Source organism: Oncorhynchus mykiss, chromosome 22 (assembly GCF_057628025.1).
Source record: "Oncorhynchus mykiss isolate SJ-2025 chromosome 22, ASM5762802v1, whole genome shotgun sequence".
NCBI classification, from domain to species: domain Eukaryota; kingdom Metazoa; phylum Chordata; class Actinopteri; order Salmoniformes; family Salmonidae; genus Oncorhynchus; species Oncorhynchus mykiss.
The window spans coordinates 49,177,825-49,249,913 of NC_143043.1; the positions used below are offsets into that span (position 1 = coordinate 49,177,825).

The window sequence follows — 72,089 nt, forward strand, 5'->3', positions numbered from 1 at the left end:
ATGTGATTCCACGATGGATCTAGTTTTGTCCTGTGGAATAAATATTATGGATCAAAATGTTTTTCCTCATAATCCTGGACTGCTCAGACTCCAACCAAAGATTATCAAAAGATGCGTTATAAATTCTCAAAAAACACAGTCCTAGATGCACTTCCATACTCCCTCCACCTACTGTACAGAATGAGGCCATCTGTCACGTTCTTACCATAGTTATTGTGTGTTTTCCTTGTTTTAGTGTTGGTCAGGACGTGAGCTGGGTGGGCATTCTATGTTGTGTGTCTAGTTTGTCTGTTTCTGTGTTTGGCCTGATATGGTTCTCAGTCAGAGGCAGGTGTTAGTCATTGTCTCTGATTGGGAACCATATTTAGGAAGCTTGTTTTGTGTTGGGGTTTGTGGGTGATTGTTTCCTGTCTTTGTGTCTATGCACCAGATAGGACTGTTTTCACATTTGTTGTTTTGTAATTTGAAGTGTTCAGTTGGGATTTATTATTAAAGAAGATGAACACTCACCACGCTGCGCTTTGTTCCTCTCTTTCCCAGGAAGAAAGCCGTTACACCATCGTTCCATTCTCCATGTAATAATAGCATTCTTTATTTACACCTGCAACCATGGGTCTGCCGAAGGTCTAGCTACTGCATACTGTAACCTACTGCATACTGTATGCCTTCTTATCATTAAGCTTCTTATCATTAAGCCATCTGGAAGTCTGGTTCCCTCTGGGGACTGGAGAGAGATGAAACTCCAGACCCATCCCACTGTGCTGAGGGCAAGGTCCTGGTAGGGCTTGCCTGTCTGTCTGTCCCAGACTCTGTCTGTCTGTCCCTCCTTCTAGCCGACTTCAGAAATATATTGCATTTAGTCTTATTTGAATTACCCCAATTCTCTGGTTATAAATAAAATAACCATGATTGGCATAGTTTTAAATTCACATCTTTTTTATTTTACCTTCATTGAACTAGGCAAGTCAATTAAGAACAAATTCTTATTTTCAATGACAGCCTAGGGGTTAAATGCCTTGTTTAGGGGCAGAATGAGAGATTTTTTACCTTGTCAGCTCAGGGATTCGGATTTGAACTTGCAACCTTTCAGTTACTAGTCCAAAGCTCTAACCACTAGGCTACCTGCCATCCCTATCTCTGAAAATTAATAAAACATTAAGGAAATAGGATTAAAAAAATCTTACCAACACACGCACCACACAGTTCCAACATAAATGCTGGGGCACTTTGGCCTGACACCCACCCTATTGTCTACATATTGTTATATTGTTATATTAAATTATTTTATTATGTTGTGACTTTTGGTTAATTAATATTCAATATCATGTACTGATTAATTACTGGAATAATTCACTGATATGATTTATTTGATCATTTTTGTTATCCTATGAAAATGTATCTAAGAGGGGCACCATTGGATAAAGACAAACCCAGGATTAACCTTTGTCAGTCGGTAACTTTAACCGTTATACCATTAATTCCATATTCCCAGTGTAATCAACAGTCAATTTGACTATATTCTCCTTTTTAATAGTCGAGAAGCTTTGGAATTGCAAAAACCCATTTTTTTCGCAAATTAACTCAATGCCACAAAAAACTATTTCAAGTTTTTATTTACTAGACTAAATAAGTTGCAAAATGAGGTAGTTAAGAGATACGATATAAGACAGGGTATACATTGCATTCGGAAAGTATTCAGACCCTTTCCAAATGTTAAATTACAGCCCTTATTCTATAATTTATTAAATTGGTTTAATCTACACACAGTACCCAATAATGACAAAAAAAAACAGGTATTTAGAAATGTTTGCAATTGTATTATCAATAAAAAACTGAAGTATCACATTTACATATGTAGGTATTCAGACCCTTTACTCAGTACTTTGTTGAAGCACCTTTGGCAGTGATAACAGCTTTGAGACTTCTTCGGCATTGCGCTCCAATCTTGGCAGACCTATATTTGAGGAGTTTCTCCCATTATTATCTGTAGATCCTCTCAAGCTCTGTCAGGTTGGATGGGGAGCGTCGCTGCACAGCTATGTTCAGGTCTCTCCAGAGATGTTCGATGGGGTTCAAGTCCGGACTCTGGTTGGTCCACTCAAGGACATTCAGAGACTTGTCCCGAAGCTACTCATGCGTTGTCTTAGCTGTGTGCTTAGGGTCATTGTCCTGTTGGAAGGTGAACCTTTGCCCCAGTGTAAGGTCCTGAGCACTCTGGAGCAGGTTTTCATCAAGGACCTCTCTGTACTTTTATCTGTTCATCTTTCCCTCAATCCAGACAAGTCTCCCAGTACCGTCCGCTAAAAAACACCCCCACAGTATGACGCTGCCACCACCATGCTTCACCGTAGGGATGGTATTGGCCAGGTGGTGAGCGGTGCCTGACTCTTGACATTCAAGTTAAAGTGTTCAATCTTAGTTTCATCAGACCAGATAATCTTGTTTCTTATGGTCTGCGTGTTTTTTTGGGCAAATTCCAAGTGGGCTGTCATGTGTCTTTTACTGAGTGTTTTCTGTCTGGCCACTCTACCATAATGGTTTGATTGGTGGAGTGCTTTAGAGATGGTTGTAGGTTGTATGGTTGTAGGAAGAGTCTTGGTGGTTCCAAATGTGGTGGTCCCACAGTTATCAGTGCATGTCAGAGCAAAAACCAAACCATGAGGTTGAAGTAATTGTCATTTGAGCTCAGAGACAGGATTGTGTTGAGGTAAAGATCTGGGGAAGGTTACCAAAACATTTCTGCACCATTGACAGTCCCCAAGAACACAGTGCCTTCCATCCATCTTAATTGGAAGACATTTGAAACAACCAAGACTCCTATCCCAGGTCGCAAACAGGCCTTTGTGATAGAGTGGACAGATGAAATAGCCTCTTCAGTAAAAGGCACGTAACAGCCCGCTTGGAGATTGCTAAAAGGCACCTAAAGGACTAAACACTGGCCAGCTGACATGTGGCGTACTGTCATGTCTCCTGAGGTTGTGGATTATGGTCCAAACTGAGCACTGACATCACCCAAAACTGTTAGTCTTAAACAGTTATCCTATTTCCCAAGTAAAATAGCCTTTGAGTGACCAAAATATCACCCATGCTATGCTACCGTTACTTTCTTATCTAACTGTCAGTAAGGCTGAAGGACAGGCTAGGTGGGCACAGAAACATCCAATCCTGTCATACATTACATCATGCTTTCATGTTTGTTTATTGAACCGTTTGTTCATTTGTGAGCTCACATGCGCATGTGTGTGTGTGCAGAGAGACTTCGGGGAGGGGAGTGGCTGTCAGAAATTCAGGGATAAATATTGAGACAGAGCTCAGAGTTTGTCAGAAGGCGGACCTGACAGGGACACACACAGGACCAAGCAGGAGCAGGACCTCAGCATTTTTACTTTTTATTACAAATGGAGGAACATGAAGATGTTCAATACTGTTTTCAAGACAGAAACTCTTCATGCAGAAAGGCTTTGCTATCGACATCTATCTACATAACACTGTACATCTTCTTCTCATTGATTTCAGCAGTTACAGCTTTTTTGAACATACTGGTGATCATCTCCATCTCTCACTTCAAGCAGCTCCACACTCCAACCAACCTGCTCATCCTCTCTCTGGCTGTGTCAGATTTCCTGGTGGGACTGATTGTAATACCAGTAACGACTGTAGCAATAATGGAATCATGCTGGGGTTTTGGGGAATATTTCTGTGTGTTTCAATTCTACGTCTCTTGTTTGTGTACTTCTTTATCTCTGGGCAATTTGGTCTTGATATCTATTGACCGCTATGTTGCTGTGTGTGATCCCTTATTGTACCACTCTAAAATAACAATAGCAAGAATGATGTGTTGTATATCCATTACCTGGTGTTCTTGTATCATATACGATGCTACTATTATAAAAAACTTTGTAAGTGTACAGGTTCCGGGTAGGTGTTTGAAAGAATGTTTAATTGTTGAAGGGTTAAATTGGGTTACTATAATTGACCTTGTACTTAAAACCGTTGTCCCGTGTTCTATTATTATAACACTTTATATGAAAATCTTTGTGGTGGCCAGATCACAGGCCAGAAAGGTATTTTCAAAGGAGGCTGCCAGTGTGTCTGGTGTTAAAACTGTACAGGCAAATAAGTCTGAGAGGAAAGCAGCAAAAACTCTGTCTATTGTTGTTTTCAACTATCTAATTTGTTGGACTCCATCTCTATTTATTTTCTTTCTTTCTTTTTTAACTGAAAATGTATCATTCTTCATCATCAGTTTTCTGCCACTTGTTAATTCCTTAATTAATCCAATAATTTATGCTTTCTTTTATCCATGGTTCAAAGTGACAGCTAAAATTATTTTAACTCTGAATTTAATACATTCATAGTTCCTATGTTTTTTTTCCCCAGTTTGACAAACAGGTTTGATATGGTTTTGTTATACAATTGTTGTAATTGCTTCTTTCATGTAACAATACTCTTTCATTACAACTTTCTAATATTTATTTGCGCTTGCTTTTGAACAACAGAACAGCCTGAATTCGTCAGGGCATGGCCTCTACAAGTTGTCAAAAGTGTTCCACAGGGAGGCAGGCCCATCTTCACTCTAATGCTTTCCACAGTGGTGTCAAATTGGCTGGATGTTCTGTGGGTAATGGACCATTCTTGATACACACGGGAAATTGTTGAGTGTAAAAAACATAAAACCGTTGCCATTCTTGAAACACTCAAAACCAATTCCCCTGGCACCTAGTACCCTACCCCTTTCAAAGGCACATACATATTTTGCAGAGCAGCTCTCTCAGAATCTGTTTAGTGTGAATGAACATGGAGATAGTTAACGCTTTATAATAACACCTTGTAATGAAGAACGTATAATGGATTAGTCAATAGTTTATTCATCATTCATGTATCATTACTCCCACATTTGTTTTAGTTAGCTGGTTATTCACACATTTATTAACACCTTTTATACTGTGTAATAATGATTCATAAGATATTTCATAATATCTTTAATGAATGAACTTATAAACCATTTACTGATCATTAGTATATGCCATAATGAATAAGCACAACAGTGCAGGAGACCACAGTAGACACTTCATCCTCAACATACTGGTTATGAACACTATCACTACCACTACTCTCACTACCACTACTCTCACTCCATCACTGCTGCCAGGTCAGGGGTCACACCAGATCAGCTCTGTCAGATGCTGTTCAGTCTGAATGAATATAGAGATTGGTAACACTTTGTAATAATGAATGTATAATGTTTATTTTGACTCCACATCATTAATGTCTCATTACATGTATAATGGATTAGTAAATAGTTTATTCATCATTCATTCATCATTACTCAGTCTTTATGTTTTTTAACATTGCCCTCTAGTGGCTCAATTGGGACACAACTCTTTCAACAAGTGTACTGAAGTTGAAATGAATAACACTGCATGGTATTAGATAACGTCCAAGTCTAATTCATTGGTGTATTATGTAAGTAGTTGATGGTAAAATTTAAGAATATGGATATGCAATTATGGGTAATACTTTATAACTGTGTTCAGTAATAAACCATTTGTAAGGCATTTACAGTTTGCATTTACATTTACAGTCACTCTTTTAATCATTACTCCCATGTTAGTCAGCTAGGTATTCTCACTTTTATAAATAACTACTATGTGGATTAATGATAAACACAACAGCGCAGGAGACTGAAGCAGCCATTTCAACCTCAACATACTGGGTGTGAACACTACCACTACTCTCACTACCACTAGTCTCACTACATCACTGCTACCAGGTCAGGGGTCACACCAGAGCAGCTCTGTCAGATGCTGTTTTTTTTCTGAATGAATTTAGAGATTGGTAACACTTTATAGTAACACCTTTTAGTTAGTAAATAGTTTATCAATAAGTCATTCATCATTCAGTCATTCAGTCAGTATTCACATTTGCTTTAGTAAGCTAGTTATTCACACATATATAAACAACTTTTATAGTTTGTAGTAATGATTCATACATTCATAAGATGTTTAATAAATGTCATTATAAACCATTTACTGATCATTAGTAAAGTCATTTTGCAGACCATAAACACATGACTTCCTTCAGCACACAACAGTGTGACTGTTTCAGAATCAAATGTTTAATTTAACCTCCTCTGTGTTGTTTTGTGTTTATACTTTAACCATTGATATGTTCTAGATTATTCAGAGAATAGTCAATTCAAATAAATGTTGCGGCCGCCATGACATTTGTCTTTATATATATTTTATATATTTAAAAAATATATATTTCACTGTGACCTGTAGCTTTTGACTTTCACGCAGTGTGCAGGCTGTTTACTGAGTGAGTGAGTGAGTGAGTGGTGGGGGTGGGGGGTGTGTGTGTATGTGTGTGTGTGTGTGTGTTGAGAGCACACTGAAGCTGAGTCATGGTGACAGAGCATCATGCACACACGTGGTGTCATCTTTTTACCAGTTGTAGGTAGGCTATTTAGATTGTCATTATGGAGACACCCTTTTTCCATAAAACATTTTAACACGCTAGAACAGCGACAAAGCACTGGAAAATGAAAATGACTTAAGGCGCTCTAGAGGCTTTAGATAATTTCGCTCAGAGATGGTTTAAAGTAAACTCTTTTCTAATGTCGACTTTTCTAATGGAAAATTCTTGTCAATCTAAGCGTTTTACACATGCTCAGTTCTTGGGTCTTGAGCGCTGCACAAGTTGACATTTGAAATGGAAGTTATGAAACTCCCTTGTTTGCTTGTGTTATGTGAAAATGTCCACAATGATACTGACATGGAGAATGGTACATTTAAGTGATAATGCAAATTGTATTTTCTCTTCAGACATTTTGCTTCTTAGTGTACATCAATATTCCTTCCTAATGCTCTCAATGACTTAATGGGAAAGGGTTTATTGGTTAAATGTTGCAATGAATATAAAACAAATATGTTTTCAGGCCTTGTGAGCGAGTTTTGAGAGGTAATTTGTGTGACTCACAATTGGCCCAGTGTCCTCCCGGTTAAGGGAAGGTCTGGTAGGGGTAGGCTTTTACTGACTTGCCTAGTTAAATAAAGGTTAAAAATATATGTTAAATTAGGCTAGTTTTCAGGCCTTGTTGGCAGGTTTTGAGAGAAATGTTATGTACAATCAATCAAATTAATTTATAAAGCCCTTTTCACATCAGCCAATGTAACAAAGTGCCATGCAGAAACCCAGCCTAAAATCCCAAACAGCAAGCAATGCAGATGTAGAAGCACTGTGGCTAGAAAAAACTCCCTAGAAAGGCAGGAACCTAGGAAGAAACCTATAGAGGAACCAGGCTCTGAGGAGTGGCCAGTCCTCTTCTGGTTGTGCCGTGTGGAGATTATAACAGTACATGGCCAAGATGTTCAAACATTTATAGATGACCAGCAGGGTCAAATAATAATAATCACAGTGGTTGTAGAGGGTGCAACTACTCTGAGACAAGGCTGAGTATAACCTACGAAGAACTCCCCCACGGCACAAACTCGAGGGGGGCGCCAACCCGGACAAGTAGATCAAGTCAGTGACTCAACCCACTCAAGTGACGCACCCCTCTTAGGGATGGCATGGAAGAGCACCATAAAACCAGTGACTCAGCCCCCATAATAGGGTTAGAGGCAGAGCCAGCAAGGGCGGTTCGTCGCTACAGTGCCTTTAAGTTCACCTTCACACCACTGTGCCAGACTGCACTCAATCATAGGACCTAATGAAATGATGAGTCTTCAATAAAGACTTAAAGGTCAAGACCGAGTTTGCGTCTCTCACATGGATAGGCAGACCATTCTATAAAAATGTAGCACAATAGAAGAAATCCCTGCCTCCAGCTGTTTGCTTAGAAATGATTGGGACAATAAGGAGGCCTGCATCTTGTGACCGTATGAGCAAGCCCATGTAATGCTTTGTAGGTTAGCAGTAAAACCTTGAAATAAGACCTAGCCTTTGGGCTAGGTGTCCCTCTAGGGGAAAACTTCCGCTGAAACTGAAAGGCGCAATTCAAACAAATAATCTTAAAATGTATGGATATTAAACATTTAGGTACACACAAGTGTGTTATATCTGTTGAAAGATGAATTCTTGTAATTTTTTTTTTCTTGTGCATTTTGCTATTTTTCTGTTTTCCTCATGACTCCAGCCTGCTTGTTGACTATGGAATGTATTGTTTACCCATCAGTGGGACAGACTGTTTGTAGCCACATCTCACCTTCTTTGGATTCATGTTACCTGATGAAATTACTGTACAATATGATCTTGTTGCCATCTAATGCACATTCAAATGTCATAAATCAACACTGCAGAGCACTCCCTGTCCTCTGTCGTACCTTTATTGTATTACTGTTGACAATATCTGTAAATGTGCATGTACTCCCTGGCCCATCTATAGTTGCTAGCACCAATTCTGACTTGTGCTCTGATATCTGCTTTACTGATTTATGCTCTCGTAAAAGCCTGGGTTTTCTCCACATTAACACTAGAAGCTTGTTACCTAAAATGGAACAATTAAAAGTGTGGGTTCACAGCTCCAATCCAGATGTGCTGGTCATTACTGAGATGTGGTTAACGAAGAGTGTTTTGAATAATGATGTTAACCTTTCTGGTTATAACCTTTTTCGGCTCGACACATCTTCCAAAGGTGGGGGAGTATCAATCTTTACCAAGGATCACCTTCAGTGCTCAGTTGACTCCACCAAGTCTGTACCCCAAAACATTTATTTGCTGATTTTAAGCATTAAGCATTCAAAAAGCACTTTGTTGACTGTTGCTGGGTATTATCGACCTCCATAAGCATCGGCCTGTACCCTACCTGCCCTAAGCTCTCTCCTGGCCCCTTACACTAAGTCTTAATTTGTCCTGCTAGGTGACCTAAACTGGGACATATTTAAACAACCTGAATAGTCTGAAAGCAATTGGACACCCTAAATCTTTGTCAGATTATTACCTGAGAAGGTATGACTCCAAACTGTTACGGTTTTCTTCCGTCGAAGGAGAGGCGTACCAAAATGCAGCGTGGTTATTTCAATACATCTTTAATAAAAGATAAACATGAACAACACAAAACAAATAACCGTAAACACCTAAACAACCTTATCTGGTGCAAACAAACACTGAGACAGGAACAATCACCCACGAAACACTCAAAGAATATGGCTGCCTAAATATGGTTCCCAATCAGAGACAATGATAAACACCTGCCTCTGATTGAGAACCACTCCAGGCAGCCATAGACCTTTCTAGACAACCCCACTATACCACAATCCCAATACCTACAACAAAGCCCTAGACAAAACACACCACATAAATAACCCATGTCACACCCTGGCCTGATCAAAATAATAAAGAAAACACAAAATACTAAGACCAGGGCGTGACAGAACCACCCCCCCAAGGTGCGGATTCCCGGCCACACACCTAAACCCATAGGGGAGAGTCCGGGTGGGCATCTGTCCACGGTGGCGGCTCCGGCACGGGACGTGGACCCCACTCCAACAAAGTCTCAGTCCGCCTGCATCGCGTCCTTAGATTGGCGACCCTCGCCGCCGACCATGGCCTAGTAACCCTCACCAAGGACCCCACTGGACTGAGGGGCAGCTCTGAATTGAAAGAATAATGGATGGTGATAAATACGGGGAAATTATTTATGGAAACCTGTTTGTATTTTCAGAGATTTAAACTTCTTAGGGCTGAGATCCCTTTAACGGGATCGATATGACAGCCAGTGAAAGTGCAGGGCGCCAAATTCAAAACAACAGAAATCTCATAATTAAAAATCCTAAAACATACAAATGTTTTATACAATTTTAAAGGTAATCTTGTTGTTAATCCCACCCCAGTGTCCGATTTCAAATAGGTTTTACAGCAAAAGCACCAAAAATGATTGTTTGGTCAGAACCAAGTCACTGAAAAGCAGCCATTTTTCCAGCCAAAGAGTGGAGTCACAAAAATCAGAAATAGAGAGAGAATTAATCACTAACCTTTGATGATCTTCATTAGATGAGACTCATAGGACTTCATGTTACACAATAAATGTATGTTTTGTTCGATAAAGTTCATATTTATATAAAAAAAGGAATCACAGTTCCACATTAAATGTTTGATTTGTTCGATAATGTCCATAATTTGTGTCCAAATAGCTACTTTTGTTAGCACGTTTGGTAAACAAATCAAACTCACGAAGCGTGTTCACTAGTTGCAGACAAAATGTAAAATAGTTCCGTTACAATCCATAGAAACATGTCAAACGATGTATAGAATCAATATTTAGGATGTTTTTAACATAAATCTTGAATAATGTTCAAACCGGAGAATTCCTTTGTCTTCAGAAAAGCACTGGAACGAGAGATACCTTTCATGTGAATGCGCACGACCAGCTCGTGACTGCTGGCAGACCTCTGACTCATTCCCCTCTCATTCAGTCCCCCTTCACAGTAGAAGCCTCAAACTGTTTCTAAAGACAGTTGACATCTAGTGGAAGCCTTAGGAAGTGCAACATGACAAATATCCCACTGTATCTTCAATAGGGGCTGAGTTGAAAATCGACCAACCTCAGATTTCCCACTTCCTGGTTGGATATTTTCTCAGGTTTTTGCCTGTCATATGAGTTCTGTTATCCTCACAGACATCATTCAAACAGTTTTAGAAACTTCAGAGTGTTTTCTGTCCAAATATAATAATACTATGCATATATTAGCAACTGGGACTGAGGATCAGGCAGTTTACTCTGGGCACCTCTGGGCACCTTATTCATCCAAGCTACTCAATACGTCCCCAGCCATAAGAAGTTAAGCTGGGACCACCTTCCAGCAGGACAATGACCCTAACCATACTGCTAAAGCAACACTCGAGTGGTTTATGGGGAAACATTTAAATGTCTTGGAATGGCCTAGTCAAAGCCCAGACCTTAATCCAATTGAGAATCTGTGGTATGACTTAAAGATTACTGTATACCAGCAGAACCCATCCAACTTGAAGGAGCTGGAGCAGTTCTGCCTTGAAGAATGGTCAAAAAACCCAGTGACTAGATGTGCCAAGCTTATAGTGACATACCCCAAGAGACTTGCAGCTTCAATTGCTGCATAAGGTGGCTCTACAAAGTATTTACTTTGAGGGGGATGAATAGTTGTGCACACTAGAGAGAATAAAGTAGACGGCACACGTCAAACGTATGATTTATGACCCTATGTCAGGATGACGTGTGCATGCCCATATTTGGGCATCCGGTCAGGACATCCTGGCGGGAACTGATCACGTGCTTATGCCCATATATGGGCATCCTGTTCCCACGCGTTAGAGGGTGTGCTAATTTATGCATATATTGCATAGATTCCTTTGAAGTTGTCATGATGATTGATTGGTTGAACTTGGGGGGTCTGTGTTTGAAAGAGAATGGCCCCACACCCCCTATTTGATTGCCCTTAGGGTTGTTGTCTATGAAGCAGAAATCTCTTGGAGGGGGATATTGTGTGTGTGTGTGTGTGTGTGTGTGGGTGTGGGTGTCTCTGCATGGGGTGTTAGAAACAAGGTCCCTTCGCATTGTGTACCTTTCAAGCTTTCAACAACAATAAAACTACCATCTAAATAATGTTTCTCAGCCTAACACACTGTTGAGTTTCCTATTTAGTTCTCTTTATATGTAAATGCCACAAGCTTCCGGGTGGCTCCAGCCTATGGATGTCCGGTGCATGTACACCGGGGGGATTTTGAAAGAGGGAGATTAGAACCCCAAAGTAATAAGGGGTAAGAAAGATCCTAAAGGCAAAGAGCTGATTTTACCCAACTCTGTACAAACCCCGACACTGGGTATGATAACTCTGACGCGTACGTCTAATGATCATTGTAGATGTTAACAACCGAGGTAGTTTAGAGTAGGTCAAAGATCTGTATAAAGGCAAAAAGAGCAACAAACTGACCTACGTGACCTCAAAGTAGGACAACCTACTTTTATAATAGAGAATGCAGGGATGTGTACTGAACATGTACCCATTATAAAACAAAATTATCTATGGTCAAATGCATCTAAAGTTTTTAATGAAGGGGCCACTGCATTCATTTAGATTATTTCAACATAGTCTAGAACCAGTAAGAACATAGATTGAATGATCTGCTTTGTGCTATTGAGCAAAAAGCCTGACCCATTTCTATGTAAGAATACCCACTTTTTATATTCAGCTTCTTAATTAAGCACTATCGAGTCCAGATGTGACTTTAGTCTGTTAGAGAGGACATTGGGAAATATCTGGTAGTCCGCACAGAGTAATACTACAGGCCTCCAGTTCTTAAGTTCACACAAGTCCCTTTTTTTGGACAGGAGAGTCAGAGCCGCCCAAAAAAACTTCTCCCCCTTTTTCCTTTTCCGCTTGACACCCTCCTCCTCCTCTCTCACCCTTCCCCACTATACTCTCCTCATCCACTAGCATAACATGACTAGGCCCAGCCTCAGATACCCCGCCATCTCTTGCATGACTAGGCCCAGCCTCTGCTGTCCGCGTCTCATTGCCCCTGCATGTTGACCTCGATTCTCCCCCTGGCGCTTGTACCCTCACCTTGTCTATGGGCTTTATTTGGGAACGCAAAGCACTTAGGCCCCAAATCCCCACACTCAAAACCCCATAGACTATCTGTACTGGCAAACCCTGCTTAGAGCCCCTCCCCATGCCTCACTTTAAAATGCACATTTAGCTGTTACTTATTGTTATTCAGAAACATGAATACTTGCTTCCGGAACAAAACAACGTGCTTAACGGCATCTGCCTGAAAACCTGCCGACAGTACACGAAACTCGCTAGCAAACTTACCAAAATGACACAGCTCTTTCCTGATTTGATCATCCGTAATAAACTGAGGTGAATTTGCGACTACCACCCTGGTCGAAGGGGTAGAAAGAGGTGAAACTGGCACCAACACACCCCTTACAAATGTTCCACTAGCAATGAGCCTACCAACCAAATTGACTATTTTCATGAACACAACCACAGCTCTGTTCACTCTAAAAGCAGAATGTATAAATTCAGCTCCTACCTGTTCACCGACAGTGAGCAGAACCTCCTCCACCTTAACTACATTCTCAGGAACACACCTGAATCAACGCTGTAACAACAGCGTCTCCTCCGCGCAAGGCTGAGAAGCCATCGCACATCACACCTTCCAAACCCCAGGAAACTAACTCTGTCCTCTTCCACTTTGAAAAAACAGTGGATAACGCTAAAACAAATAGTGCATTAAGTTAATGCACTATTTGTTTTAGCGTTACTCACTTTTGGATAAATAGTGTTCCCAATTTCAACTTCCTGCTACTCATGCCAAGAATATAAGATATGCATATTATTATAGATATGGATAGAAAACACTCTGACGTTTCTAAAACTGTTTGAATCATGTCTGTGAGTATAACAGAACTTATGTAGCAGGCAAAACCCAGAGGACTTTCAGCATCTTTAGGTCTCTGTCTGTTCACTGAGTTCTCATTGGCAAATTATATTTCTTATGAACCTGTTTTCAGTTCCTACCGCTTCCACTGGATGTCACCAGTCTTTGGAATTTGGTTGAGGTTATTCATTTGTGCAATGATATCTAGGGACTGCGTAACACTGTTGAGAGTTGGCCAAGACATGAAAAGTAGCGTTACTTTCCTCTCGTCCTCTATTGAAAACAGATAGAGCTGTATTCAATTAGATCGATTATTAAAGTTTAAAAATACCTGAAGTTGTATTACAAAAGTAGTTTGAAATATTTTAGCAAAGTTTATAGGCAACTTTTAAAATATGTTGTAGTGACGTTGCACATTTTGGAAGCTGTCTAATAAATTGACATTTTGGATATACAGTGGGGAGAACAAGTATTTGAAACACTGCCGAATTGGCAGTTTTTCCTACTTATAAAGCATGTAGAGGTCTGTAGTTTTTATCATTATTCAACTGTGAGGGACGGAATATAAAACAATAATCCAGAAAATCACATTGTATGATTTTTAAGTAATTAATTTGCATTTTATTGCATGACATAAGTATTTGATCACCTACCAACCAGTAAGAATTCCGTCTCTCACAGTCCTGTTAGTTTTTCTTTAAGAACCCCTCCTGTTCTCCAATCATTACCTGTATTAACTGCACCTGTTTGAACTCTTTACCTGTATAAAAGACACCTGTCCACACACTCAATCAAACAGACGCCGACCTCTGCACAATGGCCAAGACCAGAGAGGGTGTAAGGACATCAGGGATAAAATTGTAGACCTGCCCAAGGCTGGGATGTGCTACAGGACAATAGGCAAGCAGCTTGGTGAGAAGGCAGCAACTTTTGGTCCAATTATTAGAAAATGGAAGAAGTTCAAGATGACGGTCAATCACCCTCGGTCTGGGGCTCCATGCAAGATCTCACCTCGTGGGGCATCAATGATCATGAGCAAGGTGAGAGATCAGCCCAGAACTACACGGCAGGACCTGGTCAATGACCTGAAGAGAGCTGGGACCACAGTCTCAAAGAAAACCATTAGTAACACACTACGCCGTCATGGATTAAAATCCTGCAGGGCAAACAAGTTCCCCTGCTCAAGCCAGCGCATGTCCAGGCCCGTCTGAAGTTTGCCAATGACCATCTGGATGATCCAGAGGAGGAATGGGAGAAGGTCATGTGGTCTGATGAGACAAAAATAAAACTTTTTGGTCTAAACTCCACTCGCCGTGTTTGGAGGAAGATGAAGGATGAGTACAACCCCAAGAACACCATCCCAACCGTGAAGCATGGAGGTGGAAACATCATTCTTTGGGGATGCTTTTCTGCACAGGGGACAAAACGACTGCATCGCAATGAGGGGAGGATGGATGGGGTCATGTATCGCGAGATCTTGGCCAACACCCTCCTGCCCTCAGTAAGAGCATTGAAAATGGGTTGTGGCTGGGTCTTCCAGCATTACAACGACCCGAAACACACATCCCGTGCAACTAAGGAGTGGCTCCGTAAGAAGCATCTCAAGGTCATGGAGTGGCCTAGCCAGTCTCCAGACCTGAACCCAATAGAAAATCTTTGGAGGGAGCTGAAAGTCCGTATTGCCCAGCGACAGCCCCGAAACCTGAAGGATCTGAAGAAGGTCTGTATGGAGGAGTGGGCCAAAATCCCTGCTGCAGTGTGTGCAAACCTGGTCAAGAACTACAGGAAACGTATGATCTCTGTAATAGCAAACAAAGGTTTCTGCACCAAATATTAAGTTCTGCTGTTCTGATGTATCAAATACTTATGTCATGCAATAAAATGCAAATGAATCACTTAAAAATCATACAATGTGATTTTCTGGATTTTTGTTTTAGATTCCGTCTCTCACAGTTGAAGTGTACCTATGATAAAAATGACATGCTTTGTAAGTAGGTAAACCTGCAAAATCGGCAGTGTGTCAAATATTTGTTCTCCCCACTGTATATGGACGGAATTAATCGAACAAAAGGACCAATTGTGATGTTTATGGTGCATTTTGGGGTGCCAACAAAAGAAGCTTGTCAAAGGTAAGGCATGTTTTGTATTTTATTTCTGTGTTTTGTGTAGCGCCTGTAGGGTTGAAATATTTTATCCTCTTTGTTTACTATTGTGCTATCATCAGATAATAGCTTCTTATGCTTTCGCCGAAAAGCCTTTTAAAAATCTGACATGTTGGCTGGATTCACAACGAGTGTAGCTTTAATTGAGTATCTTACATGTGTGATTTAATGAAAGTTTGATTTTTAATTTGCCGCATTTCCCTGGTTTTTGGCCAAGTGGGACGCGAGCGTCCCCTATCCGAAAAGTGGTTAACTAACTGTTTTTTTAAAGTCAGCTTAATGTATATACTAGTACAACATACATTTCAATTATTAGAATAATTTTCGTACACTCGAGAAAACAACATATACTTAGTTTTACACAAATTCTATAATAATTTAAGGTCAATAAAGATTTAATGCAAAATAATGAAAGCATAATGTAGTTCAGATAGAGCACGATCAGCAGGGCGGACGATAGAGTACACAACTGTATCAACGGCTTGAATTTCTGACAAAATAATATTATTAATGTATACAATGTATTTGTTTATTAGACATTCCAACATATAACTCAATATTGAGATGCTAAAAAATTTATATGCAATATTTTTTTTTTGTTTGGTCAGGGCGTGAGTTGGAGTGGGCATTCTATGTTTTTGTTCTATGTTTTGTATTTCTGTGTTTGGCCTGGTATGGTTCCCAATCAGAGGCAGCTGTCAATCGTTGTCTCTGATTGAGAACCATACTTAGGTAGCCTGTTATTTTCTGTTAAGTGTGAGTTGCACCAGACGGAGCTGTTTCGGTTGTGCCTTTTGTTACTTTGTATTTAGTGTTCAGTTATATTTAATAAAATGCCGGACACGTACAACGCTGCACCTCGGTTCTCACCTTCTTCCAACCAATGGCCGGTACACATGAGGAAGGAAGGATTCACTGATTATTGTTTTATCTGTCCTGGGCTGCTGACTGGTGTTTGGAGTTAGGGTAAGGCCTTGAGTACAAAAACGTATATGAACATCTGTTTCATCTGCTCTTCCGAAGTCGTTCAGAGTCCCTAATGATGCATGTACCCCTGTCTGTTGGCTGTCCACTGTAAACACAAAAACAGCATACTTTTTGTTTTTAATGTATAAATATTATTATGGATTACATTTTTGGGGACTTAAGCTGAAAATAGTGTGATGGTGAAGGGCTACGTAAAGGACCGGGCACAGTTTGCTTCTGAGAATCCTTGTCTAACGCTGTCGGTTCCCAATCAATTATGCCCGGTAGCCTTTGGGTATCATACATAGGTTAGAAAGTGTTAACATGTATTTATATGAAATAGATACATTTTAAATTATAAGAATACGTCCATTTGACATATTGCCTAAAAAATATGTTTAAATAAAAAAAAAAATCATTGTCCATCTGTTTCTGAATATCTGTAAAAAATCGTTGTCTTTCTGTTTTAGAATATCATGACTTAAAGTTGTTTCTGTCTCGGAGTTGTTCGTAACCTGTTGTCTGCCAATTTCAAACAACCGCAAATCAACGACCTCCGAAATGTCGTTTAAAGGGGTGAAATCGTCCGAATTCATTGTTTTACACCTCATGTCGAATTCATTGTTTTACACCTCATGCCGAATTCACTGTTTTTACACCTCATGTCGAATTCATTGTTTTACACCTCATGCCGAATTCATTGTTTTACACCTCATGCCGAATTCATTGTTTTACACCTCATGCCGAATTCATTGTTTTACACTTCATGCCGAATTCATTGTTTTACACCTCATGCCGAATTCATTGTTTTACACCTCATGTCGAATTCATTGTTTTACACCTCATGTTCCGGGATACCCCTTCCGTTTCGACCATGTCCTCCAGGGGTGTAGGGGATTCGGATGTCTGTTGTACATTTTATCATAAAAAATACATAGAGTAGATATATCGTAGCATTCTGTGTCCTCCTGTTGCTCCTAGGAATTCCATTCTATCGACGGCTGTTCCATAGCATTTATCCCCGGGTGCAGTTGTCCCAATGTTTGATATCCTGCGGACGTTAGATAATATTAACATGTTATACGATATATATACATTTTTTAAATGACAAGAATATGGGCATTTGACATTTAAAAAATGTATGTCATCGGCATAAAACACATATAACTCCTGTTTAATATTCAAATAATATTCAAACAATTCCCGACTCCAAATCTTAAAATATATTATTTTCACTAACTCACCTTCAGAAAGTGCCATTAGGAGGGATTCACGGATGAGCTTTTTATCTGTCCTGGCCTGTTGGCCTGTGGGTTTGTAGGCGCGGTCTTGGCTCAAAAGGAGAGATGGTACCAAACGAGTTTACAGGGTATGGGTTGACGTTTTTTCGGGCGATATCCTGTATGCAACACCCTGTATATTTGGTTTAGATTACAAAGGTAGTGATTTCAAACAACAGGAGGGGCGTCGAGACAGTAAGACGAGGCCCTTTTGATTTCCTACATCCTCAGGGTTAGCACCTTGGGGGTGTCCGATGTAAATTTATAGACCGGGGTGGGGGCACCCTGCGCTGATTAGAAATATCAATGTTTAACCCCGGGGGTCGGTCTAGATATAGTGTATTCTTTCTGGGGTCTGTTTGACTTTTTAGCCCCCACATCCTCTGGGGGTGAGAAATTAGGATTTGAAAAGGCATATGTGTCAATGAATCGAAAGTCCCCATTTTAAGAGACGCCGTCACACTTTTTGGTGGGGGGTAGGCAGTTATCTGTACATACCGTTTGCAAGATAGTGCAAACCTTGGTTTCAAACAACCCCTGCAGAGAGAGAGAGGGCCTTGACTGCAGATGCCTGGGCATTGTTGAACACACACCCCCTACCCTTTTTGTTTTTGAAACACGCACACGCCAGCACACGCCAGCACACGCCAGCACACGCCAGCAAACGCCAGCACACGCCAGCACGCACACGCACACTGCTTTTCCGAAAGCCTTTTTCTCCGGGGCATGCTTATTACACCCTAAACCTGAATCTGAAATGACCTTAAGGATCTTTCTTAACCCTTATTAATTTTTGGGTTCTAATCTCCCTCTTTCAAAATCCCCCCGGTGTACATGCACCGGACATCCATAGGCTGGAGCCACCTGGAAGCTTGGTGCATGTACATATAAAGATAACTAAATAGGAAACTCAACAGTGTGTTAGGCTGAGAAACATTATTTAAATGTTTGTTTTATTGTTGTTGAAAGCTTGAAATGTACACAATGTGAAGGGACCTTGTTTCTAACACCCCATGCAGAGACACCCACACACACACACACACAATCCCCCTCCCAGACATTCCTGCTTCATAGACAACAACCCTAATGGCAATACAATAGGGGGTGTGGGGCCATTCTCTTTCAAATGTTCAAACTTCATAGGAATAGATTCAATATATGCATAAATTAGCAGACCCTCTAACGAGTGACCATAGGGTCATATATCATACATTTGACGTGTGCCGTCAACTTAATTATCTCAAACAACCAAGTTTTCTATTTTTTGGGCATTATTTCTTGTTTGTTTCACAAGAAAATATTTTGTATCTTCAAAGTGGTAGGCATGTTGTTTAAATCAAATGATACAAATCCCCCGAAAAGGAATTTTATTTCCAGGTTGTAAGGCAACAAAAAAATGCCAAGGGGGGTGAATAATTTCACAAGCCACTGTACAACACCAGGTGTCGTAGGGAGGCCAAGAAGATCATCAGGGACCTCTGCCCCCACCCCAACGACATTCATCACTGTTGCAGTTGTTAATGTTTTTTTATTTAACTTGGTTGCCACTCTCGCTCAATGGTCATGCTGCTCCCCCACTTCCTCAACAGTTTTTCCTCTGCCTCCAACCCAATGGACATTTATAATGACATTTAAATTCTATTGTTTATTTGTTACCATTTTCATTATTTTATTTAACTCAGTCCTGCATGTTCAAGCTCAGAGCCTGTGATTTTCACTGTACCCTCCAATCCTGCAACCCTGTACTATTAAATACAGAATCAAAATGAAAATGAAAGTCCCCTATATTGGGGAATTAACATTTAAGAAGTTAATATGAGATCATTTCAGGATCACATATTAAAGTGATAATTATCTTGTATTAACGTGATCATTATTTTTTATTAACTTGATAATTATCTCATAAAATGTTCAATTCTGTTTTTGTGTGCTTGGTACCACCATACATTCAAGACCCAACATTTGAAATGATTCCTGCCAAAAGTTTCAGATACAAACTTCAATTGACAGCACAATTAGTGAGTTCTAAAATGACTTGGGGAGGGGTCTAAAAAATGTTTGCTTTGGGGGAGGGTTGTGTGGGTTTTTAGTGGGCACGAGGAAGGGCAGCATGTTTTGTCCTTAGTTTACATTCACCGTTTTGCAGAATTTTCTACATAATTTGTTCCGTTCTAGACAATTTACCCCGTCTTCTTGCGTTAAGGAGTTAAGGTAGGCTACTTTCCTTATACACTAGCCTACGCCACAGTAACCACATGGGTTGCCACTGTCTGCTCTGAGATCATTTTCATCACACTCACACCTTTGATATTTGCCTCTCTGAAGGCCACAAAACAACATGTTTCATTGCCCGTGACGAGGGATTTTTATCAGAGTTATTGACTTCACAATGAGCCAGATTCAAGTAACTTCCATGACAGCTTTGTGTTGCTGAAACTTGAAGCAGCAACCATGGCACAATCAGTTGGGAGGTGGACTATACATAGAGATGAAAATTAAGACATTTGAATAATCCCTCCACAGGGCTACCTGGCCAACTTCCTCCATGGGGAGAGTGCCCATTGCAGCTCAACGAGAGACTGAACGGCACCAACCATGGTCCTGCAGACCATTTTTTTGCTGGAGCCTCAGGACTGTTAGGGTTAACTTGAAGAGTGTGGGTGGTATGTGGAGAAAATTGAAGGAAAGTTTGATTTTAAATGTTTTGTGCATATTTTTTTCATCACCCATAATAAAACCTTTATTTCATTGAGTCTCCTGTAAATAAAAGGCTTTGGTATTATTCGGACAGATAGCCTCTTCTCAGTTTGTTACAGACACACTTTACACCTCACACAGAAAGTTCAGATAGAAATGGACTTTATAGAACACACAAAATTCTCTTCCACATGAGTCAAGATATTGTGAATTATACTGCCATCCTATGGCCACTACATACAGAAAACAATCTCTGCCCACTGGGCACAGACTTCTACTCCATGTTGGTTAAAAAATAAACTACATGATGGCCTCCCGGGTGGCACAATGGTTAAGGGTGCTGTACTGCAGCGCCAGCTGTGCCACCAGAGACTCTGGGTTAGCGCCCAGGCTCTGTCGTAACCGGCCGCGACCAGGAGGTCCGTGGGGCGTCACACAATTGGCCGAGCGTCGTCCGGGATAGGGAGGGCTTGGCCGGTAGGGATATCCTTTTCTCATCACACACCAGCGACTCCTGTGGCGGGCCGGGTACAGTGCACGATAACCAAGGTTGCACAGTGTTTCCTCCAACACATTGGTGCGGCTGGCTTCCGGGTTGGATGCGCGCTGTGAGTTGTGTATCGGAGGACGCATGACTTTCAACCTTTGTCTCTCCCGAGCCCGTACGGGAGTTGTAGCGATGAGACAAGATAGTAGTTACTAACAATTGGATACCATGAAATTGGGGAGAAAAAGGGGTAAAATTTAAAATAAATAAAAATAAACAACGTTGATTCAACCAGTGACCAATGGGTGTAACACTCTGCAGGGAAACTGTTTTTAAACTTGGAAATCTTTTGTTTCATATTAGGTGACATTACATAACGTCACCTTTTATTTGAGAGTATTTTCATACATATCTGTTTTACCATTTAAAAATGAATGCACCTTATGTATCTAGTCCCCCCATTTGAAGAAGTCATAAGTATTTCGACAACTTCACTTGTTTTGTATTAAAGGTAGCAACCCTTTAAACATAATGTTCAGTTAAATGATGTATTTAGATATCGGTTCTATTACCCTGTAAGTAGTCTATGAACTGCTCTAATGAGTGACTGCAATCCACACTTTGGTTTTGAAAGTCACTGCCAACAAACAATAATGCTAGTATTTTCAGACAAAACACGTTACTACTACACACTACCACAACAATGTGACTGTTTTTGAATTTAAAAAATGGATATATTTCCTTTAACATTCTCGATGTGCTTAATATTCAACCATTGATATGTTCTATGTCATTTTGAGACCTTAAGGAGCATGAGGTACTGCTGGAATATCTCCCAATAGCATGTCCATCTTTTTGTGAGAAATTACACTGGTCACTTTTCAAAACATTTATAAAGTATTAAGAAAGTTTGAAGAGTCCTCACTTTAGATTAGGGACTGAAAAATACTTTACTAATGATTAGTAGATGGTTTATAAGGATATTTATTAAACATCTGATGAATGATCTTATAAATCATTACATACTATGAAAGCTGTTTATAAATGTGTGAAGAACTGGCTTGCTAAAACAGATGAAGAAGTAATGATATATACATTATGAATAAACAATATACTTATCCATTATTAATTATTTAGTGTGTTACCCAATCACTATATTCATTCACGCTCAACAGCTTCAGGGAGAGCTGCTCTGGCGTGACCCCTGACATGGCAGCAGTGATGGAGTGAGAGTAGTGGTAGTGTTCATACCCAGTATGTTGAGGTTGAAGTGTCTGCTGTGGTCTCCTCCACTGTTGTGTTTAATCATTACTGCATATAGTAGTTATTTATAAATGTCATAATACCCAGGTGATTAATATTTAACAAATGTGTGCGTAATAATAAATGGTTAGCAAACTGTAAATACAAATGGCTTATTACTGAACATTATAAAGTCTTACACATAATTGCATATTCTTGCATTTTACCCTCAACTACTTACACAATACACCATTGAGATAGACTTGGACGTCGTCTAATATCATGCTGTATTGAACATTTCAACTTCACTGCACTTGTTAAAGGTGTTGTGTCACTATGTAGCCACTAGAGGGTAATGTTAGACAATATATATAATGATTCATGACTTCCTCAAAATGTACTTTTAGAATAATTAAATACTATTTATCATTAAATAACATGGAACAACCACAGGCTACGGAATTTGGAGAATACAACCCAAAATGACTACAGTGTATTTTATAAAACAAGCTTGTACCTTCTTATGCCTTCTCCTTTTTTAATTTATGTCTTAAACTGTTTTTAATTTATGCCTTCTTAAACTTTATTCAAGTCATTCCAATCCAATCCAGCCAAATCATTCTGTATCAACACCACATTCATCTATGTATTGTCAGTGTATTGTTACATGAAAGAACAATTGTATAACAAAACTATGTCAAACCTTTTTTTTTAAACTTAGAAATACAAATACAGGAACTACGAACACCTTAACTTCAGAGTTAAAATATGTTTAGCAGTCACTTTGAACCATGGATAAAAGAAAGCATAAATTATTGGATTAATTAAGGAATTAACAAGTGGCAGAAAGCTGAGGATGAATGATAGTAAATTGTCACTTAAAAAAGAAACAAAGAAAAAAGAAAATTGAAATGGAATCCAACAAATGAAATAGTTGAAAACAACAATAGACAGAGTTTTTGCTGCTTTTCTCTCAGACTTATTTGCCTGTACAGTTTTAACACCAGACACACTGGGAGCCTCTTTTGAAAATACCTTTCTGGCCTGTGATCTGGCCACCACAAAGATTTTCATATAAAGTGTTATAATAATAGAGCATGGGACAACCATTGTAAATACAAAGTCAATTATATTTCCCCAGGTTATTCCTACGACAATAAAACATTCATTCAAACACCGACTGGGTACCTGTACATTTACAATGTCTTTTATAATAGCAGCATTGTATATGGTACAACAACACCAGGTAATTGATATACAACACATCATTCTTGTTATTGTTATTTTAGAGTGGTACAATAAGGGATAACACACAGCAACATAGCGGTCAATAGATATCAAGACCAAACTGCCCAGAGATAAAGAAGTACATAAACAAGTAATGTAGAGAAGAAACGCACAGAAATATTTCCCAAAACCCCAGCATGATTCAATTATTGCTACAGTCATTACTGGTATCACAATCAGTCCCATCAGGAGATCTGATGCAGCCAGAGCGAGGATGAGCAGGTTGGTTGGAGTGTGGAGTTGCTTGAAGTGAAAGATGGAGATGATCACCAGTACGTTCAAAAATACTGTTACTGCTGAAATCAATGAGAAGAAGATGTACAGTGTTATGGAGATAGATATCGATAGCAAAGCATTTCTGCAAGAAGAGTTTCTGTCTTGAAAACAGTATTGAATATCTTCATGTTCCTCCATTTGAAAAACAAAATCTAAATGCTGATGTCCTCCTGCTCCTGCTTGGTCCTGTGCTCGATCCTGTCAGGTCAGCCTTCTGCCAAACTCTGAGCTCTGCCCCTCTATTTATCCCTGAGTTACTGACAGCCACTCCCCTCCCCGGAGTCTCTCTGCACACAAAAGCACAAACACATACACAAGTAAGCACACAATGATGTAATGTATGACATAATTGTTTGTTGCTTTGGCCCTTCTATTTTTGTTTCATCGGACATTTCTCCAAAAAGTATGATCTTTGTCCCCATGTGCAGTTGCAAACCGTAGTCTGGCTTTTTATGGTGGATGGATGAACCAGACTTTTTTTCTGAGGTCTTGGCTGATTTCTTTAGATTTTTCCATGATGTCAAGTAAAGAGGCACTGGGTTTGAAGGTAGACCTTGAAATACATCCACAGGTACACCTCCAATTTGCTCAAATTATGTCAATTAGCCTATCAGAAGCTTCTAAAGCCATTAAATAATTTTCCAAGCTGTTTAAAGGCACAGTCAATATAGTGTATGTAAACTTCTGACCCACTGGAATTGTGATACAGTGAATTAGAAGTGAAATAATCTGTCTGTAAACAATTGTGGGGAAAATGCACAAAGTAGATGTCCTAACAGTTTTGCCAAAACTATAGTTTGTTAACAAGAAATTTGTTGAGTAGTTGAAAAACAAGTTTTAATGACTCCAACATAATGTCACGCCCTGACCGTAGAGAGCTTTTATGTCTCTATTGTGGTTTGGTCAGGGTGTGATTTGGGTGGGCATTCTATGTCCTTTTTCTATGTTTTGGCCGGGTATGGTTCTCAATCAGGGAAAGCTGTCTATCGTTGTCTCGATTGGGAACCATACTTAGGTAGCTTTTTTCCACATGGGTTTTGTGGGTAGTTATTTTCTGTTTAGTGTTTGCACCTTACGGACTGTTTCGGTTTCATTTATTCTCTTGTTATTTTGTATTAGTGTTCAGTTCAATAAACAAACATGAACACTTACCACTCTGCGCTTTGGTCCTGTAACGAATTGGGTGTAGTGGGTGCGAAGTCAGGCACAGGAAGCAGAGAGTTCAGGGTAGTGCTATTTAATGCACAAACGGCGAACAAAAGCCACCCCATGAAACACAGGGCGCACAAAAAACAAATGCCCCAAACACGGGGACTAAAACAGTCCAGCAAAAACCCACGAACAGAAACACGTTAACCTCAAACGTGCACACTAGTCACACAAACAATCCCACACAAAGAGCAGGCGGGCCGGCTGGCCAATAAAGCCCAACAGATGTAACCAATAAACAGACAAGGAGGGGGAGGATGAATCAGTGGCAGCTAGTAGGCCGGTGACGACGACCGCCGAGCGCCACGCGAGCGGGAAGGGGAGCCACCTTCGGTAGAAGTCGTGACAGGTCCTACTACTCTTCCTCATCTGACGACGAAAGCCGTTACACATAAGTGTATGTTAACTTCCGACTTCAACTACATTCAGAATGTATTCAGATCCCTTGACTTTATCCACATTCTGTTAAACTTATGGCTAGGGGTTCCGCTAGCGCCACCCCCCCCAACATTCCGCTGAAAAGGCAGCGCGAGATATTCAAACTTTTTTTTAAAAAATATTTAACTTTCCCACATTAACAAGTCCAATAAAGCAAATGAAGGATAAACATCTTGTTAATCTACCCATCGTGTCCGATTTTAAAAATGTTTTACACCGAAAACACAACGTATATTTATGTTAGACCACCACCAAATCACCCCAAAAAAACACAGCCATTTTTCCCAGCGATAGAGTCACAAAAGCAGAATTAGAGATACAATTAATCACTTAAATCAGTTCTACCTAATTTCGATCAGCATGATAAATGCGCAACCAGAGGAAAAAATATTCTAGATACTTTTCTCCACACACAGAGACGCGTAGAAAGCTCTCCCTCGCCCTCCATTTGGCAAATCTGACCATAATTCCACCCTCCTGATTACTGATTACAAGCAACAATTTAAGCAGGAAGCACCAGTTACTCGGCCTATAAAAAAGTGGTCAGATGAAGCAGATGCTAGACTACAGGACTGTTTTGCTAGCACAGATTGAAATATGTTCAGAGATTCTTCCGATGGCATTGAGGAGTACACCACATCAGTCACTAGCTTTATTAATAAGTGCTTTGAGGACGTCGCCCCCATCATGACTGTATGTACACACGCCAACCAGAAGCCATGGATTACAGACAACATTTACACTGAGCTAAAGGGTAGGGCTGCTGCTTACAAGGTGTGGGACTCTAACAATGAAGCTTATAAGAAATCCAGCAATGCCCTCTGACGAACCATCAAACAGGCAAAGCGTTAATACAGGACTAAGATTGAATCAAACTAAATCGGCTCTGATGCTCGTCAGATAAGTCAGGGCTTGCAAACCATTACAGATTACAAAGGGATGCACAGCTTCCAGCTGCCCAGTGACACGAGCCTACCAGACAAGCTAAATTACTTCTATGCTCGCTTCTGGACAAGCAACACTCAAGCATGCATGATAGCATCAGCTGTCCCGGATGACTGTGTGATCACACTCTCCGTAGCTGATGTGAGTAAGACCTTTGAACAGGTCAACATTCACAAGGCCGCAATGGCATATGGATTACCAGGACGTGTACTCTGAGCATGCGCTGACCAACTGGCAAGTGTTTTCACTGACATTTTCAACCTGTCCCTGACAACATGTTTCAAGCAGACCACCATAAACCCTGTCCTTAAGAACACTAACACCCAAACCGGTCGCACCTGTGCACGATGGTGCGCTATTGTGCGCAAATTGATTTTGTCCCCCCCACACCAAAAGTGATCACAACACGCAGGTTGAAATATCAAAACAAACTCTGAACCAATTATATTCATTTGGGGAGAGGTTGAAAAGCATTAAACATATAAGGCAATTTAGCTAGCTAGCTTGCAGTTGCTATCTAATTTGTCCTATTTAGCTAGCTTGTTGTTGATAGCTAATTTGTCCTGTGATTTAAATGCTGAGTTGTTATTTTACCTGAAATGCACAAGGTCCCCCACTCCGACAATTAATCCACACATAAAATGGTCAACAGAATTGATTCTAGTCATCTCTCCTCCTTCCAGGCTTTTTCTTCTTTGGACTGTATATGGCCATTGGCATCTGGTATTACCATGATGCTGACCAACTTCAGTTCGTCTTTCAATCACAGACATGGGTGAACCAATGAGGAGATGTGCACATGGGAATCTGCTTCTATAACCCAATGAGGAGATGGGTGCGTCAGGACTTAGAGCGCGTTCTGAACCACAAATAGAAGCAACTTCTATTTTAGCGCCTGGCAACACAGACACTGGTTGGCGCGTGCGAGCAGTGTGGGTACAATGATTGAATAACATTTATGTGGAAACATAATATTTGCACGTGACGCGAGCACTGTGGTCAGCAGGTGAAATGTCTAAATGACGACCAACCCGTAGCACTCACGTCTGTAGCCATGAAGTGCTTTGAAAGGCTGGTTATGAATCACATCAACACCATTATCCCAGAAAACCTATACCCACTTCAATTTAACAGATCCACAGATGATGTAATCTCTGTTGCACTCCACACTGCCCTTTCCCACCTGGACAAAAGGAACACCTACATGAGAATGTTATTAATTGACTACAGCTCAGCATTCAACACCATACTGCCCTCAAAGCTCATCACTGTCACGCCCTGGTCTTAGTATTCTGTGTTTTCTTTATTATGTTGGTTAGGCCAGGGTGTGACATGGGTGATTTATGTGTCTTGTTTTGTCTAGGGGTTTTGTAGTCTATGGGGTTGTGTTCAGTTGAGTGTTCTAGGTAAGTCTATGGTTGCCTGGAGTGGCTCTCAATCAGAGGCAGGTGTTTATCGTTGTCTCTGATTGGGAACCATATTTAGGCAGACATATTCTTTAGGTATCTTGTGGGTGGTTGTTCCTGTCTCTGTGTTTTGCACTAGTTAGGACTGTTTCGGTTTTTCCACGTTTTCTTATTTTGTATAGTGTTCACGTTTTCATCTTTCATTAAAGATGTTTATAAATAACCACGCTGCATTTTGGTCCTCCTCTCCGTCCCAGGAAGAAAACCGTTACAGAATCACCCACCAACCAAGGACCAAGCAGCGTGGTAACTGGCAGCAGCAACAGCGGCTGAAGAATCAAGACTCCTGGACGTGGGAGGTGATCCTAGACGGGAAAGGACCCTGGGCACAGCCAGGGGAATATCGCCGCCCAAAGGCAGAGCTGGAGGCAGCCAAAGCGGAGAGACGGCGCTTTGAGGAGGCAGCACGGCGACGCGGATGAAAGCCCGAGAGTCAGGGGCGCGTGTCGTCGGCCCAGTACCACCAGTGCCGGCACCACGCACCAGGCCTACAGTGCGCCTCGCCTGTCCAGCGCTGCCAGAGCCTTCCTCCTCTCCAGCGCAGCCGGAGTCTCCCGCCTGTCCGGTGCTGCCTGAGCTGCCCGTCTGCCCAGCGCCACCTGAGCTGCCTGTCTGTCCAGAGCTGCTAGAGTCTCCCGTCTGTCCAGAGCTGCTAGAGTCTCCCGTCTGTCCAGAGCTGCTAGAGTCTCCCGTCTGTCCAGAGCTGCTAGAGTCTCCCGTCTGTCCAGAGCTGCTAGAGTCTCCCGTCTGTCATGAGCCGCCAGAGTCTCCCGTCTGTCATGAGCCGCCAGAGTCTCCCGTCTGTCATGAGCCGCCGGAGTCTCCCGTCTGTCATGAGCCGCCAAATTCTCCCGTCTGTCATGAGTCGCCAGTCAGCCAGGATCTTCCAGAGCCGCCAGTCAGCCAGGATCTGCCAGAGCCGCCAGTCAGCCAGGATCTGCCAGAGCCGCCAGTCAGCCAGGATCTGCCAGAGCCGCCATTCAGCCAGGATCCGCCAGAGCCGCCATTCAGCCAGGATCTGCCAGAGCCATCAACCTGCCTGAGCTATCTCTTAGTCTTGGGCTACCTCTCAGTCCTGAGCTACCTCTCAGTCCTGAGCTACCCCTCAGTCTTGAGCTACCCCTCAGTCTTGAGCTACCCCTCAGTCTTGAGCTACCCCTCAGTCTTGAGCTACCCCTCAGTCCCGAGCTACCTCAGTCCCGAGCTGTCGCTCAGTCCGGAGCTGCCCCTCAGTCCAGTGGGGCCCTTTGTTAAGGTTACTAGGCCAAGGTCGGCGGCGAGGGTCGCCACTCAAGGGACGCTAAGTAAGCGGACTAAGACTGTGTTGGAGTGGGGTCCACGTCCCGCGCCAGAGCCGCCACCATGGATAGACGCCCACCCAGACCCTCCCCTATGGGTTTAGGTGTGAGGCTGGGAGTCCGCACCTTTGGGGGGGGGGGGGGGGGGGTACTGTCACGTCCTGGTCTTAGTATTCTGTGTTTTCTTTATTATGTTGGTTAGGCCAGGGCGTGACATGGGTGATTTATGTGTCTTGTTTTGTCTAGGGGTTTTGTAGTCTATGTCTATGGGGTTGTGTTCAGTTGAGTGTTCTAGGTAAGTCTATGGTTGCCTGGAGTGGCTCTCAATCAGAGGCAGGTGTTTATCGTTGTCTCTGATTGGGAACCATATTTAGGCAGACATATTCTTTAGGTATCTTGTGGGTGGTTGTTCCTGTTCATATTTATATAAAAAAAGGAATCACAGTTCCACATTAAATGTTTGATTTGTTCGATAATGTCCATAATTTGTGTCCAAATAGCTACTTTTGTTAGCACGTTTGGTAAACAAATCAAACTCACGAAGCGTGTTCACTAGTTGCAGACAAAATGTAAAATAGTTCCGTTACAATCCATAGAAACATGTCAAACGATGTATAGAATCAATATTTAGGATGTTTTTAACATAAATCTTGAATAATGTTCAAACCGGAGAATTTCTTTGTCTTCAGAAAAGCACTGGAACGAGAGATACCTTTCATGTGAATGCGCACGACCAGCTCGTGACTGCTGGCAGACCTCTGACTCATTCCCCTCTCATTCAGTCCCCCTTCACAGTAGAAGCCTCAAACTGTTTCTAAAGACGGTTGACATCTAGTGGAAGCCTTAGGAAGTGCAACATGACAAATATCCCACTGTATCTTCAATAGGGGCTGAGTTGAAAATCGACCAACCTCAGATTTCCCACTTCCTGGTTGGATATTTTCTCAGGTTTTTGCCTGTCATATGAGTTCTGTTATCCTCACAGACATCATTCAAACAGTTTTAGAAACTTCAGAGTGTTTTCTGTCCAAATATAATAATAGTATGCATATATTAGCAACTGGGACTGAGGATCAGGCAGTTTACTCTGGGCACCTTATTCATCCAAGCTACTCAATACGTCCCCAGCCATAAGAAGTTAAGCTGGGACCACCTTCCAGCAGGACAATGACCCTAACCATACTGCTAAAGCAACACTCGAGTGGTTTATGGGGAAACATTTAAATGTCTTGGAATGGCCTAGTCAAAGCCCAGACCTTAATCCAATTGAGAATCTGTGGTACGACTTAAAGATTACTGTATACCAGCAGAACCCATCCAACTTGAAGGAGCTGGAGCAGTTCTGCCTTGAAGAATGGTCAAAAAACCCAGTGACTAGATGTGCCAAGCTTATAGTGACATACCCCAAGAGACTTGCAGCTTCAATTGCTGCATAAGGTGGCTCTACAAAGTATTTACTTTGAGGGGGATGAATAGTTATGCACACTAGAGAGAATAAAGTAGACGGCACACGTCAAACGTATGATTTATGACCCTATGTCAGGATGACGTGTGCATGCCCATATTTGGGCATCCGGTCAGAACATCTTGACGGGAACTGATCACGTGCTTATGCCCATATATGGGCATCCTGTTCCCACGCGTTAGAGGGTGTGCTAATTTATGCATATATTGCATAGATTCCTTTGAAGTTGTCATGATGATTGATTGGTTGAACTTGGGGGGTCTGTGTTTGAAAGAGAATGGCCCCACACCCCCTATTTTATTGCCCTTAGGGTTGTTGTCTATGAAGCAGGAATCTCTTGGAGGGGGATATTGTGTGTGTGTGGGTGTGGGTGTGGGTGTGGGTGTGGGTGTCTCTGCATGGGGTGTTAGAAACAAGGTCCCTTCGCATTGTGTACATTTCAAGCATTCAACAACAATAAAACAACCATCTAAATAATGTTTCTCAGCCTAACACACTGTTGAGTTTCCTATTTAGTTCTCTTTATATGTAAATGCCACGAGCTTCCGGGTGGCTCCAGCCTATGGATATTCGGTGCATGTACACCGGGGGGATTTTGAAAGAGGGAGATTAGAACCCCAAAGTAATAAGGGGTAAGAAAGATCCTAAAGGCAAAGAGCTGATTTACCCAACTCTGTACAAACCCCGACACTGGGTATGATAACTCTGACGCGTACGTCTAATGATCATTGTAGATGTTAACAACCGAGGTAGTTTAGAGTAGGTCAAAGATCTGTATAAAGGCAAAAAGAGCAACAAACTGACCTACGTGACCTCAAAGTAGGACCACCTACTTTTATAATTGAGAATGCAGGGATGTGTACTGAACATGTACCCATTATAAAACAAAATTATCTATGGTCAAATGCATCTAAAGTTTTTAATGAAGGGGCCACTGCATTCATTTAGATTATTTCAACATAGTCTAGAGCCAGTAAGAACATAGATTGAATGATCTGCTTTGTGCTATTGAGCAAAAAGCCTGACCCATTTCTCGCTAGCAAACTTACCAAAATGACACAGCTCTTTCCTGATTTGATCATCCGTAATAAACTGAGGTGAATTTGCGACTACCACCCTGGTCGAAGGGGTAGAAAGAGGTGAAACTGGCACCAACACACCCCTTACAAATGTTCTAGCAATGAGCCTACCAACCAAATGTACTATTTTCATGAACACAACCACAGCTCTGTTCACTCTAGAAGCAGAATGTATAAATTCAGCTCCTACCTGTTCACCGACAGTGAGCAGAACCTCCTCCACCTTAACTACATTCTCAGGAACACACCTGAATCAACGCTGTAACAACAGCGTCTCCTCCGCGCAAGGCTGAGAAGCCATCGCACATCACACCTTCCAAACCCCAGGAAACTAACTCTGTCCTCTTCCACTTTGAAAAAACAGTGGATAACGCTAATACAAATAGTGCATTAACTTCTTAAGGTATACCCGTATACCTTAAGAAGTTAATGCACTATTTGTTTTAGCGTTACTCACTTTTGGATAAATAGTGTTCCCAATTTCAACTTCCTGCTACTCATGCCAAGAATATAAGATATGCATATTATCAGTAGATATGGATAGAAAACACTCTGACGTTTCTAAAACTGTTTGAATCATGTCTGTGAGTATAACAGAACTTATGTAGCAGGAAAAACCCAGAGGACTTTCAGCATCTTTAGGTCTCTGTCTGTTCACTGAGTTCTCATTGGCAAATTGTATTTCTTAGGAACCTGTTTTCAGTTCCTACCGCTTCCACTGGATGTCACCAGTCTTTGGAATTTGGTTGACGTTATTCATTTGTGCAATGATATCTAGGGACTGCGTAACACTGTTGAGAGTTGGCCAAGACATGAAAAGTAGCGTTACTTTCCTCTCGTCCTCTATTGAAAACAGATAGAGCCGTATTCAATTAGATCGATTATTAAAGTTTAAAAATACCTAAAGTTGTATTACAAAAGTAGTTTGAAATATTTTGGCAAAGTTTATAGGCAACTTTTAAAATATGTTGTAGTGACGTTGCACATTTTGGAAGCTGTTTTTTTCTGGATCAAACGCGTCTAATAAATTTGGATATACAGTGGGGAGAACAAGTATTTGAAACACTGCCGAATTGGCAGTTTTTCCTACTTATAAAGCATGTAGAGGTCTGTAGTTTTTATCATAGGTATACTTCAACTGTGAGGGACGGAATATAAAACAAAAATCCAGAAAATCACATTGTATGATTTTTAAGTAATTAATTTGCATTTTATTGCATGACATAAGTATTTGATCACCTACCAACCAGTAAGAATTCCGTCTCTCACAGTCCTGTTAGTTTTACTTTAAGAACCCCTCCTGTTCTCCAATCATTACCTGTATTAACTGCACCTGTTTGAACTCTTTACCTGTATAAAAGACACCTGTCCACACACTCAATCAAACAGACTCCGACCTCTGCACAATGGCCAAGACCAGAGAGGGTGTAAGGACATCAGGGATAAAATTGTAGACCTGCACAAGGCTGGGATGTGCTACAGGACAATAGGCAAGCAGCTTGGTGAGAAGGCAGCAACTTTTGGTCCAATTATTAGAAAATGGAAGAAGTTCAAGATGACGGTCAATCACCCTCGGTCTGGGGCTCCATGCAAGATCTCACCTCGTGGGGCATCAATGATCATGAGCAAGGTGAGAGATCAGCCCAGAACTACACGGCAGGACCTGGTCAATGACCTGAAGAGAGCTGGGACCACAGTCTCAAAGAAAACCATTAGTAACACACTACGCCGTCATGGATTAAAATCCTGCAGGGCACGCAAGTTCCCCTGCTCAAGCCAGCGCATGTCCAGGCCCGTCTGAAGTTTGCCAATGACCATCTGGATGATCCAGAGGAGGAATGGGAGAAGGTCATGTGGTCTGATGAGACAAAAATAAAGCTTTTTGGTCTAAACTCCACTCACCGTGTTTGGAGGAAGATGAAGGATGAGTACAACCCCAAGAACACCATCCCAACCGTGAAGCATGGAGGTGGAAACATCATTCTTTGGGGATGCTTTTCTGCACAGGGGACAAAACGACTGCATCGCAATGAGGGGAGGATGGATGGGGTCATGTATCGCGAGATCTTGGCCAACACCCTCCTGCCCTCAGTAAGAGCATTGAAAATGGGTTGTGGCTGGGTCTTCCAGCATTACAACGACCCGAAACACACATCCCGTGCAACTAAGGAGTGTCTCCGTAAGAAGCATCTCAAGGTCATGGAGTGGCCTAGCCAGTCTCCAGACCTGAACCCAATAGAAAATCTTTGGAGGGAGCTGAAAGTCCGTATTGCCCAGCGACAGCCCCGAAACCTGAAGGATCTGAAGAAGGTCTGTATGGAGGAGTGGGCCAAAATCCCTGCTGCAGTGTGTGCAAACCTGGTCAAGAACTACAGGAAACGTATGATCTCTGTAATAGCAAACAAAGGTTTCTGCACCAAATATTAAGTTCTGCTGTTCTGATGTATCAAATACTTATGTCATGCAATAAAATGCAAATGAATCACTTAAAAATCATACGATGTGATTTTCTGGATTTTTGTTTTAGATTCCGTCTCTCACAGTTGAAGTGTACCTATGATAAAAATGACATGCTTTGTAAGTAGGTAAACCTGCAAAATCGGCAGTGTGTCAAATATTTGTTCTCCCCACTGTATATGGACGGAATTAATCGAACAAAAGGACCAATTGTGATGTTTATGGTGCATTTTGGGGCGCCAACAAAAGAAGCTCGTCAAAGGTAAGGCATGTTTTGTATTTTATTTCTGTGTTTTGTGTAGCGCCTGTAGGGTTGAAATATTTTATCCTCTTTGTTTACTATTGTGCTATCATCAGATAATAGCTTCTTATGCTTTCGCCGAAAAGCCTTTTAAAAATCTGACATGTTGGCTGGATTCACAACGAGTGTAGCTTTAATTGAGTATCTTACATGTGTGATTTAATGAAAGTTTGATTTTTATATCAATTTATTTGAATTTGCCGCATTTCCCTGGTTTTTGGCCAAGTGGGACGCGAGCGTCCCCTATCCGAAAAGTGGTTAACTAACTGTTTTTTAAAAGTCAGCTTAATGTATATACTAGTACAACATACATTTCAATCATTAGAATAATTTTCGTACACTCGAGAAAACAACATATACTTAGTTTTACACAAATTCTATAATAATTTAAGGTCAATAAAGATTTGATGCAAAATAATGAAAGCATAATGTAGTTCAGATAGAGCACGATCAGCAGGGCGGACGATAGAGTACACAACTGTATCAACGGCTTGAATTTCTGACAAAATAATATTATTAATGTATACAATATATTTGTTTATTAGACATTCCAACATATAACTCAATATTGAGATGCTAAAAAATGTATATGCAATATTATTTTTTTGTTTGGTCAGGGCGTGAGTTGGAGTGGGCATTCTATGTTTTTGTTCTATGTTTTGTATTTCTGTGTTTGGCCTGGTATGGTTCCCAATCAGAGGCAGCTGTCAATCGTTGTCTCTGATTGAGAACCATACTTAGGTAGCCTGTTATTTTCTGTTAAGTGTGAGTTGCACCAGACGGAGCTGTTTCGGTTGTGCCTTTTGTTACTTTGTATTTAGTGTTCAGTTATATTTAATAAAAGGCCGGACACGTACAACGCTGCACCTCGGTTCTCACCTTCTTCCACCAATGGCCGGTACACATGAGGAAGGAAGGATTCACTGATTATTGTTTTATCCTGGGCTGCTGCCTGGTGTTCGGAGTTAGGGTAAGGCCTTTAGTACAAAAACGTAGATGAACATCTGTTTCATCTGCTGAGTCCCTAATGATGCATGTACCCCTGTCCACTGTAAACACAAAAACAGCACACTTTTTTGTTTTTAATGTATAAATATTTTTATGGATAACATTTTTGGGGACTTAAGCTGAAAATAGTGTGATGGTGAAGGGCTACGTAAAGGACCGGGCACAGTTTGCTTCTGAGAATCCTTGTCTAACGCTGTCGGTTCCCAATCAATTATGCCCGGTAGCCTTTGGGTATCATACATAGGTTAGAAAGTGTTAACATGTATTTATATGAAATAGATACATTTTAAATTATAAGAATACGTCCATTTGACATATTGCCTAAAAAAATATGTTTAAATAAAAAAAAAATCATTGTCCATCTGTTTCTGAATATCTGTAAAAAATCGTTGTCTTTCTGTTTTAGAATATCATGACTTAAAGTTGTTTCTGTCTCGGAGTTGTTCGTAACCTGTTGTCTGCCAATTTCAAACAACCGCAAATCAACGACCTCCGAAATGTTGTTTAAAGCGGTGAAATCGTCCGAATTCATTGTTTTACACCTCATGTCGAATTCATTGTTTTACACCTCATGCCGAATTCATTGTTTTACACCTCATGTCGAATTCATTGTTTCACACCTCATGCCGAATTCATTGTTTTACACCTCATGTCGAATTCATTGTTTTACACCTCATGTCGAATTCATTGTTTTACACCTCATGCCGAATTCATTGTTTTACACCTCATGCCGAATTCATTGTTTTACACCTCATGCCGAATTCATTGTTTTACACCTCATGCCGAATTCATTGTTTTACACCTCATGCCGAATTCATTGTTTTACACCTCATGTCGAATTCATTGTTTTACACCTCATGTTCCGGGATACCTCTTCCGTTTCGACCATGTCCTCCAGGGGTGTAGGGGATTCGGATGTCTGTTGTACATTTTATCATAAAAAATACATAGAGTAGATATATCGTAGCATTCTGTGTCCTCCTGTTGCTCCTAGGAATTCCATTCTGTCGACGGCTGTTCCATAGCATTTATCCCAGGGTGCAGTTGTCCCAATGTTTGATATCCTGCGGACGTTAGATAATATTAACATGTTATACGATATATATACCTTTTTTAAATGACAAGAATATGGGCATTTGACATTTAAAAAATGTATGTCATCGGCATAAAACACATGTAACTCCTGTTTAATATTCAAATAATATTCAAACAATTCCCCGACTCCAAATCTTAAAATATATTATTTTCACTAACTCACCTTCAGAAAGTGACATTAGGAGGGATTCACGGATGAGCTTTTTATCTGTCCTGGCCTGTTGGCCTGTGGGTTTGTAGGCGCAAACTCGTTCGCGGTCTTAGCTCAAAAGGAGAGATGGTACCAAACGAGTTTACAGGGTATGGGTTGACTTTTTTTCGGGCGATATCCTGTATGCAACACCCTGTATATTTGGTTTAGATTACAAAGGTAGTGATTTCAAACTCCAGGAGGGGCGTCGAGACAGTAAGACGAGGCCCTTTTGATTTCCTACATCCTCAGGGTTAGCACCTTGGGGGTGTCCGATGTAAATTTATAGACCGGGGTGGGGGCACCCTGTGCTGATTAGAAATATCAATGTTTAACCCCGGGGGTCGGTCTAGATATAGTGTATTCTTTCTGGGGTCTGTTTGACTTTTTAGCCCCCACATCCTCTGGGGGTGAGAAATTAGGATTTGAAAAGGCATATGTGTCAATGAATCGAAAGTCCCCATTTTAAGAGACGCCGTCACACTTTTTGGTGGGGGGTAGGCAGTTATCTGTACATACCGTTTGCAAGATAGTGCAAACCTTGGTTTCAAACAACCCCTGCAGAGAGAGAGAGGGCCTTGACTGCAGATGCCTGGGCATTGTTGAACACACACCCCCTACCCTTTTTGTTTTTGAAACACGCACACGCCAGCACACGCCAGCACACGCCAGCAAACGCCAGCACACGCCAGCACACGCCAGCACACGCCAGCACACGCCAGCACGCACACGCACACTGCTTTTCCGAAAGCCTTTTTCTCCGGGGCATGCTTATTACACCCTAAACCTGAATCTGAAATGACCTTAAGGATCTTTCTTAACCCCTATTAATTTTTGAGTTCTAATCTCCCTCTTTCAAAATCCCCCCGGTGTACATGCACCGGACATCCATAGGCTGGAGCCACCTGGAAGCTTGGTGCATGTACATATAAAGAGAACTAAATAGGAAACTCAACAGTGTGTTAGGCTGAGAAACATTATTTAAATGTTTGTTTTATTGTTGTTGAAAGCTTGAAATGTACACAATGCGAAGGGACCTTGTTTCTAACACCCCATGCAGAGACACCCACACACACACACACACACACAATCCCCCTCCCAGACATTCCTGCTTCATAGACAACAACCCTAAGGGCAATACAATAGGGGGTGTGGGGCCATTCTCTTTCAAATGTTCAAACTTCATAGGAATAGATTCAATATATGCATAAATTAGCAGACCCTCTAACGAGTGACCATAGGGTCATATATCATACATTTGACGTGTGCCGTCAACTTAATTATCTCAAACAACCAAGTTTTCTATTTTTTGGGCATTATTTCTTGTTTGTTTCACAAGAAAATATTTTGTATCTTCAAAGTGGTAGGCATGTTGTTTAAATCAAATGATACAAATCCCCCGAAAATGAATTTTATTTCCAGGTTGTAAGGCAACAAAAAAATGCCAAGGGGGGTGAATAATTTCACAAGCCAATGTACAACACCAGGTGTCGTAGGGAGGCCAAGAAGATCATCAGGGACCTCTGCCCCCACCCCAACGACATTAATCACTGTTGCAGTTGTTAATGTTTTTTTTATTTAACTTGGTTGCCACTCTCGCTCAATGGTCATGCTGCTCCCCCACTTCCTCAACAGTTTTTCCTCTGCCTCCAACCCAATAGACATTTACAATGACATTTAAATTCTATTGTTTATTTGTTACCATTTTCATTATTTTATTTAACTTAGTTCAAGCTCAGAGCCTGTGATTTTCACTGTACCCTCCAATCCTGCAACCCTGTACATGTGACTATTAAATACAGAATCGAAATGAAAATGAAAGTCCCCTATATTGGGGAATTAACATTTAAGAAGTTAATACGAGATCATTTCAGGATCACATATTAAAGTGATAATTATCTTGTATTAACGTGATCATTATTTTTTATTAACTTGATAATTATCTCATAAAATGTTCAATTCAAAAGTTTTTGTGTGCTTGGTACCACCATACATTCAAGACCCAACATTTGAAATGATTCCTGCCAAAAGTTTCAGATACAAACTTCAATTGACAGCACAATTAGTGAGTTCGAAAATGACTTGGGGAGGGGTCTAAAAAATGTTTGCTTTGGGGGAGGGTTGTGTGGATTTTTAGTGGGCACGAGGAAGGGCAGCATGTTTTGTCCTTAGTTTACATTCACCGTTTTGCAGAATTTTCTACATAATTTGTTCCGTTCTAGACAATTTACCCCGTCTTCTTGCGTTAAGGAGTTAAGGTAGGCTACTTTCCTTATACACTAGCCTACGCCACAGTAACCACATGGGTTGCCACTGTCTGCTCTGAGATCATTTTCATCACACTCACACCTTTGATATTTGCCTCTCTGAAGGCCACAAAACAACATGTTTCATTGCCCGTGACGAGGGATTTGACTTCACAATGAGCCAGATTCAAGTAACTTCCATGACAGCTTTGTGTTGCTGAAACTTGAAGCAGCAACCACGGCACAATCAGTTGGGAGGTGGACTACACATAGAGATGAAAATTAGACTCATTTGAATAATCCCTCCACAGGGCTACCTGGCCAACTTCCTCCACGGGGAGAGTGCCCATTGCAGCTCAACGAGAGACTGAACGGCACCAACCATGGTCCTGCAGACCATTTTTTTTGCTGGAGCCTCAGGACTGTTAGGGTTAACTTGAAGAGTGTGGGTGGTACGTGGAGAAAATTGAAGGAAAGTTTGATTTGACATGTTTTGTGCATATTTTTTTCATCACCCATAATAAAACCTTTATTTCATTGAGTCTCCTGTAAATAAAAGGCTTTGGTATTATTCGGACAGATAGCCTCTTCTCAGTTTGTTACAGACACACTTTACACCTTACACAGAAAGTTCAGATAGAAATGGACTTTATAGAACAGACAAAATTCTCTTCCACATGAGTCAAGATATTGTGAATTATACTGCCATCCTATGGCCACTACATACAGAAAACAATCTCTGGGTTATACTTATCCATTATTAATTAATAATTATTTAGTGTGTTACCCAATCACTATATTCATTCACGCTCAACAGCTTCTGAGAGAGCTGCTCTGGCGTGACCCCTGACATGGCAGCAGTGATGGAGTGAGAGTAGTGATAGTGTTCATACCCAGTATGTTGAGGTTGAAGTATCTGCTGTGGTCTCCTCCACTGTTGTGTTTAATCATTACTGCATATAGTAGTTATTTATAAATGTCATAATACCCAGGTGATTCATATTTAACAAATGTGTGCGTAATAATAAATGGTGAGCAAACTGTAAATTCAAATGGCTTATTACTGAACATTATAAAGTCTTACACATAACTGCATATTCTTGCATTTTACCCTCAACTACTTAAACAATACACCATTGAGATAGACTTGGACGTCGTCTAATATCATGCTGTATTGAACATTTCAACTTCACTGCACTTGTTAAAGGTGTTGTGTCACTATGTAGCCACTAGAGGGTAATGTTAGACAATATATATAATGATTCATGACTTCCTCAAAATGTACTTTTAGAATAATTAAATACTATTTATCATTAAATAACATGGAACAACCACAGGCTTCGGAATTTGGAGAATACAACCCAAAATGACTACAGTGTATTTTATAAAACAAGCTTGTACCTTCTTATGCATTCTCCTTTTTTTATTTATGCCTTAAACTTTATTCAAGTCATTCCAATCCAATCCAGCCAAATCATTCTGTATCAACACCACATTCATCTATGTATTGTCAGTGTATTGTTACATGAAAGAACAATTGTATAACAAAACTATGTCAAACCTTTTTTTTTAAACTTAGAAATACAAATACAGGAACTACGAACACCTTAACTTCAGAGTTAAAATATGTTTAGCAGTCACTTTGAACCATGGATAAAAGAAAGCATAAATTATTGGATTAATTAAGGAATTAACAAGTGGCAGAAAGCTGAGGATGAATGATAGTAAATTGTCACTTAAAAAAGAAACAAAGAAAAAAGAAAATAGAAATGGAATCCAACAACTTAGATAGGTGAAAACAACAATAGACAGAGTTTTTGCTGCTTTTCTCTCAGACTTACTTGCCTGTACAGTTTTAACACCAGACACATTGGCAGCCTCTTTTGAAAATACCTTTCTGGCCTGTGATCTGGCCACCACAAAGATTTTCAAATAAAGTGTTATAATAATAGAGCACGGGACAACCATTGTAAATACAAAGTCAATTATATTTCCCCAGGTTATTCCTACGACAATAAAACATTCATTCAAACACCGACTGGGTACCTGTACATTTACAATGTCTTTTATAATAGCAGCATTGTATATGGTACAACAACACCAGGTAATTGATATACAACACATCATTCTTGTTATTGTTATTTTAGAGTGGTACAATAAGGGATAACACACAGCAACATAGCGGTCAATCAAGACCAAACTGCCCAGTGATAAAGAAGTACATAAACAAGTAATGTAGAGAAGAAACGCACAGAAATATTTCCCAAAACCCCAGCATGATTCAATTATTGCTACAGTCATTACTGGTATCACAATCAGTCCCACCAGGAGATCTGACACAGCCAGAGCGAGGATGAGCAGGTTGGTTGGAGTGTGGAGTTGCTTGAAGTGAAAGATGGAGATGATCACCAGTACGTTCAAAAATACTGTAACTGCTGAAATCACTGAGAAGAAGATGTACAGTGTTATGCAGATAGATATCGATAGCAAAGCATTTCTGCAAGAAGAGTTTCTGTCTTGAAAACAGTATTGAATATCTTCATGTTTCTCCATTTGAAAAACTAAATCTAAATGCTGAGGTCCTGCTCCTGCTTGGTCCTGTGTGTGACCCTGTCAGGTCCGCCTTCTGACAAACTCTGAGCTCTGCCCCTCTATTTATCCCTGAGTTACTGACAGCCACTCCCCTCCCCGGAGTCTCTCTGCACACAAAAGCACAAACACATACACAAGTAAGCACACAATGATGTAATGTATGACATAATTGTTTGTTGCTTTGGCCCTTCTATTTTTGTTTCATCGGACATTTCTCCAAAAAGTACGATCTTTGTTCCCATGTGCAGGTCTTGGCTGATTTCTTTTGATTTTTCCATGATGTCAAGTAAAGAGGCACTGGGTTTGAAGGTAGACCTTGAAATACATCCACAGGTACACCTCCAATTTACTCAAATTATGTCAATTAGCCTATCAGAAGCTTCTAAAGCCATTAAATAATTTTCCAAGCTGTTTAAAGGCACAGTCAATATAGTGTATGTAAACTTCTGACCCACTGGAATTGTGATACAGTGAATTAGAAGTGAAATAATCTGTCTGTAAACAATTGTGGGGAAAAATGACTTGTGTCATGCACAAAGTAGATGTCCTAACAGTTTTGCCAAAACTATAGTTTGTTAACAAGAAATTTGTTGAGTAGTTGAAAAACAAGTTTTAATGACTCCAACATAATGCCACGCCCTGACCGTAGAGAGCTTTTATGTCTCTATTGTGGTTTGGTCAGGGTGTGATTTGGGTGGGCATTCTATGTCCTTTTTCTGTGTTTTGGCCGGGTATGGTTCTCAATCAGGGAAAGCTGTCTATCGTTGTCTCTGATTGGGAACCATACTTAGGTAGCTTTTTTCCACATGGGTTTTGTGGGTAGTTATTTTCTGTTTAGTGTTTGCACCTTACGGACTGTTTCGGTTTCATTTATTCTCTTGTTATTTTGTATTAGTGTTCAGTTCAATAAACAAACATGAACACTTACCACTCTGCGCTTTGGTCCTGTAACGAATTGGGTGTAGTGGGTGCGAAGTCAGGCACAGGAAGCAGAGAGTTCAGGGTAGTGCTATTTAATGCACAAACGGCGAACAAAAGCCACCCCATGAAACACAGGGCGCACAAAAAACAAATGCCCCAAACACGGGGACTAAAACAGTCCAGCAAAAACCCACGAACAGAAACACGTTAACCTGAAACGTGCACACTAGTCACACAAACAATCCCACACAAAGAGCAGGCGGGCCGGCTGGCTAATAAAGCCCAACAGATGTAACCAATAAACAGACAAGGAGGGGGAGGATGAATCAGTGGCAGCTAGTAGGCCGGTGACGACTACCGCCGAGCGCCACGAGAGCGGGAAGGGGAGCCACCTTCGGTAGGAGTCGTGACAGGTCCGACTACTCTTCCTCATCTGACGACGAAAGCCGTTACACATAAGTGTATGTTAACTTCCGACTTCAACTACATTCAGAATGTATTCAGATCCCTTGACTTTATCCACATTCTGTTAAACTTATGGCTAGGGGTTCCGCTAGCGCCACCCCCCCCCCAATATTCCGCTGAAAAGTCAGCGTGAGATATTCAAACCATTTTTAAAAAAATATTTTACTTTCCCACATTAACAAGTCCAATAAAGCAAATGAAGGATAAACATCTTGTTAATCTACCCATCGTGTCCGATTTTAAAAATGTTTTACACCGAAAACACAACGTATATTTATGTTAGACCACCACCAAATCCCCCAAAAAAACACACAGCCATTTTTCCCAGCGATAGAGTCACAAAAGCAGAATTAGAGATACAATTAATCACTTAAATCAGTTCTACCTAATTTCGATCAGCATGATAAATGCGCAACCAGAGGAAAAAATATTCTAGATACTTTTCTCCACACACAGAGACGTGTAGAAAGCTCTCCCTCGCCCTCCATTTGGCAAATCTGACCATAATTCCACCCTCCTGATTACTGATTACAAGCAAAAATTTAAGCAGGAAGCACCAGTTACTCGGCCTTAAAAAAGTGGTCAGATGAAGCAGATGCTAGACTACAGGACTGTTTTGCTAGCACAGATTGAAATATGTTCAGAGATTCTTCCGATGGTATTGAGGAGTACACCACATCAGTCACTGGCTTTATTAATAAGTGCATTGAGGACGTCGCCCCCATCATGACTATGTACACACGCCAACCAGAAGCCATGGATTACAGACAACATTTACACTGAGCTAAAGGGTAGGGCTGCTGCTTACAAGGTGTGGGACTCTAACAATGATGCTTATAAGAAATCCAGCAATGCCCTCTGACGAACCATCAAACAGGCAAAGCGTTAATACAGGACTAAGATTGAATCAAACTAAATCGGCTCTGATGCTCGTCAGATAAGTCAGGGTTTGCAAACCATTACAGATTACAAAGGGAAGCACAGCTTCGAGCTGCCCAGTGACACGAGCCTACCAGACAAGCTAAATTACTTCTATGCTCGCTTCTGGACAAGCAACACTCAAGCATGCATGAGAGCATCAGCTGTCCCGGATGACTGTGTGATCACACTCTCCGTAGCTGATGTGAGTAAGACCTTTGAACAGGTCAACATTCACAAGGCCGCAGGGGCATATGGATTACCAGGACGTGTACTCTGAGAATGCGCTGACCAACTGGCAAGTGTTTTCACTGACATTTTCAACCTGTCCCTGACAACATGTTTCAAGCAGACCACCATAAACCCTGTCTTTAAGAACACTAACACCCAAACCGGTCGCACCTGTGCAAGATGGTGCGCTATTGTGCGCAAATTGATTTTGTCCCCCCCACACCAAAAGTGATCACAACACGCAGGTTGAAATATCAAAACAAACTCTGAACCAATTATATTAATTTGGGGAGAGGTTGAAAAGCATTAAACATATAAGGCAATTTAGCTAGCTAGCTTGCAGTTGCCATCTAATTTGTCCTATTTAGCTAGCTTGTTGTTAATAGCTAATTTGTCCTGTGATTTAAATGCTGAGTTGTTATTTTACCTGAAATGCACAAGGTCCCCCACTCCGACAATTAATCCACACATAAAATGGTCAACAGAATTGATTCTAGTCATCTCTCCTCCTTCCAGGCTTTTTCTTCTTTGGACTGTATATGGCCATTGGCATCTGGTATTACCATGATGCTGACCAACTTCAGTTCGTCTTTCAATCACAGACATGGGTGAACCAATGAGGAGATGTGCACATGGGAATCTGCTTCTATAACCCAATGAGGAGATGGGTGCGGCAGGACTTAGAGCGCGTTCTGAACCACAAATAGAAGCAACTTCTATTTTACCGCCTGGCAACACAGACACTGGTTGGCGCGTGCGAGCAGTGTGGGTACAATGATTGAATAACATTTATGTGGAAACATAATATTTGCACGTGACGCAAGCACTGTGGTTAGCAGGTGAAATGTCTAAATGACGACCAACCCGTAGCACTCACGTCTGTAGCCATGAAGTGCTTTGAAAGGCTGGTTATGAATCACATCAACACCATTATCCCAGAAAACCTATACCCACTTCAATTTAACAGATCCACAGATGATGCAATCTCTGTTGCACTCCACACTGCCCTTTCCCACCTGGACAAAGGGAACACCTACATGAGAATGTTATTAATTGACTACAGCTCAGCATTCAACACCATACTGCCCTCAAAGCTCATCACTTTCACGCCCTGGTCTTAGTATTCTGTGTTTTCTTTATTATGTTGGTTAGGCCAGGGTGTGACATGGGTGATTTATGTGTCTTGTTTTGTCTAGGGGTTTTGTAGTCTATGGGGTTGTGTTCAGTTGAGTGTTCTAGGTAAGTCTATGGTTGCCTGGAGTGGTTCTCAATCAGAGGCAGGTGTTTATCGTTGTCTCTGATTGGGAACCATATTTAGGCAGCCATATTCTTTAGGTATCTTGTGGGTGGTTGTTCCTGTCTCTGTGTTTTGCACCAGTTAGGACTGTTTCGGTTTTTCCACGTTTTCTTATTTTGTATAGTGTTCACGTTTTCATCTTTCATTAAAGATGTTTATAAATAACCACGCTGCATTTTGGTCCTCCTCTCCGTCCCAGGAAGAAAACCGTTACAGAATCACCCACCAACCAAGGACCAAGCAGCGTGGTAACTGGCAGCAGCAACAGCGGCTGAAGAATCAAGACTCCTGGACGTGGGAGGTGATCCTAGACGGGAAAGGACCCTGGGCACAGCCAGGGGAATATCGCCGCCCAAAGGCAGAGCTGGAGGCAGCCAAAGCGGAGAGACGGCGCTTTGAGGAGGCAGCACGGCGACGCGGATGAAAGCCCGAGAGTCAGCCCCAAAAATTTATTGGGAGGGGGCACAGGGAGAGTGTGGCAGAGTCAGGAGTCAGACCTGAGCCAACTCCCCCTGTTTATCGTAAGGAGCCAAGGAGTAAACCAGAACCAGAGCCGGTGTTGGAGGTGAGCGAAGCAGAGACCGTGAAGGAGTTAATGGGGAAATTGGAGGAGACGGCATTCGCCCGACGGAGCATGTTGGGGATTTGATGGCACCTGGTCAGCTCTCTATACTCGTCCTGAGGTGCGTGCTAGTCGTCTGGTGAAGATTGTGCAAGCCTCACGCACCAGACCTCCTGTGCACCTCCCTAGCCTTGCACGTCCTGTGCCAGCTCAGCGCTACAGTGCTCCTAGCAGTGCTAACCGTGGCGGGCGTGGTACTGGTCAGGCACCGTGTTATGCGGTGGAACGCTCGGTGCCCCCAGTACGCGTGCTTAGCCCGGTACGCTACATCACAGCTCCCCACATCTGCCGGGCTAGGGTGAAGATCCAGCCAGGGCGGTTGGTGCCAGCCCTGCTCTCAAGATCTCCAGTACGCCTTCACGGTCCGGTCCATCCAGTGCCACCTCCACACACCAGCCCTCCGGTGGCAGCTCCCCGCACTCGCCCTGAGGCGCGTGTCGTCGGCCCAGTACCACCAGTGCCGGCACCACGCACCAGGCCTACAGTGCGCCTCGCCTGTCCAGCGCTGCCAGAGCCTTCCTCCTCTCCAGCGCAGCCGGAGTCTCCCGCCTGTCCGGTGCTGCCTGAGCTGCCCGTCTGCCCAGCGCCACCTGAGCTGCCCGTCTGTCCAGAGCTGCTAGAGTCTCCCGTCTGTCCAGAGCTGCTAGAGTCTCCCGTCTGTCATGAGCTGCCAGAGTCTCCCGTCTGTCATGAGCCGCCAGAGTCTCCCGTCTGTCATGAGCCGCCAGAGTCTCCCGTCTGTCATGAGCCGCCAGAGTCTCCCGTCTGTCATGAGCCGCCAGAGTCTCCCGTCTGTCATGAGCCGCCAGAGTCTCCCGTCTGTCATGAGCCGCCAGAGTCATGAGTCGCCAGTCAGCCAGGATCTTCCAGAGCCGCCAGTCAGCCAGGATCTTCCAGAGCCGCCAGTCAGCCAGGATCTGCCAGAGCCGCCAGTCAGCCAGGATCTGCCAGAGCCGCCAGTCAGCCAGGATCTGCCAGAGCCGCCAGTCAGCCAGGATCTGCCAGAGCCGCCAGTCTGCCAGTATCTGCCAGAGCCGGCATTCAGCCAGGATCCGCCAGAGCCGCCATTCAGCCAGGATCCGCCAGAGCCGCCATTCAGCCAGGATCCGCCAGAGCCGCCATTCAGCCAGGATCTGCCAGAGCCGTCAACCTGCCTGAGCTATCTCTTAGTCTTGGGCTACCTCTCAGTCCTGAGCTACCTCTCAGTCCTGAGCTACCTCTGTCTTGAGTTACCCCTCAGTCTTGAGCTACCCCTCAGTCTTGAGCTACCCCTCAGTCCCGAGCTACCTCAGTCCAGAGCTGTCGCTCAGTCCGGAGCTGCCCCTCAGTGCAGTGGGGCCCTTTGTTAAGGTTACTAGGCCAAGGTCGGCGGCGAGGGTCGCCACTCAAGGGACGCTAAGTAAGCGGACTAAGACTGTGTTGCACGTCCCGCGCCAGAGCCGCCACCATGGATAGACGCCCACCCAGACCCTCCCCTATGGGTTTAGGTGTGAGGCCGGGAGTCCGCACCTTTGGGGGGGGGGGGGGGGGGGGGGGTTTGTAGTCTATGGGGTTGTGTTCAGTTGAGTGTTCTAGGTAAGTCTATGGTTGCCTGGAGTGGTTTTCAATCAGAGGCAGGTGTTTATCGTTGTCTCTGATTGGGAACCATATTTAGGCAGACATATTCTTTAGGTATCTTGTGGGTGGTTGTTCCTGTCTCTGGGTTTTGCACCAGTTAGGACTGTTTCGTTTTTTTCCACGTTTTCATCTTTCATTAAAGATGTTTATAAATAACCACGCTGCATTTTGGTCCTCCTCTCCTTCCCAGGAAGAAAACCATTACAATCACTAAGATAAGGACCCTGGGACTAAACACCTCCATCTACAACTGATTCCTGGACTTCCTGAAAGCCCGCCCTCAGGTGGTAAGGGTAGTCAACAAAACATCCACCACGTTCATCCTCAACACAGGGGACCCTCATGACTGCATTGCCAGGCACGACTCCAACACGATCATTAAGATTGCTGACGACACAACAGTGGTAGGCCTAATCACCGACAACGATGAGACCTGGCGGTGGTGCCTGGATAACAACCTCTCCCTCAACTTGATCAAGACAAAGGAGATTATTGTGGACTACAGGAAAATGAGGAACTAGCATGCGCCCATTCTCATCGACGGGGCTGTAGTGTAACAGGTTGAGTTTCAAGTTCCTTAGTGTCCACTTCACAAACAAACTATAATGTTACAAACACACCAAGACAGTCATGAAGAGGGCACGACAAAGCCTATTCCCCCCTCAGGAGACTGAAAAAATTTGTCATGGGTCCTCAGATCCTCAAAAAGTTCTACAGCTGCACCATCGAGAGCATCCTGCCTGGTATGGCAACTGCTCGGCATCTGACCTTAATGCACTACAGAGGGTAGTGCATACGGCCCAGTAAATCGCTGGGGCCAAGCTTCCTGCCATCCAGGACAACTATACTAGGCTGTGTCAGAGGAAGGCCCTAAAAATGGTCATTGACTCCAGCCACCCTAGTCATAGACTGTTCTCTCTGCTACCGCACGGCAAACGGTACCGGAGCGCCAAGTCTACGTCCAAAATACTTCTTAACAGCTTTTACCCCCAAGACATAAGACGGATCAAAACAAATTAATAATAATAAGTCATTCCTACACAATAATACTAATGCATTTAAAAATTTAATTGGTATTAAAGTGTAGTATTTATTAATAAAATGTACGATTAATATAAACGTTTTAAAAAACATGTCTAGTTCAATATTGCATAGTAACATTTTAAAATTGTAATATATATGCATTTCTGTACTAAAGATTTAGAAGAAAATAGGTTTGAAAGAAGTGTATTTACCTTCATTAAATGACAGCTCTCTCTCTCTCTCTCTCTCTCTCTCTCTCTCTCTCTCTCTCTCTCTCTCTCTCTCTCTCTCTCTCTCTCTCTCTCTCTCTCTCTCTGTGTGTGTCTGAGGCCAGTCTGCATGGTTGGAGTCAGGTTACAAGCTATGGGTGTTACAAGCAGAGAGAGAGAGAGAACCCTGATCACAGAGCAAAACAAATTAATAATTAAGTCTTTCCTACATATAAACATATATTGGGTATTAAAGTGTAGTATTGTTTAATAATAATATATATGATTTATATAAAGGTTTAGTAAAAAACATTTGTGGAATAATGTATTATTGCAATGTAAACTTTAAATAATGGTAATAGGTATGCATTTCTGTCCTAAAGATTTATTTTAAAAGAAAATATAATTTACCTTTAAAGAAATCTCTGTCCGTCCGTCCGTCCGTCCGTCTGTCTGTCTTCCTGATCTGTTTATGTCTCTCTCTCTACACAAGATAAATTGGTCCGTTGGGGTGTGTGTGAGAGCGTGTTTGGTGTTTCTTTTAAACCTGTTTCATCTTTAATAAATATTTTAATGGTTAGTCATCTAGAGGGTCCTTTACACACAAGTGAACTATATTTACACAAGGGGGTGCCCCTAGTGTCTTTGAAACAATTTGTTTTAAACCTGTCTAACCTTTAACCTTTAAAAATAGTTCTCAGGTGGGGGAATCCTAGGATGTCCGAGGATGGAATGTTTCAGTCAATATAAAAAAAAGGGTTCTTTGTACTCTTTAAGATGGGCCCTTTACTTACGACTTCAACAGAGAAGTTTACCCCCACTGATAAGAACAGATACTACACTTGATCTGAGCCAAAAGGCCGAGAAGCGATAACCCACAAATGGAACCCTGAAACCGCCGGACCCCCGGGGGTCTCGACAGACCTCAGCGGGTGGGTTGGCAAAAGCCAGCTCCTCTCTCCCTCCAACCCCCACTCAACCACCCACCCAACCACCCACCCACCCACCCACCCACCGATTCCCTGGCAACAAACAGGCAGGTTAACAGCCTTTTAATGCAGTGGGATAAATCCTGGGTTCACAGAGTGTTTCTTGGTAGTCTTAAACAAATATACTGTGAAACAAAAGTATCCACCTTACACAATGTATTATTTTTTTAGTTTGCATCCCATTTGGTCAATATTCCCCTCCAGTTAATCACCAACATCTTGTCAACATGGACCCCGAGAAACGGAGCAGACATCTTACACCAATCTATCTTCTAGACATTTATCCATAACATGGCCTAGGCAGTCCTTATAGGGTCCAAAAAGTCTCTCCAAAATGTCACATGTATTAACCATTTTTATTTCCATGCTTATGACTTATGCCTAAACTCATATTCTTTAGTGTAGACCAGTGGTTCACAAACGTTTTATAGTCCCGTACCCCATCAAACATTCAACCTCCAGCTGCGTACCCCCTCTAGCACCAGGGTCAGTGCACTCTCAAATGTATATTTTTTTGTCATCGTTGTAAGCGTGCCACACACGCCTCACATTTACACATCTTGACCATCAAAGTCCATGTGATGGCACAACGCTCTTCAGTACTTAAGCAATATCCACTCCTGTTGTCCTGGTTTCCAGTGGTTTGCAGAAGAGGATGTCTTCCTTAATTGACCCAGCATAAACGTAACGGACATAATAAACTAATGTTTGCATAACAAAAAACATGAAAACTGTCTCCAACATTGTATTTTGCCATGTAATAAACTTTCATATTGGCAGTAAGGTCATTGAGAATATAACAATATATAATAGTTATTGTTGGTAGTTTAGGGATAAATATTGTGCCAATATGAAAGTTTTATAGCTAGCTATGTACAATGTTGGAGCCAGTTTTCATGTCTTTGGTTATGCAAGCATTTGTTTATTAGATTATATTTCTCATTAAGAATAACGTTGTTTTAATTTTATATGGGTCATGCCTTGCTTTGGTCATGTGTTCTCTTATGGGTTAATGATTTTAATAACAAAATATAAATTATTAGTGCCACCCCTCCCATGTAGTCCCACCCCTCCCATGTAGTCCCACCCCTCCCATGTCGTCCCACCCCTCCTATATGGTCTCACCCCTCCCATATGGTCTCACCCCTCCCATGTAGTCCCACCCCTCCTATATGGTCTCACCCCTCCCATGTGGTCCCACCCCTCCCATATGGTCTCACCCCTCCCATGTGGTCCCACCCCTCCCATATGGTCTCACCCCTCCCATGTAGTCCCACCCCTCCTATATGGTCTCACCCCTCCCATGTGGTCCTACCCCTCCCATATGGTCTCACCCCTCCCATGTGGTCTCACCCCTCCTATATGGTCTCACCCCTCCCATGTAGTCCCACCCCTCCCATATGGTCTCACCCCTCCCATGTGGTCCCACCCCTCCCATATGGTCTCACCCCTCCCATGTAGTCCCACCCCTCCCATATGGTCTCACCCCTCCCATGTAGTCCCACCCCTCCTATATGGTCTCACCCCTCCCATGTAGTCCCACCCCTCCTATATGGTCTCACCCCTCCCATGTGGTCCTACCCCTCCTATATGGTCTCACCCCTCCCATGTGGTCCTACCCCTCCCATGTGGTCCTACCCCTCCAATATGGTCTCACCCCTCCCATGTAGTCCCACCCCTCCCATATGGTCCCACCCCTCCCACGTGGTCGCAGGTTCATGTTTGGAAGCCCATATAGAGTCAGGATGTACGGTTTACTAGTTATGGCAAATTTAAGGAAGACCTGGTTGTTGTATGATACAAAATAAAAACATCTAAGCTTAACTTGGACCACATTTTTTCATTCACCACTTTGATTGGCTCCAGCCAATAGAAGCTCGGTGCATGTACAAAGAAAATAATGCAATTCAATTATTAATGGATGGTGACAAAAATAATGACATTGCCAGTAGACATGTTAAGTTTTTCAATGTTTTATTGTTGGAGTTCATGGATTTGCATGTGGCTGTGCATTATATGAAACCTGAATAGGAAAGAGGATCTGATCATGTCTATTGGTATTATTGAACAATTATTGATTTAAACTGTTTGAGGTTTAATTCCACATCTGCTTGTATTGCTTGGCAGTGTATTAGCATGGTTTCAGACAACATAAATAATACAATTTAACCTGTCTACGATATTGGTTCCCAATTGGGAATCAACCCTCCCACGTTCAGCTGAAACGGCGGCGCATGGAACGCAAAAATATTCTTAAAAATATTTAACCTCCACACATTAACAAGTCCAATAGCTCAAATGAAAGATAAACACCTTGTTCATCTAGCCAGCAAGTCAGATTTCTAAAATGTTTTACGGCGAAAACATAGCACATATATATGTAAAACCACCACCAGACACAGCTCATTTGAATAGCCAAAACATGCAATCAACAAACGCAGGATTAAAAAATAAATCGCTCACTAACCTTTTGAAAATCTTCATCAGATGACAGTAATATGACATGTTACACAGTACATTTATTTTTTTCAATAATATGCCATTTATATCCATAAATGTCCATTTACAGTGAGTTCACGTTCAGAAATTACTCAAAAATGCCCGCAGGAAATCTAGGTAGCGCGGCAAGATAACGTAAATAGACATCATAAACTTTGACTAAATATACATGTTCTACATATAGTTAGAAAGATACACTGCTTCTTTATGCAACCGCTTTGTTAGATTTATTTTTAACGTTACAGAAATCGCACACTATTCAATATGCTGAGACGGCGCTCAGTTCCAAGCTACATTTCTACGTAATGTTGGAGTCAACAGAAACACAGATTTAAGCATAAATATTCCCTTACCTTCGATGGTCTTCGTTCAGAATGTTCTGGAAGGCTTCATACTTACCCAATACATCGTTTGGTTTCAAGTCTTGCGTCTTTGTATTAGCTACTGCTAATAACATCAGCTGAAATGCACCCAAAACGTCCTCTGGTCCGAGAAAAGTTGCGCATCAAAACTTCAAAATTACATATTATATGTCGACTAAACAGGTCAAACTAAGTGCAGAAGCAAGCTTTATGATGTTTTAGACACGCAAAACAAACTTCAATTCAATCGGCCATCGTCTGCCCTTCTCTTGAGTGCTGGAACAAAGGAATGGCTGGGACCAATTCGCGCCCCTACGCACAGCCTATTTTCTCGTGGCACGCACTAATTTCACTCCCATAGGGTCAATTCTCGCGGGATTTGAACGATTCAAAGCTCTACTGAAAGAGGACATCTAGCGGAAGAGATAGAAAGTCTCCCCAGAATCATAACTGGTTGGGAAGGGTGGGGGCCATGACGTCAAAGTTGCTCCAACTTTCATGGCCACAAAAACTAGTTTGGAAGAATGCCTGCCCTGTGAGTTCTGCTATACTTACAGACATAATTCCAACGGTTTTAGAATCTTTAGAGTGTTTTCTATCCAATAATAATTTTTATTTGCATATATTAGCAATTTTTGACAGATTTTTTTTTCAGTTTACTAGGGGTACCCAATCTCTCCAAAGGGGGCATATGTCTGCCATATCCTTAACAGGTTTTAAGTAAAATAAATATAAACAGTATTATCCTAAATTGAGACGTGAATGGAAATTTAGATATCACATCAACAACAAAATCTTTCAGAATGTACCTGTTTTTAGTATAGAATGACATGTGCAGACTATATATCACGTTTGTCTTAATGATTGTTCTTTAGTAAGTAGGAAATTCAACAGTGGGTTAGTCCGAGAAACATTAGCTTGATAGTTGTTTTATGTTTGTGAAACCTTTAAAAGTACACCATGAGAAGTGATTTTGTAACAACAGTTTTACATCATTTAATTGTATAAAATATATGTCATTGTATGTTTGAATTAGCGGGCATATAAACTGTTTTCATCACCTCTCTGTACACCCATTCTTGTAAATTGGAACTACTGAACGTTGTCACGACTTCTACCGAGGGTAACTCCTCTCCCTGTTCGGGCGGCGCTCGGCGCTCAGCGTCGCCGGTCTACTAGCCACTACCGATCCCTTTTTCTTTTTCTGGTTGTTTTGTCTGTGTTCCTTTTCACACCTGGTTTTCAATTGCTTTGATTTCTGTGGGTATATAGGGTAGCTGTTACCTGCCGTAATTCGTGTAGGATTAGACTTGTGTGTATTGCGTTCGATGGTATTTGATGTTTGTTGTTTTTTCGCATTTACGCACGTGTATGTAAAGTGTCGGAACTGTGTTAGTTCCTCCGTGTGTTTGCACGATTATTCGAGAGCGTAGTTTTGGGATTTTTGTTCTGTGCCATTTGCATTGCTGGACTATATTATTAAACACGCTCCTCAGACATCCCTGCTCTCCTGTGCCTGACTCCTTCCTACACCTCTCACCAAGACGCATGTTCTCACAAACGTGATTGTCTGGGGCTGCTGTACAGAGAAGTAGTAGAGCATCTTTTATTTTGTATTTTTTTTATATCACTCACGGTCAGCTCCTCCAAGCTCATGTAATCTTTTTGGGTGTTTATCCATAAGCCACTCCTCTCAAAAATGGTAGAAAAAGCTGTTACGCAGCAATTCACTGCCTTCCTGAAGACAAACAATGTATACGAAACGCTTCAGTCTGGTTTTAGACACCATCATAGCGCTGAGACTGCACTCGTGAATGTGGTAAATTACCCTTTAACCTAGTCAAACTAAGGCTCTGCATCTGTCCTCATGCTCCTAGTGCTCCTAGTGCTCCTAGACCTTAGTGCTTCGAAACCCAAATTGGTCTACACAGACAAGTTATTTTCTTGTCTGTCGGGAAAGGCATCAGTTTGTCTCAGAACACCAAGACTGTAGGTATCGGTGTTCTGTTTAAGGACCACTATTGTTTTCACTATATATTTTACCTTTTGGTGATGCCATTCGGAAACATAATGTTAACTTTCACTGCTACGTGGACGATACAGCTGTACATTTCGATGAAACATGGTGAAGCCCCAAAATTGCCCTCCCTGGAAGCCTGTGTTTCAGACATAAGGAAGTGGATGGCAGCAAATGTTTTACTTTTAAACTCAGACAAAACAGAGATGGTACAGGAGTGTCCTTTCACTTATTTCCGCTGTACAGCGTATGTACCGGTGTTGTACATTTTGGAGTGTGTTACGCCTGTATTCGGAATTACCCTTTTTTGTTCGCTTTGATTGTTCCGGAATAAATGGTTTTTCGAATCCTCTGCTCTCTGCGCCTGACTCCACACCCATCACTCTTCGAAGCCTGACAGAAGCCCGCACCATCAACTATGGAGTCAGCAGGAGCAGCGACCACCCCTCTCCCAACGATGGAGGAGCGTGTCCTTCATCATACGTCCATCCTCCATCGCATCAGATCATGGCGAAGATGGACCGATGGGAGAGGACTGGTCTCCCTACTTCCCCTCCAACCCCCCCACCTACAATGCTACAACCTCCTCCAGTGGTATCCAGAACCAGCGCACTGTGTATTGCGCCTCCGAGGGAGTACGATGGAGCGGTGGCGGTGTGCCAGGGATTCTTGCTCCAACTCCAGCTTTACCTGGCCACGGTTCGGCCAACTCCCTCGGACGAGGAGGGCGTGAGCGTCCTCGTCTCTTGCTTGACGAGTAGAGCCCTGGAGTGGCCCAATGCCGTTTGGAACAGGCCCGACTCGGCGAGGGGCCACTACCCGGAGGGTGAGAGATTGTTCCATCTCAGGCAGGAGACGAGGAGTTCGCAGGACTTCGCGTTGGAGTTCCGGACCTTGGCCGCTGGGGCATGGTGGAACGACAGGAACCTAATAGACCGTTACAGGTGTAGCCTGAGAGAGGACGTCCGCAGGGAGCTGGCTTGTCGGAACACCACGCTCACCCTGGACGAGCTCATAGACCTGTCGATCAGGCTGGACAATCTGCTGGCTGCTCGCGGATGTTCTGAAAGGGTCCTGTCTGTTCCACCTCCTGGCCCTCCCGCTCCCATACCGATGGAGTTAGGGGGGGCCGCATCGAGGGGGACCAGAGGAGGAGCTGTGGCCGGAGAGGGCACACTTCCGTTCAGTGCTGGAGGAGTCTGGGAGTCGAGAGGGCAAGCAGAACACTTCTCGGTCATCCCAGGTGAGTCAGCACCACCCAGAGCTTCCTGTTGGTCACATGTTTTTATTAATTTGTTTCCCCAAATTTTCTCCTTCTCTCCAGCATAAGGCGCTAGTTGATTCAGGCGCAGCTGGGAACTTTATAGATCGTGGACTCGCCCAGACGTTGAGGATTCCGTTAGTACAGATAGATCCCCCCTTCCCTGTGCACTCCTTAGATAGCCGACCATTAGGGTCAGGGCTGGTCAGGGAGGCCACGGTTCCACTGGAAATGATTACGCAGGGGGATCATAAGAAGCTGATTAGTATGTTCCTTATCGATTCACCTGCGTTTCCGGTGGTGCTGGGGGTTCCCTGGCTGGCTAGTCACAATCCTAGGATTTTGTGGAGACAGGGAGCTCTCCAGGGGTGGTCTAAGGAGTATTCAGGCAGGTGTGTAGGAGTTTCCATCGGTGCAACGATGGTGGAGAGACCAGACCAGGTTTCCACCGTGCGCATTCCCGCTGAGTATGCTAATTTGGCTATCGCCAAGGCGACCCAATTACCACTCCATCGACAGGGGGATTGTGCGATAAACCTCCAGGTAAATGCTGCACTGCCCAAGAGTCATGTGTACCCATTGTCTCAGGAGGAGACGTTGGCTATGGAGACATATGTCACGGAAGCTCTGGGACAGGGGTACATTCGGCCCTCCATGTCACCCGTCTCCTCGAGTTTCTATTTCGTGAAGAAAGAGGGAGGTCTGCGTCCGTCCGTGCATTGATTATCGAGGTCTCAATTCCATTACAGTGGGTTTTAGTTACCCACTACCTCTCATCACTACGGCAGTGGAATCATTTCACGGAGAGTGGTTTTTCACGAAACTGGACCTCAGGAGCGCGTATAATCTGGTGCGTATTCTGGTGGGAGATGAGTGGAAAACCGCGTTTAGTACCACATCTGGCCAATATGAGTGCCTCGTCATGCCGTATGGGTTAAAGAAGGCTCCAGTTGTCTTTCAAACCTTTGTAGACGAGATTCTCAGGGACCTGCACGGACAGGGTGTGGTGGTGTATATTGACGATATCTTGATCTACTCTGCCACACACGCCGCGCATGTGTCTCTGGTGTGCAAGGTACTTGGGCGGCTGCTGGAGCATGACCTGTACGTTAAATGGACCTCCTTTTTCAGAGAGAAAACTTGTAAAACGGTCCAATTCGACCAGAACAAAGCAGGAGGGTTAAGTCATAAATAAAGGACCCATCTTAAAGACTACAATGGCCCTTTCAAAGAGGAGAGTGTGAGGCCTCTGGAGTTGTTTTTTTAATTAATATAATAAAAAAATTGAATGACTGAGACACTCCCTGAACAGGCCATCCTCGGACATCCTAGGATGCTCCCCCCCCGAGAACTCTTTTTAAAATGTTAAATGTTAGACATTATTAATTTCTCCCGAGTGGCACAGTGTTCTAAGGCACTGCTTCTCAGTGCAAGAGACGTCACTACAGTCCCTGGTTCGAATCCAGGCGGTATCACATCCTGCAGTGATTTGGAGTCCCATTGGGCAGTGTATAATTTGCCCAGCGTCGCCCGGGTTAGGCCGTAATTGTAAATAAGATTTTGTTCTTTAACTGACTTCCTAATTAAATAAAGATTAAATAAAATGTAAAAATGTAAAAGATATGTTTATAAATGACATTTTCTCTTTTTATATTAACATATGTAAATCTTTAGTACAGAAATGCATACATATTACTATTATTAGAAATGTACTATGCAATATTAAACTATACCACGTTTTTTTTTACTAAACCTTATATATTATTATTAAACAATACTACACTTTAAAACCTAATAAATGTTTACATTTATCGTATTTCTTTTTTGTATGAATGAAAAATGTGTATAATTATTTTCTTAGAAAAAAAGGCATTTGATCCTTTTCAGGTTCCTATTGTAACCTGGCACTATCCAAGCAGCCTGGCCTCAGACACACACAAAAACACACACCCCAACTAACCAATTTCTCTTGTGGAGAGAGAGAGAGAGAGATTTCATTAAAGGTAAATTACATTTTCTTTGAAAATCTTATTATTTAGTACAGAAATATTACTATTATTAAAATGTACTATGCAATATTAAACTATAACACTCACTTTTTTTTCCTAAACCTTACACATTATTATTAAACAATACTACACTTTAATATCCAATAAACGTTTAAATGTATCATTATTTTTTTGTAGGAAAGACAGTTTATTATAATTTTATTTTAAAATAAGGCTTTTGCTCCTTGATCAGGGTTTCTCCCTCTCTCTCTCTCTGTTTGTAACACCCCTAGCTTGTAACCTGACACCAACCATGCAGCCTGGCCTCAGACACACACAAACACACACATCCCAATGAATCAATGTCTCGTGTGTAGAGAGAGCGAGAGAAAGAGAGCTGTCATTCATTTATTAAGGTAAATACAATTTTCTTCTAAATCTTTAGTAAAGAAATGCATACAGATTACAATTATTAAAAAGTTCCCTGTACAATATTAAACTATAACACTGTTTTTTTTTTACAGAACCTTTGTATGAATCATACATGTTATTATTACACTATACCACACGTTACTGCACATTACATGTTTATATGTATAATAATTATTTGTAGGAAAGGCTGTTTATTGTTATTTTCTTAGAGAAAAAGAAGAGTCATAATTTTCCTCCTTTCAGGGGCCTATTGTAACCCGTCACCCCCATCAGTCTCCAAATCCCCGTCTTCAAGCTGTGAGGGCCTCAGACATTGCTTCTTCCACTCTGGCTCTCCATGGCCTTCCAGGTTTTGTATGTTTCCTTTTTTATGATAAATCAACTTTCTTGCCGTTAAGCCCAAGATCTGTCTATAGGACAGGATGGACCATCTTCGTATGTGTTCACGATGGTGGACAAACTATTGTACTTGTTTCATCATATCAACTACCTTAAGTAAAAAATAGATAAGTAAAGAATAAAAATAACAAATAATTAAAGAGCAGCAGTGAAATTATAGTAGCGAGGCTATACACAGGGGGTATCAGTACAGAGTCAATGTGGAGGCTATATACAGGGTATTACGGTACAGAGTCAATGTGGAGGCTATACACAGGGGGTATCAGTACAGAGTCAATGTGCGGGGGCACAGGTTAGATGAGGTAATATGTACATGTAGTTAGAGTTAAAGTGTCTATGCATAGACAATAAAGAGGGAGTAGGGCTCCAGAGTGGCGCAGCGGTCAAAGGCACTGCATCGCGATGCCAAAGGCATCACTACAGACCCTGGTTCGATCCTGGGCTATATCACAACCGGCCTTTATCGGGAGTCCCCATCGCATCGCCCCCCCAATGGCTAACTTTCTAGCCCCTGCTATCTGCTTGCTTGCTAACCAGGTCTGCTAGCTGCTAGCTTGCAGGGCCCGGTCTGCTAACTGCTAGCTTGCCTACCGGGTCTGCTAACTGCTAGCCCTTTCTAACTGCTTGCTTGCTAACCCGGTCTGCTAACTGCTAGCTCCTGCTAACTGCTTTCTTGCTAACCCGGCCTGCTAACTGCTAGTCTGCCCCAGTCTACTAACTGCTAGCTGCCGGCCCCGGTCTGCTAACTGCTAGCTTGCCTGCCCGGTCTGCTAACTGCTAGCCCTTGCTAACTGGTTGCTTGCTAACCCGGCCTGCTAACAGCTTGCTTGCCAAGGTCTACTAGCTGCTAGCTTGTTTAGCCCCGGCCTACTAACTGTTAGCTTGTTAGCATCGGCCTGCTAACTGTGTCCCCAGTCAGCCCAACCACTCACTGGACCCATATGTTCACTTCGCTATGCAAGCCTCTCTCTAATATCAATATGTCTCGTCCATTACTGTCCTGGTTAGAGATTACTGTCTTATTTCACTGTAGAGCCTCTAGCCCTGCTCAATATGCCTTAACCAACCATGCTGTTCCACCATATGTTCCACCATATGCGATGACATCACCTGGTTTAACATCTCTAGAGACTATATCTCTCTCTTCATTACGCAATGCTTAGGTTTACCTCCAATGTACTCACATCCTACCTTACCTTTGTCTGTACACTATGCCTTGAATCTATGCTATCGTGCCCAGAAACCTGCTAATTTTACTCTCTGTTCCGAACGTGCTAGACGGCCAGTTCGTATAGCCTTTAGCCGACCCTTATCCTACTTCTCCTCTATTCCTCTGGTGATGTGGAGGTTAATCCAGGTCCTGCAGTGCCTAGCTCCACTCCCACCCCCCAGGTGCTCTCATTTGTTGACTGTAAACGTAAAAGCCTTGGTTTCATGCATGTTAACATTAGAAGCCTTTGTCAAATCAGTTTGTTTTACTCACTGCTTTAGCACACTCTGCCAACCCAGATGTCTTAGCCGTGTCTGAATCCTGGCTTAGGAAAACCACCAAAAACCCTGTAATTTCCATTGCTAACTATAACGTTTTCTGCCAAGATAGAACTGCCAAAGGGGGCGGTGTTGCAGTCTACTGCAAAGATAGTAATACAGAACTCTGCAGGCTATCTAAGTCTGTACTCAAACAATTTGAGCTTCTACTTCTAAAAATTCAACTTTCCAGAAACTAGTCTCTCACTGCCACTTGCTATAGACCTCCCTTTGCCCCCAGCTGTGCTCTCGACACCATATGTGAATTGATTGCCCCCCCATCTATCTTCTGAGCTCGTGCTACTAGGTGACCTAAACTGGGACATGCTTAACACCCCGGACATCCTACAAACTAAGCTGGATGCCCTCAATCTTACACAAATGCTCAATGAACCTACCAAGTACAACCCCAAATCAGTAAACACGGGCGCCCTCATAGATGTCATCCTAACTAATTTGACCTCCAAATACACATCTGCTATTTTCAATCAAGATCTCAGCGATCACTGCCTCATTGCCTGCATCCGTAATGGGTCTGCGACCAAACGACCACCCCTCATCACTGTCAAACGCTCCCTGAAACACTTCTGTGAGCAGGCCTTTCTAATCGACCTGGCCGGGGTATCCTGGAATGACATTGACCTCATCCTGTCAGTAGATGATGCCTGGCTATTCTTTAAAATTTCCTTCCTCACCATCTTAAGTAAGCATGCCCCTCTCAAAAAATATTAAACTAGGAATAGATATAGTCCTTGGTTCACTCCAGACCTGTCTGCCCTTGACCAGCACAAAAACATCCTGTGACGTTCTGCATTAGCATCGAAAAGCCCCCGTGACATGCAACTTTTCAGGGAAGTTAGGAACAAATATACACAGGCAGTTAGAAAGACTAAGGCAATCTTTTTCAAACTGAAAATTGCATCCTGTATTACTATCTCAAAAAAGTTTTGGGAAACTGTAAAGTCCATGGAGAATAAGAGCACCTCCTCCCAGCTGCCCACTGCTCTGAGGCTAGGAAACAGAGTCACCACCGATAAATAGACTATAATTGAGAATTTCAATAAGCATTTCTCTACGGCTGGCCATGCTTTCCACATGGCTACCCCTACCCCGGTCAACTGCCCGGCACCCTCCACAGCAACCCGCCAAAGCCCCCACCATTTCTCCTTTACCCAAATCCAGATAGCTGATGTTCTGAAAGAGCTGCAAAATCTGGACCCCTACAAATCAGCCGGGCTAGACAATCTGGACCCTCTCTTTCTAAAATTATCTGCCGAAATTGTTGCAACCCCTATTACTAGCCTGTTCAACCTCTCTTTCGTGATGTCTGAGATTCCAAAAGATTGGAAAGCTGCCGCGGTCATCCCCCTCTTCAAAGGGGGTGACACTCTAGACCCAAACTGCTACAGACCTATATCTATCCTACCCTGTCTTTCTAAGGTCTTCGAAAGCCAAGTTAACAAACAGATTACTGACCATTTCGAATCCCACCATACCTTCTCCGCTATGCAATCTGGTTTCAGAGCTGGTCATGGGTGCACCTCAGCCACGCTCAAGGTTCTAAACGACATCATAACCGCCATCGATAAGAGACTCTATTGTGCAGCCGTATTCATCGACCTGGCCAAGGCTTTCGACTCTGTCAATCACAACATTCTTATTGGCAGATTCGACAGCCTTGGTTTCTCAAATGATTGCCTCGCCTGGTTCACAAACTACTTCTCTGACAGAGTTCAGTGTGTCAAATCTGAGGGCCTGTTGTCCAGACCTCTGACAGTCTTTATGGGTGTGCCACAGGGTTCAATTCTCGGGCCGACTCTCTTTTCTGTATACATCAATGATGTCGCTCTTGCTGCTGGTGATTCTCTGATCCACCTCTACGCAGACGACACCATTCTTTATACTTCTGGCCCCTCCTTGGACACTGAGTTAACTAACCTCCAGACGAGCTTCAATGCCATACAACTCTCCTTCCGTGGCCTCCAACTGCTCTTAAACACAAGTAAAACTAAATGCATGCTATTCAATCGATCACTGCCCGCACCTGCTCGCCCGTCCAGCATCACTACTCTGGACGGCTCGGACTTAGAATACGTGGACAACTACAAATACATGGGTGTCTGGTTAGACTGTAAACTCTCCTTCCAGACTCACATTAAGCATCTCCAATCCAAAATTAAATCTAGAATCAACTTCCTATATCGCAAAAAAGCATCCTTCACTCATGCTGCCAAACATACCCTCGTAAAACTGACCATCCTACGATTCCTCGACTTCGATGATGTCATCTATAAAATAGCCTCCAACACTCTACTCAACAGACTGGATGTAGTCTATCACAGTGCCATCCGTTTTGTCACCAAAGTCCCATATACTACCCACCATTGCGACCTGAACGCTCTCGTTAGTTGGCCCTCGCTTCATACTTGTCGCCAAACCAACTGGCTACAGGTTATCTACAAGTCTCTGCTAGGTAAAGCCCCGCCTTATCTCAGCTCACTGCTCACCATAGCAGCACCCACTCGTAGCACGTGCTCCAGCAGGTATATCTCACTGGTCACCCCCAAAGCCAATTCCTCCTTTGGTTGTCTTTCCTTCCAGTTCTCTGCTTCCCATGACTGGAACGAATTGCAAAGATCTCTGAAGCTGGAGACTCACATCTCCCTCACTAGCTTTAAGCACCAGCTGTCAGAGCAGCTTACAGATCACTGCACCTGTACATAACCCATCTGTAAACAGCCCATCTATCTACCTACCTCATCCCCATACTGGTATTTATTTTGCTCCTTTGCACCCCAGTATCTCTACCTGCACATTCATCTTCTGCCGATCTACCATTACAGTGTTTAATTGCTATATTGTAATTACTTCGCCATCATGGCCTATTTATTTCCTTAACTTACCTCATTTGCACTCACTGTATATAGACTTTTGTTTTCTTTTGTTCTACTCTATTATTGACTGTATGTTTTGTTTATTCCATGTGTAACTCTGTGTTGTTCTATGTGTCGAATTGCTACGCTTTATCTTGGCCAGGTCGCAGTTGCAAATGAGAACTTGTTCTGAACTAGCCTACCTGGTTAAATAAAGGTGAAATAAAAAATACAAAATAGGGCAGTGCACAAATTGCCCATCATTGTAAGGGTTAGGGGAGGGATTAACAGCGTTAAAACCTCATTGTAAATAAGAAATAGTTCTCATCTGACTTGACTACCTAAATAAAAAAGAATAAAGCAGCAGTGTAAAAGAGGGGCGGGAGCAATGCAAATGGACTGGGTAGTCATTTGATAAGCTGTCCAGGTGTCTTATGGCTTGGGGGTAGAAGCTGTTTAGAAGCCTCTTGGACCTAGACCTAGTGCTCCGGTACCTATTGCTGTGCGGTAGCAGAGAGAAAACTCTGTGACTAGGGTGGCTGGAATCTTTGACAATTTTTAGGGCCTTCCTCTGACACGGCCTAGTATAGAGGTCCTGGATGGCAGGAAGCTTTGCTCCAGTGATATACTGGGCTGTACGCACTGCCGTAACTAAGTGCAATGCGGTCGGAGGCTGAGTAGTTGCCTTACCAAGCAGTGATGCAACCAGTCAGGATGCTCTCGATGGTGCAGCTGTAGAACTTTTTGAGAGATATTTTCAGTCTTCTGAGGGGAAATAGGCTTTATCGTGCCCTTTTAACTTCTTTGATATAGGTGGGAAGGTAGCGTCCCACCTGGCCAACATCCTGTGAAATGGCAGGGTGCCAAATTCTAATTAAATTACTATAAATATAAAACTTTCATGAAATCACAAATGCAATACATCAAAATAAAACTTGTTGTTAATCCAGACAAGGTGTCAGATTTCAAAAACACTTTACGGCAAAAGCAAACCATGTGATTATCTGAGGACAGCGTCCAGCACACAAATGCATAACAAATCCTTTTCAACCAGGGAGTTGCGACACGAAAGTCAGAAATAGCGATATAATATATGCCTTACCTTTGAAGATATTCTTCTGTTGGCACTCCAAAGGTCTGCTACATTACAAATGGTCCTTTTGTTCGATAAATTCCTTCTTTATCCATAGAATCTCAGTTTATCTGGCGCGCTTCAGTCAATAATCCACTCGGTTTCCCTCCGTCAAAATGCATAAAAAATTAATCCCAAATGTTACCAATAAACTTATCCAAACAAGTCAATCAATGTTTATAATCTCTCCTAATACGCAAGTAAACAATAACATTTACGATTGAATCGGTATTGTCTTTTCGGCCATGGTCTTGGAAACACTACAGCCAAAATGGCTGCAACTTCTCCCTTATTTTTCCAAAAACAGCCTGAAACAGCCTGAAACTGTTTGACTGTTGACATCTGGTGGAAGCCCTAGGAACTGCAATCGGGGACAATTTTGCCCTATTATAACCATTTGATGGTTTGTCCTCAGTACTAGAGGGTGAACACATAGAATGAATCATGAGGTCCTCAAACTGTCCTTATAGAAATCATACATACCATTTATCATTAAATAACATGGAACTACCACAGGAGTTGGTATTTGGAATATACAACCCAAAATGACTACAACGTATTTTATAAAACAAGCTAATGCCTTCTAATGCCTTCTCCAAGTCATTCCAATCCAATCCATCCAAATCATTCTGTATCAACACCACATGTATCTATGATGAAAACACAGAGATAAGTAATACAAGAGTAGTGTTACATGAAAGAAGCAATTACAACATAACAGTATAATATGACTATATCAAACCTGTTTGTCAAACTGGGGAATAAAAACAAAGGAACTTCAGAGTTTAGTAGTAGTTTTCATTGCTGGCTTGCTAGCTAACGTAACATGCATGATCTGTGTTGTAAAATTACTCGTATCTCAGAAGCCATTTGCATTGCTAGTTATTGCCTATGTTAGCTAGCTTGCATGGTGACTAGCTATGACAATCAGTATTGTTTGGGATTGTTGCCACGTTCTGTAACGTGTACACTGAAGCAAGAAGAGGGGGTGTCTTTAATAAATAACAGAACACGGAACAAAACAAGAAACACGAGTAATGTACAGCCATAAAACACAGGAACAGAAACAATAACACCTCGGGAAAGAACCAAAGGGAGTGACAGATACAGGGGAGGTGATCAGGAAGGTGATGGGAGTCTAGGTGAGTCTCATGAGGTGCATGTCCAGATAACGATGGTGGCAGGTGTGCATAATAGGGAATAAACTGACGACGTCAAGCGCCGGAGAGGGGGAACAGGAGTAGACGTGACAGTACCCACTCCCTGACACGCAGCTCCAGCCGCAACTCCTCGGCAAGCCCCGGCTGGTCTTCTTCAACCACTTCCTGTCCCTCACCGCCCTTGGTCTCACATATCCCTGGACTTCGTCACTAGTCTCCCCCCGTCTGATGGCAACACCGTTATCCTGACAGTAGTGGGCTACCGCACGGCAAGCGGTACCGGAGCACCAGGTCTAGAACCAAAAGGCTCCTTAACACCTTCTACCCCCAGGCCATAAGACTGCTGAACAATTAATGAAATGGATACCGGACTGTTACATTGACACACCCCCCTCCCCCTCCCCCCTCTCCATTTGTTTGTACAGTGCTGCTACTCGCTGTTTATTATCTATGCATAGTCACTTCACCGCTACATACATGTACAAATTATCTCAACTAACCTGTACCCCCACACACTGACTCGGTACCAGTACACCTTTATATAGCCTTGTATTGTTATGTTATTGTGTTACTTTGTATTATTATTTTTTTTACTCTCGTTTATTTGGTAAATATTTTCTTAGCACTTCTTTAACTGCACCATTGGTTAAGGGCTTGTAAAGTAAGCATTTCACGGTAAGGTCTTCCCACAGCTCATGTGACAAATAAAGTTTGACTTGATTTGATCTCCTACCCTCACATGTCACCCAGATGTTTGAGTTCGGCACCCATATAAGCAGGGAACGTTGGTGTAACGCACCCGTTTGGACCCCACTAGTTATCACTGGAGCATGAGGTGAGTCCAGAACCCTGCTTGGAAGCACTAGTTGAGATGGGGTTTGGGTTTGGACCCCACGGCTAGTCGGCTGACGCTGAGGTTGGTTTGGAAACTTGTTGGGAGGAGATGACAGAGGTGGGGTTTGGCTTTGGACCACAATGATCTGCGGTGGCTGAGGAGGTTTTGGAGCTGGCGTGGAGCAGGAGAAGGTGGTGTTTGGGTTTTAACCCCTCTAGTCTGTGGACGAGGAGGTGGTTTCGGGCCGGGTGTGGGAAGAGGCAGATAAGATGATGGTGAAGGAGATCGCGGGGATGGTGACTGATTGTGTGATCGATCTGGATCTCTGACTCCTCATCTTGAACTGTCAACTCCTGATCCAGACCTGGATATTGAACCTTTGAATCCCCCTCTGTTTCCTCAATGGCAGAGGAGAACGACAACATGACAGGTTGCTGTAAGCCTGTCCTCCCGCTGTTGAAGAGGGCCATGAGCTCTATGGTGGAGGTCATGCCAAACCCTTTGTTGTTGTTGCTCTGGGTCAGGTTCACAGCTTTTCTGTTGGTTCTTTTCTTTTCTAAGAAGGCTGTTATCATTTGACCCTCCTCCAGATCCCTTTCAGTTTGCCATAGACATTGCGGTCTTTCTAGCTGTTTGGCTATGGTGTCATGTGCTTCAAAGACTTGACGTGTGTGGGTGTCCAAGCACCTACACTCCTAATCAGCTTGAGTGTCCTCTATGGTTTGTTGTTTGACCTCCTCTAGTTTAAGGAGCTTCATACGCTTCCTGAGAGCAGCAGCTTGTGAGTCACTCAGGGCCTCTGATGGGACTGCACTCCATCCACTCCCACAGCTCTGAAATGAATGGTATGAAGAGATGCCCTCCAAATAAAATAAATACAGTAGGGAAAGAGGTAGTTGTTTGGGCTAAATTTTAAGTGGGCTATGTACAGGTGCAGTAATCTGTGAGCTGCTCTGACAGTTGGTGCTTAAAGCTAGTGAGGGAGATAAGTGTTTCCAGTTTCAGAGATTTTTGTAGTTCGTTCCAGTCATTGGCAGCAGAGAACTGGAAGGAGAGGCGGCCAAAGAAATAATTGGTTTTGGGGGTGACCAGAGAGATATACCTGCTGGAGCGCGTGCTACAGGTGGGTGATGCTATGGTGACCAGCGAGCTGAGATAAGGGGGGACTTTACCTAGCAGGGTCTTGTAGATGACATGGAGCCAGTGGGTCTGGCGACGAGTATGAAGCGAGGGCCAGCCAACGAGAGCGTACAAGTCGTAATGGTGGGTAGTATATGGGGCTTTGGTGACAAAACGGATTGCACTGTGATAGACTGCATCCAATTTGTTGTGTAGGGTATTGGAGGCTATTTTGTAAATGACATCGCCGAAGTTGAGGATTGGTAGGATGGTCAGTTTTACAAGGGTATGTTTGGCAGCGTGAGTGAAGGATGCTTTGTGGCGAAATAGGAAGCCAATTCTAGATTTAACTTTGGATTGGAGATGTTTGATGTGGGTCTGGAAGGAGAGTTTACAGTCTAACCAGACATCTAGGTATTTGTAGTTGTCCACGTATTCTAAGTCAGAGCCGTCCAGAGTAGTGATGTTGGACAGGCGGGCAGGGGCAGGCAGCGATCGGTTGAAGAGTATGCATTTAGTTTTATCTGCCGAAATTGTTGCAACCCCTATTACTAACCTTTTCAACCTCTCTTTCGTGTCGTCTAAGATCCCCCTCTTCTAAGGGGTGGATCCTCTTGACCCAAACTGCTACAGACCTATATCTAGCCTACCCTGCCTTTCTAAGGTCTTTGAAAGCCAAGTCAACAAACAGATTACCGACCATTTCGAATCCCACCATACCTTCTACGCTATGCAATCTGGTTTCAGAGCTGGTCATGAGTGCACCTCAGCCACGCTCAAGTTCCTAAACGATATCTTAACCGCCATCAATAAGAAACAATACTGTGCAGCCGTATTCATTGACTTGGCCAAGGCTTTCGACTCTGTCAATCACCACATCCTCATCGGCAGACTCGATAGCGTTGGTTTCTGAAATGATTGCCTCGCCTGGTTCACCAACTACTTCTCTGATAGAGTTCAGTGTGTCAAATCAGAGGGCCTGTTGTCCGGGCCTCTGGCAGTCTATATGGGGGTGTCACAGGGTTCAATTCTTGAGCCGACTCTCTTCTCTGTATACATCAATGATGTCGCCCTTGACGCTGGTAAGTGTCTGATCCACATCTACGCAAACGACACCATTCTGTATACTTCTGGCCCTTCTTTGGACACTGTGTTAACAACCCTCCAGACAAGCTTCAATACCGTACAACTCTCCTTCCCTGGCCTCTAATTGCTCATAAATACAAGTAAAACTATATGCATGCTCTTCAACCGATCGCTGCCTGCACCTGCCTAATGCTGCCAAACATACCCTTGTAAAACTGACCATCCTACCGATCCTCGACTTCGGCGATGTCATTTACAAAATAGCCTCCAATACGTTATTCAATAAATTGGATGCAGTCTATCACAGTGCCATCTGTTTTGTCACCACCCACCACTGGCTAGCTAACATGTGATGTGCAGTCGTGTCTCCTGAGGTTGTGGATTATGGTCCAAACTAAGCACTGACATCACCCAAACCAGTTAGTCTGCACAGTTATCATATTTCCCATGGAAATAGCCTTTGAGTGACCAAAACATCACCCACACTATATTTTCCCCTTTAAAATGCTCAGTTGAGAAAATGTACCTTTTCTAACTATCAGTAAGGCTTCTAACTATCAGTAAGGCTGAAGGACAGGCAAGGTGGGCAGAGAAACTTCCAATCCTGTCACACATTACATCATGCTTTCACAAATGATTTATTTAACCAACCATTGTTTTATTTGTGTGTGTGTGTGTGTGTGTGTGTGTGTGTGTGTGTGTGTGTGTGTGTGTGTGTGTGTGTGTGTGTGTGTGTGTCGAGAGACACTGGGGAGGGGAGTGTCTGTCAGTGAATCAGGGATAAATAGAGAGGCAGAGCTCAGAGTTTGTCAGAAGGCGGACCTGGCAGGGTCACACACAGGACCAAGCAGTAGCAGGAGATCTCTGCATTTTGACCCTTTATTACAAATGGAGGAACATGAAGATATTCAATACTGTTTTCAAGACAGAAACTCTTCATGCAGAAAGGCTTTGCTATGGACATCTATCTACATAACACTGTACATCTTCTTCTCAGTGATTTCAGCAGTTACAGTATTTTTGAACATACTGGTGATCATCTCCATCTCTCACTTCAAGCAGCTCCACACTACAACCAACCTGTTCATCCTCTCTCTGGCTGGGTCAGATCTCCTGGTGGGACTGATTGTGATACCAATAACAACGATAGCAATAATGGAATCATGCTGGGGTTTTGGGGAATATTTCTGTGTGTTTTATTTCTACATCAGTTGTTTATGTGCTTCTTTATCTCTGGGCAATTTGGTCTTGATATCTATTGACCGCTATGTTTCTGTGTGTTATCCTTTATTGTACCACTCTAAAATAACAATAACAAGAATGATGTGTTGTATATCCATTACCTGGTGTTGTTGTATCATATATTATGCTGCTACTGTAAACATTTTTGTAAATGTACAGGTCCCAAGTAGGTGTTTGAAAGAATGTTTTATTGTTGAAGGAGTAACCTGGGGTACTGTAATTGACCTTGTAATTACAATGGTTGTCCCGTGCTCTATTATTATAACACTTTATTTGAAAATCTTTGTGGTGGCCAGATCACAGGCCAGAAAGGTATTTTCAAAAGAGGCTCCCAGTGTGTCTGGTGTTAAAACTGTACAGGCAAATAAGTCTGAGAGAAAAGCAGCAAAAACTCTATCTATTGTTGTTTTCACCTATCTAAGCTGTTGGATTCCTTTTCATTTGTATTTATTTTTTCTTTTAATTGACAATTTATCGTCATTCATCATCAGCTTTTTGCCACTACTTAATTCCTTAATTAATCCAATAATTTATGCTTTCTTTTATCCATGGTTCAAAGTGACAGCTAAACGTATTTTAACTCGGGTGAAGTTAAGGCGTTCATAGTTCCTATGTTTTTATTCATAAGTTTGACAAACACAGGTTAGATATAGTCATGTTATACTGTTATGTTATAATTTCCTCTTTCATGTAACAATACGCTGACATTACTTATCTCTGTGTTGTCATAATAGATGTGATACATGTGATGTTGATACAGAATGATTTGACTGGATTGGAATGGAATGACTTGGAGAAGGCATAAGAAGGCATTAGCTTGTTTTGTTAAAGACATTGTAATACATTTGGAGTGTATATTCCAAATGCCAAAGTCTCTGGTTGATGCATGTTATTTAATGAAAAATGGTATGTAAGATTTCTGAAAGTACATTTTGAGGACGTCATGGATCATTCCATACGTTCTTTAACATCACCCTCTAGTAGGTCATATGATTGAGTGTAGTCTGGCCCAGGAATGTGAAAGTGAATGGAAAGGATCTGTAGCAACGAACCGCCCTTGCTGTCTCTGCCTGGCCCGTTGCCCTCTCTCCCCTGGGATTCTCTTCCTCTAACCTGTTACAGGGGCTGGGTCACTGGCTTACTGTTGCTCTTCCATGCAGTCCCTAGGAGGGGTGCGTCACTTGAGTGGGTTGATTCGCTGACGTGGTCTTCCTGTCTGGGTTGTTGCCCGCCCTCCAGTTGTGCCGTGGCGGAGATCTTTGTGGGCTATACTCAGCCTTGTCTCAGGATGGTAGGTTGGTGGTTGAAGATATTCCTCTAGTGGTGTGGGGGCTGTGCTTTGGCAAAGTGGGTGGGGTTATATCTCGCCTGTTCGGGCCCTGTTTGGGTTATCATCGGATGGGGCCACAGTGTCTCCTTACCCCTCCTGTCTCAACAACCAGTTTGTGACTAGTGGGTGTAAAACACTGCAGTAAAAAGGTTTGAAAATGTAGCTTTTTCTTCCAGCATTCAGTAATGATAAATGTTTGATGAATAAACGATTTACTAATCCATTCTAAAAAGTTTATTTCAAAGTGCCATTATAAAGTATTACTAATCTCAATATTCATTCAGATTCAACAGAATCTTGGAGAGCTGCTCTGGTGTGACCCCTGACCTGAGCTAGTCATTCAAACATTCATAAACAACTTTTATAGTATGTAATAATGATTTGTAAGATCATTCATAAGATGTTTAATACATGACCTTATAAACCATTTAATAATCATTAGTAAAGTATTTGTGTAGTCTTTAATCTAAAGTGAGGACTATTCATACTTTTGAAGTACTTTATAAATGACTGAACATTACAATTAAAGGGTTACTACCTTTAATACACTACAAGTGAAGTTGCCCATGAACTTATATTTTTCAATTGTGGGGACTAGATACATAAGACGTTTTCGTTTCTAAATGGGAAACAGATATTTATGAAAATACCCTCAATAAAAGGTGACATTGTGTAATGTTGCATCATAAGAAACATTTTATCTCAAATCCAAGACGTTGGAAGAAAAAGCTACATTTTCAAATTACTGCAGTGTTTTACACCCACTGGGCACACACCGGTTGTATCAATGTTGTCAGGATGAAATGCTTGGTGCTGTTCAGTGAGAATGGGCAATCTCTGTGGCAAAGGAGCAATGATCCAGTCCTAACAGAAATGTCCCTGAAGTTGATGTAGATGTCTTCTTCTATAGAGGGACTCACCGGGAGGTCAACAGCGCTCCTCTTCTGTAGAGGGCGTCACCGAGAGGTCGACAGGGCTCCT

General features: G+C 42.4%; 4 protein-coding genes and 1 pseudogene across 4 annotated transcripts; 2 read left to right on the forward strand and 3 right to left on the reverse strand.

Annotated features, from left to right (window-relative positions):
* Positions 1 to 3,398: 3,398 nt before the first annotated feature.
* On the forward strand, positions 3,399 to 4,364 carry LOC149972880 (trace amine-associated receptor 6-like). The gene has a single exon (XM_090216377.1). It carries the CDS (start codon positions 3,399 to 3,401, stop codon positions 4,356 to 4,358), a length of 960 nt encoding a protein of 319 aa, XP_090072503.1. The 3' UTR covers positions 4,359 to 4,364.
* Positions 4,365 to 22,760: 18,396 nt separating this feature from the next.
* Positions 22,761 to 24,484, reverse strand: LOC118943593 (trace amine-associated receptor 13c-like). Its single transcript, XM_090216378.1, has one exon. It carries the CDS (start codon positions 23,901 to 23,903, stop codon positions 22,941 to 22,943), a length of 963 nt encoding a protein of 320 aa, XP_090072504.1. The 5' UTR covers positions 23,904 to 24,484; the 3' UTR covers positions 22,761 to 22,940.
* A 15,660-nt stretch (positions 24,485 to 40,144) lies between these two features.
* Positions 40,145 to 41,515, reverse strand: LOC110502134 (trace amine-associated receptor 13c-like). Its single transcript, XM_021580001.3, has one exon. The coding sequence runs from the start codon at positions 41,513 to 41,515 to the stop codon at positions 40,559 to 40,561; it is 957 nt and encodes a 318-aa protein (XP_021435676.3). The 3' UTR covers positions 40,145 to 40,558.
* Positions 41,516 to 49,610: 8,095 nt separating this feature from the next.
* LOC149972881 (U2 spliceosomal RNA) lies at positions 49,611 to 49,729 on the reverse strand (annotated as a pseudogene).
* Positions 49,730 to 69,424: 19,695 nt separating this feature from the next.
* On the forward strand, positions 69,425 to 70,384 carry LOC149972882 (trace amine-associated receptor 13c-like). Its single transcript, XM_090216379.1, has one exon. It carries the CDS (start codon positions 69,425 to 69,427, stop codon positions 70,382 to 70,384), a length of 960 nt encoding a protein of 319 aa, XP_090072505.1.
* The last annotated feature ends 1,705 nt before the right edge of the window (positions 70,385 to 72,089 follow it).

What these genes read in the sequence shown, in the direction of transcription:
- LOC149972880 (XM_090216377.1), top strand. Translation starts at nt 3,399, where the DNA reads ATGGAGGAACATGAAGATGTTCAATACTGTTTTCAAGACAGAAACTCT.
- LOC118943593 (XM_090216378.1), bottom strand. Translation starts at nt 23,903, where the DNA reads ATGGAGGAACATGAAGATATTCAATACTGTTTTCAAGACAGAAACTCT.
- LOC149972882 (XM_090216379.1), top strand. Translation starts at nt 69,425, where the DNA reads ATGGAGGAACATGAAGATATTCAATACTGTTTTCAAGACAGAAACTCT.
- LOC110502134 (XM_021580001.3), bottom strand. Translation starts at nt 41,515, where the DNA reads ATGGAGAAACATGAAGATATTCAATACTGTTTTCAAGACAGAAACTCT.